The sequence below is a fragment of the Procambarus clarkii genome, chromosome 36 (genome assembly GCF_040958095.1).
Source record: "Procambarus clarkii isolate CNS0578487 chromosome 36, FALCON_Pclarkii_2.0, whole genome shotgun sequence".
NCBI classification, from domain to species: domain Eukaryota; kingdom Metazoa; phylum Arthropoda; class Malacostraca; order Decapoda; family Cambaridae; genus Procambarus; species Procambarus clarkii.
In genome coordinates this window covers 4,774,469-4,837,591 of record NC_091185.1, presented here as the reverse complement: position 1 = coordinate 4,837,591, position 63,123 = coordinate 4,774,469, and the positions used below count along the sequence as shown (strand labels likewise).

The window sequence follows — 63,123 nt, the reverse complement described above, 5'->3', positions numbered from 1 at the left end:
TAGAATGTGTTTATTATTGCTGCTTGCAGGATTGAGCTATTAGCTCTTGGGCCCCGCCTTTCTAACCGCCAGTTGTGTAATGTGCTCACTCCCGACCTATTTTCCCTCTATCATATCTAATATATATTTCTCTCTCACAGCTCCAGGAAACAGCTCGTAGCAGCTGTCTAACTCCCAGGTACCAATTTACTGCAAGATGAACAGACGCATCAGATGCAAGAAGCTCAGCTCATTTGTTTCTGCCTTGAATGGGAATCGAACCCGGACCCTTAGGACTACGATTCCACAGCGCTATCCACTCGACTGGAAGCATGAGAGTGAGTGTGCCTTTCTTGGTCCAAGATGGCGTCCTCACAGAGCTTATGAACAAACTTTAAAGAAAACTTAGCAAGCAAGTAAGGACTTACTAACTTCATAAACTCCGAGTCGCTCATAAACCAATCTAGGTGAGCAGAGGTGGTGTCGCCCACTCTTTCCCCTGATCTCATTACCAGCGCCTCCACCCAGACACCTGAAAGCTGCAGTATTAAAAGTTATGACAACTTTTGTGATAATAGTATGGTCAGCATAATAGGGAGCCGGTCGGCCGAGCGGACAGCACGCTGGACTTGTGATCCTGTGGTCCTGGGTTCGATCCCGGGCGCCGGCGAGAAACAATGGGCAAAAGTTTCTTTCACCCTATGCCCCTGTTACCTAGCAGTAAAATAGGTACCTGGGTGTTAGTCAGCTGTCACGGGCTGCTTCCTGGGGGTGGAGGCCTGGTCGAGGACCGGGCCGCGGGGACACTAAAGCCCCGAAATCCTCTCAAGATAACCTCAAGAAGCACAGTAACCGGACCAGACAATGTGATGTAGTCATTGTGGCAATTCGCCTTGGCTATACGCTCTTTTGGGTGTATCGCAACGCCTGCAAAAGAGAATATACATATATTTTCTGTATATAGAGCGTATATTCTCTGTATATACTCTATGTTTATACTACATGTATATACCATACGTATCTATTGTATGAATATACAATAGATATATCCACGACTCCTAACTCGGATGCCTCTGGTACGGTCGCTTGGATATAAACTTGTGAATCCCATTAATACACTGGAAAATTTTAGACTTGTACTCACCTAATTGTGCTTGCGGGGGTTGAGCTCTGGCTCTTTGGTCCCGCCTCTCAACCGTCAATCAACAGGTGTACAGGTTCCTGAGCCTATTGGGCTCTATCATATCTACACATGAAACTGTGTATGGAGTCAGCCTCCACCACATCACTTCCTAATGCATTCCATTTGTCAACTACAAAACACTAAAAAAGTTCTTTCTAATATCTCTGTGGCTCATTTGGGCACTCAGTTTCCTCCTGTGTCCCCTAGTGCGTGTGCCCCTTGTGTTAAATAGCCTGTCTTTATCTACCCTGTCAATTCCCTTGAGAATTGATAGGGATTGAACAACATACAAGGGGAACTTGTGTTCCCTTGTGTGTGGCCGCGTTCGGAAGTTCAGACTATTTAGGCTGTATACCATCCAAAAGCCTCGTTCAGCGGCCACTAGTTCCGGCTCCTGTATAACGAGCCCCCAGATTTATAATCCAGTCCATATATGTGGGAACATTTGATGGATTAAATTGCCGCTGGAGAGATAGTGAGATAATTAACAGGGGAAAGCGCCAAGCCATAACGACTATGTACCACTGGGAAGGGGTCAGGATAAGGCTTTGGGATGGGACGGGGTAAGGAATGGTGCCCAACCACTTGGACGGTCGGGGATTGAACGCCGACCTGCATGAAGCGAGACCGTCGCTCTACCATCCACCCCAAGTGCCGCTGGAGAGCAGTTAACTACCGAAGTATCCTGTTCTGCCAAGGAAAAATAGCCACCAAATTGGGATTTACGAAGCCCAATTGAGGCAGTTAGAGATTCACAGCTTCGCCGTTAACAAGGCTGAAGTTTGTGAGGACGGGAGCGGCCGTTATCTTGAGGTTATCTTGAGATGATTTCAAGGCTTTAGTGTCCCCGCGGCCCGGTCCTCGACCAGACCTCCACCCCCAGGAAGCAGCCCGTGACAGCTGACTAACACCCAGGTACCTATTTTACTGCTAGGTAACAGGGGCATAGGGTGAAAGAAACTCTGCCCATTGTTTCTCGCCGGCGCCCGGGATCGAACCCAGGATCACAGGATCACAAGTCCAGCGTGCTGTCCGCTCGGCCGACCGGCTACCCGTGTGGTTGGGTAGTTAATAATTGATAATGCGAGACGTGTACTGTTTTAGTAGACGGTACAGAGCCGATAGGGAGCCGGTCGGCCGAGCGGACAGCACGCTGGACTTGTGATCCTGTGATCCTGGGTTCGATCCCGGGCGCCGGCGAGAAACAATGGGCAGAGTTTCTTTCACCCTTTGCCCCTGTTACCTAGCAGTAAAATAGGTACCTGGGTGTTAGTCAGCTGTCACGGGCTGCTTCCTGGGGGTGGAGGCCTGGTCGAGGACCGGGCCGCGGGGACACTAAAGCCCCGAAATCATCTCAAGATAACGGTACAGCTCTGGAACACCTGCAGGATGATCAGTGTCCGAGTGCTCAGCTCTGGAACACCTGCAGGATGATCAGTGTCCGAGTGCTCAGCTCTGGAACACCTGCAGGATGATCAGTGACTGAGTGCTCAACTCTCCAACACCTGCAGGATGATCAGTGACTGAGTGCTCAGCTCCGCAACACCTGCAGGATGATCAGTGTCTGAGTGCTCAGCTCCGCAACACCTGCAGGGGTGATCAACATCGCCTACAACAATTCCGTACAGATGGTATCGACAAACTTCTGTGGCAATTGCTAAAATTGTCCTCTTTGATATTCCAGGAAGGTAGGACCGGTTTGGCGGGCTGGGACGGACACGCCACGGCTTCCACAACGTCACTTTCGTGTCCCACAGCGTCACTTTCGTGTTTACAGCGTCACTTTCGTGTTTACAGCGTCACTTTCGTGTTTACATCGTCACTTTCGTGTCCCACAGCGTCACTTTCGTGTTTACAGCGTGACTTTCGTGTTTACAGCGTGACTTTCGTGTTCACAGCGTCACTTTCGTGTTTACAGCGTCACTTTCGTGTTTACAGCGTCACTTTCGTGTTTACAGCGTCACTTTCGTGTCCCACAGCGTCACTTTCGTGTTTACAGCGTCACTTTCGTGTTTACAGCGTCACTTTCGTGTTTACAGCGTCACTTTCGTGTTTACAGCGTCACTTTCGTGTCCCACAGCGTCACTTTCGTGTTTACAGCGTGACTTTCGTGTTCACAGCGTCACTTTCGTGTTTACAGCGTCACTTTCGTGTTTACAGCGTCACTTCCGTGTCCCATAGCGTCACTTTCGTGTCCCACAGCGTCACTTTCGTGTCCCACAGCTTCACTTTCGTGTTTACAGCGTCACTTTCGTGTCCCACAGCGTGACTTCCGTGTCCCACAGCGTGACTTCCGTGTCCCACAGCGTGACTTCCGTGTCCCACAGCGTGACTTCGTGTCCCACAGCGTCACTTTCGTGTCCCACAGCGTCACTTTCGTGTGTCCTAACTGGTGAAGACATGAATTAGATCATCAAGCCTCAGTGATCACGAGCTCTGTGGGTGAGTCAGCCCAAGTCTCTCCTGGAATTATGATCCGTTTTCTGAGATGTGGATAGGAGGAGGAGGAGGAGGAGGAGGAGGAGGAGGAGGAGGAGGATTAGGAGGAGGAGGAGGAGGAGGAGGAGAAGAAGGAGGAGGAAGAGAAGGAGATAGAGAAGACAGTGTAGGTACTTATGTATCAGTACTTATTATCAGTGTGTAAGGTGTTCCCTTCACTTTCCCATCTTCATTACCTTACATTTGTTGGGATTGAACTTCAACAACCATTTATTTGGCCACTTCTGGAGTTTCTCAAGGTCCTCCTGTATCCTTCTGCAGTCATCCTCTGTTTGTACATTCCTCGCCAGCTTTATGTCATCTCTAAACACTGACATGAATGAGCTCACTCTTTCAAGTAGGTCAGTCACGTCAACAGTTTGAAGACTGAGCCTCGTGGGACCCCCACTGGTTACATCTCTACAGCTCGGACCCTCATCTCTGACTCTTTGTTTTCTGTCCATCAGGTACTCCCTTACCCAGTACCCAGCTTAGTGTTATCCCAGATATTCCAGCCTGCTAGTCCATCGTGTAGATCAACCTTTCTTGGGCAACAGTGTCAAATGCCTTTTATCAGTCTTGGCAAATACAGTCTACCCGGCTTTCCTATTCCTGTCATATTATAGTAACCGTCATGGAACTCAGTTAAGCTTGTCAAACACGTGCCCAACCGCTTGGGCTGGACGGTAGAGCGACGGTCTCGTTTCATGCAGGTCGGTGTTCAATCCCCGACCGTCCAAGTGGATAGGGCACCATTCCTTCTACCCCGTCCCATCCCAAATCCTTATCCCGACTCCTTCCCAGTGCTATATAGTCGTAATGGCTTGGCGCTTCCCCCCCCCCTGACAATTCCCTTACCTTCCCTAGTCAAACACGACCTATTCATTTTAAATTCTAGTTGTCCTTTCTTTACAAAGTTGGTTAACTCCAGGAGGTCCATCATTCTCAACCTGAGAACTTTCTTCACTTTCTGTTACCTAGCAGTAAAATAGGTACCTGGGTGTTAGTCAGCTGTCACGGGCTGCTTCCTGGGATGGAGGCCTGGTCGAGGACCGGGCCGCGGGGGCACTAAAGCCCCGAAATTATCTTAAGATAATCTCAAGATATACCTGGAATACCTGTCATGTAGTACCTCCTGTCTGTCCCCTGTCTTCAATAGTAGGACATTTGCCCTTTTCAAGAATTCTGGGACTTACTGTCTCTAGTGTTGCATTACACATTTTAGATAGTGGGTGACAAGGTACCTCTGAAGCCACCTTCAGCAGCCATGGTGTGACTAAGTCTGAACCTATTGACTTTATTGTAGCTAGTTACTCAAGGTGTCTCTTTTTACCTCTTCTACAGTGACTACAATGTCATTGTTCCTTCCAGCCTTCGTCTCGCAACTTTGGTCTCCATGTTGGTTCTATTGGCATGACCTGAAGTCTTGTGTTGAGTTGTTCAAATACTTCATTATTTTCTCTGAGGTTTCATCATCTCCTAAACCAGAACGCATGGTCTATCAATGTTGCTTTTCTCGTTATATAGCCGTAAAACATCTTTGGTTGGCCATTACCTTTTCCTGCAATGTCTTTTTCAAATTGCCTCTCAGCTTCTCTCCTGACTCTAGTGTATTCATTTGTGTTTATATCTAACACTTCTCTATTGTCCTCTGTACCTAAGTCTGTACATTTCCCAAGCATGTTTGGTACCTCATACTCTATGTGATCACCATGTGCCTCGTGTTGGTGAACACCAGGCCTAGTGCTGCTGGCGGGTCCTCTCCTCCTGTTGTAGGGGATGGTGTAGAGGGAGGTGTTGGAGGCCCTAGACGGGTGCTGTGAGGCCGGGGTGTAGAGGGCTGAGCCTGTGTAAGAATCAATCGAGATCTCCACTACAGAATCCCTGAACACGGCTGGCCAATTATCCCTTCCGGAGGGCCTGCCATCTCCCCTGTGGTCCCTACTGACTGCCACCCGCCTCCCTGACACGTCCCGTGTGGCCCTCAGCGGCTCCTACCCGCCTGCCATGTCCCTGGTGACCTCAGAGGCTGCCACCTGCCTCCCGTCCACCTGGTGACCCCCAAGGATACCCCCGCCCACCATCTTGGTGACCCCGGCACACAGTAACTGGACTCCAGCACACAAAACAACTTTTTAATAGTAATAGTAGTGGTGGTAGTGGTGGTAGTAGTAGCATCAGTAGTAGTAGCAGCAGTGGTGGTCGTAGCAGCATAGCAGTGGTCTAGGTATTACCAGTAGTTGTAGCAGCATTAACAGATTAACAGTATCAATAATATCAACAGTAGTTGTACAAGTAGTTTATAATACCTGTTGTAGTACTAACAGCATAACACAAGTAGAACAAACAGTAGCAGCACAAGTCGTAATAAAAGGCGAAGCAGTAGAAGTTGTAGCATTGCTCCAACTTCTTTTAAGTAATTACATCAATTTCTACTGCAGTGAGAGCCGCTCTGTGTAGCCCACATACCAATGAATACATCTGAAGATCACACGAATTGGGATCTTTAATCTCGTCTACATTCTTAAGAGCAGTGGGGAAGACAACTCCCCCCACAGAGCCCCCCAGGCACGCCACCATGAATATTACATGAGTCCCCCACCAAGGCGGGAACCCTAGCACGTATAAATGAGTCTCCCCCCACAATTCTACACATTTTCTAATGCTGTGTTTATGCTTCTGATGTTTACTGCAAATGTCTGGTCTGACTACGGTGGTAATGTGAGACTTCGTGCATAATTAAGGTAGTTTCAGGGCTTATAACGAGCTGTTGAGAGGATGTGTGGTCTAGTTTGGGGGGGTGGTAGATCTCTTGGGATTGACCAGGGGTAACTGAGGAAGGTTGCCAGGGAGGGTTATAGGGGCCAGGGGGTAGGGTGCCAGGGTGCCAGGGGAACAGAGACACTAGGGACGTGCCTGGCCTAACTACTGACACTCCACTGGGAAGCGTAACAGCTGCCGCCTCCCCAAACAACCTAACCACCTTCTTAAGGATTCGAACACATAAATAATAAACATCTTGAGGTTATCTTGAGATGATTTCGGGGCTTTTTTAGTGTCCCCGCGGCCCGGTCCTCGACCAGGCCTCCACCCCCAGAAAGCAGCCCGTGACAGCTGACTAACACCCAGGTACCTATTTTACTGCTAGGTAACAGGGGCATAGGGTGAAAGAAACTCTGCCCAATGTTTCTCGCCGGCGCCGGGAATCGAACCCGGGACCACAGGATCACAAGTCGAGGGTGCTGTCCGCTCGGCCGACCGGCTCCCCTATAACATAAGCACTAACGATGCACAGATTAGTCTGATGAACTTGATACATGCAGCTCTTGATAAAAATGAGTGCCTTGTTGGGTTATTTGTTCACCAACGTTTTGGGCTTTTGACACAACCTCCAAAACGTTCTTCTTAAATTACATCATTATGGAGTCGGAGGTCACTCCCTCCAATGCCTTCAGTTTCTCCTGACAGTGACAAGCACCAGAACGTTTCTGTAAATAATTCCATTTCTCCTACCCCTACCCATCAACATTGATGTTCCTCAGGGCAGCATACTTGGCCCTCTCCTCTTTCTCATCTACATTAATGACCTTCCAAATGCCTCTTAACACCTCAAACCAATATTATTTGCTGATGTACAACCTTCCTTTTCTCCAGTCCTGACCCTCTTGCTCTGAATGTCACTGTGAATACTGAACTAAATAAAGTCCATCTGTGGCTAACTGCTAACAAACTCACCCTTAACATTGACAAAACCTTCTATATTTTGTTTGGTAATAAATCCTCACATCAAATTAATCTAAGAACAAACAATATCCAAATTAGTGACAAAGTAGATGGTTAATTCCTTGGTGTCCTCAATGATAACAAGCTGAATTTCCAAGGACACATTCTAAATATAGTAAAAAAAAAGTTTCTAAAGCTGTTGGCATCGTTCTAAGATCAGATATCCCACCAAGATATCCCACTATCTTGAAGTGGCCTTGAAGACCACTTCAAGACCATGAACCAACACAGACGCAAGAAGAGAAAATACTCAATGTACCAAATGATTCGTGTTCTATGTAAAATTATCTTTACCCATTGATTTGTGTTCTGTCACCTCACCCAAAAACGAATATAAGCATGAAACGGAGTATGTAAAATTTGTCTTTGAAAATGTAAGAAGTCTCCTGCGAAACGTATCTAGGCATCAGACCATAAATAAAATGTGAAAATGAACTTTGGAGAGTTAATTTTTCAATTACCCTCGACAGTGAAAAAAACGTAAGAAATATTGAGAAGATTCCTGTTAGAATCATTAATCTTACCCTCTCGGTCATATTCAACAACATATGCTTACAAGAAAGACTGCTACCAATATATATATATATATATATATATATATATATATATATATATATATATATATATATATATATATATATATATATATATATATATATATATATATGTATATACAGAAATCACAATAGCGTGATGCGTCAAATGAACAAATCTCCGAGACACAAACAAGGGGGAATTGTATAAAACCCTGGTTTGTGTCTCAGAGAGGCTGCAGGGATCCGTGTGAGGTCAGTGGAACTCGCGGTTACAATTCTTTTAACCATATCGTGGCCTAGTCGACTAAGGCAGCGTCTGGATGGGATCATCCCGGACGTAAGTTCGAACCCTCATCACGGCTGTGTGTGTGTGTGTGTGTATACTACCTCTCTCCAACTTTAAATGCTAAATGTACTTTAAATATTAAACATACTTGTAAAACAGATATTAGATTAATAAAATATTAGGGAAAACAGTTTATTTACTCCACAAAAAAGTGAAATGTACAGTTAATGGTTGGTTAAGCCGTGATGAAGAGAGCGGCCCAGCAGAGCGGTACTGTAGACCGTTGCCAGCCCAGGCCCGCCGCCACCCACCAATTACCAAGTTCAGGAAAGTTTCCAGAACAAGTTTGGTAACGGAATAATTTGTGCTGTCCCATTTAGGATAGATTAGCGGCTGCAGAAGGCTGAATGGGCGGATGGTTGCTGTAGAGGACGAGGGAGGAGGAGCCAGCTGTAGAGGACGAGGGAGGAGGAGCCAGCTGTAGAGGACGAGGGAGGAGCCAGCTGCTGCTGTAGAGGACGAGGGACGAGCCAGCTGCTGCTGTAGAGGACGAGCCAGCTGCTGTAGAGGACGAGAGAGGAGGAGCTAGCTGCTGTAGAGGACGAGGGAGGAGGAGCTAGCTGCTGCTGTAGAGGACATTATATATATATATATATATATATATATATATATATATATATATATATATATATATATATATATATATATATATATATATATATATATATATATTAGGGGTACCACCTCTGGTGCAATTGCAGGGACCCACATCCTCGAAGAAGAAAACAAAGAGCATTCAGAGAAGATCTTGTGGATTCTCACTGAATACTTTATTCTTTTCCTCTCCTACCACCCCTATTATTTTTTTGTATGTTTTGTTTTATTTTGTTTTATTTTATTGCAATGCTACAGTTTACAGAGAACACACACACACACACACACACACACACACACACACACACACACACACACACAAAAATATATAACAATTAAGCAATCAGCGTTCGAAGACCTCGTCCAGCTCCTCGGAGGTAGGGTGCGTACCCAGGATACAGCACGCATTTCCCCTCTGAACTGCGACACTGAGGCGCTGGAACAGGAAACTGGCTGCTCGTGGGTCTCTAGTCTTCCCAATGAGTTCCTCACCGACCTCCTTTAAAAACTTACGTGCACATTTACCCCAGGCGCCCAGAGTCTCAGAGCCTATCGGCACGAACCTGTAACAACGTTCTAGGTCTCTGTACTTGTGGATTTTCTGGGTCTCCCTGAAGGTGGCTGCTCCACCTCCCTCCGCTGAGCTGTAACTCTATATAATATATATACATATATACACACACATATATATACATATATATATATATATATATATACATATATATATATATATATATATATATATATATATATATATATATATATATATATTATATATATAAATAAAAAATAAACTCGTTCCACCAGCACGTTGCCACTATCTCCATGAACCATCCCCCCATTAACTCCTCCCGGCTTCCCATTTACGGTGATGGTAGGGGCCGTCTCGTCTCCTATATGTCCAGAAACCCTACGAGTCTCCTCGCCAGCCTCCTCCACGTCCTCGTCTCTTAGTTGGGTTTCCCTCCTGCTCACCGCTCTCCTCCCACCCTCCCCCAGGAGTCAGCATCCCCCGGCAGGAGTTGGGCTTCCCTCTGCCAGGGTGAATCATCGGGGAAGGCCGCCAGGCAGACGCGGGGGTCTTAAAGACGACCAAGTTAACTGCTTGTCCGCTACAGTCGACTATTAGCGTGCACTACCCGTAAAAACTAATTAGTCTGTCCTAATGTTTCCGTTTTCTGTAGCACTTTCGCATATTCATTTTCTTTAATGGACTTGGTTCCATTTTCTATATTAAACTGTCTTTTGTATTTTATTTCATCACATGATTTGCCAACACCGAGTTTAAACTATTTTACTTTGACTTCAAAGGCATTTATGTAATGTTATGCCAGATCCTTGTAATGTGGTGTTCATGTCATTTAAAATTTAAAAGTGAAAATGAATTAAAAGTGAAGGGAAATCTATGAAAGACATCACTATAAATTAATACAACTCCTGTCAACTTTATGGATGACAGCCCTGTCGTATGCTCAGATAACGTTAGCCTCTGTTCTTCGCATATTTCATCACTCCTACGAAAAAGAATACTTGCTTGGGTAGCTAATGATGATGTAACAGGTCTTTTCATCAAGACAAAGGGAAAGGAATTTACGTGAAGGGGACTTATCAGGAGAAAACTCAAAGCCATTACCACTATATAGCACTGAGAAGGGGTCAGGATAAGGATTTGGGATGGGACGGAGGGTAAGGAATGGTGCCCAATCACTTGGACGGTCGGGGATTGAACGCCGACCTACATGAAACGCGACCGTCTATTCCCAAGTGGTTGGGCGGAATTTACGTGAACTAATATATTTTTCCCATCTTTAAGATTCTATATTTTATTGTATTTCTACTCCCTAGAAAATTCTTAATCCGGCACTACATGCCAATACAAAATTTGTTTACCACCATGAATATAACTGTCATAGGCTAGCAACCCCAACATTCAGTGCATTGATTAAGAGTTCCATAGGCCCTTCATCACATGGGGCGTGTCAAACAAGTTTATACGGGCTGTGGTCAATATGTGGGCCTGCAGACCGCTGCAAGCAACAGCCTGGTGGACCAGGCTCTCACACGTCAAGCCTGGCTTCGGGGCGGGCATGGGGACTAGAAGAACTCTCAGAACCCCATCAAGCAGGTACACAATTCCCCACAATAGCAATTAATACACTCCCGACAATTCTGAGTACCTTTCACGCCCTGGTTTGCTAGAGCTGGAAAAATATAGCTATGGAAATAGGTACTATCATAAAATTGGTGGATTTCTACCAGATTTGTTGTCAAATGGCATGAAGGCGAATTATTGTGAAATATCTGTATACATTTATATCCTATAGTCACTGTATAGGATATAAATGAATACACCATTAATGTGAACAATGATCACAATCATCAAATGTGAACAATCATCAACTTACCTCCTTGTGAAGGATGAGGGCGCTGATGTGCCTCGTCTGAGGAGGTCAGATTGCTGACCCTATACGCGTTCCACAAGTCTTGTAAGATGTCTTAAGCATCCACCACAAGACCAGAAACACTGCTCAAATAATTACAGTCTCGGCAAACTTGGAATTTCTCCGCCGCAGTAGAGGTCTGGTGGTAATGGCTACGAAACACTGAACTTTCTCGAGTCAATATTTAGCCGAGTACATAACTTGGAGTGTTTACTGTTTCTTGACTATTCCTTAAAAGTCTATCATCCGCGAGAACTATATTTAGGTCCCCATAATAGCTTACAAGTTTACTTTTAAGTCTGTACATTAGCCAGGCGCGAAGTAAACTGTATACACACACCAAGACGTTGGTTCACCTTTCTAGTGTACAACACGTACAGTCCCGTACAACTTTATGACTGAAGACACACACTGCTGCTCTAGTGCGGCAGTATAGTGACTGCTGAAGACTTTCCAGTAACACGTGAGAGGTCAGAGTGACCCCAGCACAACCCAGGCTAACCACCACCACCGCCTTAATGATCCAACACGTCGCCGAGCTCTCGCCTTCACGCTATTGCCATTCCATCCTACCAGCGACCCTAAATATAATTATTATTGTTTTTATTATTATCAGAGAGGATCAAATGCTACTTTAATGTAATATTATTTTATTAATATAATTATATGAAAGATTTTAAATAACAAAACAAGTAATATGCGTCCATTTTAGTTATTTTTATTTATATATTTGTATTAGTTTTGTTATATTTTTGTCATTTTAATTTTTACATAGGATCGTGTTAAAAATAATATTACGGTAAATTGACATTTGGCCTGCCCTTATATTAGTATATATTAGCATATTTAGACGTAGGTTAGGTTAGGGGGTCAGGTGCGTTTTGGGGGTCGACCGCTGGGTGGAATGGACGTGGTCTAAGGACTGGTTGCGTGTGTAAAGTGTTTTTCACTCATGAACAGGGAATTTGACTGCTGGATTAAGAGCATTTGACCTTTTTTGTATGAGAACTGCCTGGGAGCATAGCCTGGGGATAGGTTGGTATCATCATGGTATCAGCCTCTAAACATTGGACAAATGCTTCGCTCACTTCGTTTGTTCAAATCGCATCTTTATAAACAATCCGTCCTCATAAATACAGCCCATCATTATAAATAAAGCCCAAGTGTTTTTCATTCATAAACAAGGGGTTTGAAAACTGGATTAACTTAGGTCTACGCTTGTAGCCTAATCGTCACTGTGAATGATTCGCGAGATTGATACTTATTTTTTAATTAATTGATTGATTCACTAATTAGTTTGTATTTATTAATGTACACGCACTTTACATTTAAAACAGTCTAAAATTACAGGCGTTAGATATATAATGATACAAACTTGTAGCTTAAAATAAATGTGTTTTCGTAAATACTGCGCATAAGACTATATAATTATATGACATTACAAACATTACCACAGTAGAAGACTCTGGAGTTTGAGAGGAACAAACTCACTTTGTGTACATACAGTCTCTCTTGGCTGCTTAAGACGCTACACCAAGAGATTATATAACCAAGTTCTGAAGTTGAGTTTCATCCACATAAACGGAACTTACCACCATGAACGCCGTTAACTGAGCCGGGTATTATGTACTCGTTATAATATCTCATGAATATTATCTCAGACACCATACTGATAGTCCTCGTGGATTTAACCCCAACTTAGTAGTCGAGATATATTATAAAATAATGAATATTATCTACCTTAAGGAAGCTCATCAAACAAAACTAGCTAAAAAAAAGTAATAGTAAAGGAAAAATATAATTTTTTATATAATTTGAGACAAATTATAAAAATTGTATATTGATAGAGGGAAGTTGGAGGTATGGATGAGGCTGCGAGGAAGGGCGTGTTGTCGAGGGAACCAGACCACGAGACCCAGCAAGTCGAGCGAGAAACTTTAATTAGGCTTTCGTGTGCCAAGGGGGAATAGGAGAGGGGAAGTTCACACGGGCGGATAGGAGAGGGGAAGTTCCAGGAGTGGAGGAGAGGGTGTGCCGGAAGGGCAGAAGGGCTGTTGGTCCACGTGTGCCAAAGACAGGAGAAGGGAGAGAGGGAGCAGAAGTACAGCAGTAGCCCCAGGAGTGGAGAAGCAGGCTGTGCCAGGAGTGCAGCAGAAGCAGAGTGTTCCAACACAGTACGACGCAATAACTCCACAGCTCGACTCTGTGCCTAGCACTGCGTCACATCACAACTCATAACACATCACAACTCCTCACAACAAAGGACCCTCTACATCACCACACGAACACGACACTCACAACATACTAAAACAACAACTCACAGTGCACGACGAGGCCACTCACCCGAGCAAAACGACACAAGATAAACCAAGCCCGAGCCAGCACCACACTACACCACAAATGAGCACCAGAGAAGAGCATCATGCCACAGCCCCGTCACACAGCACGCTTGTGTTAACCACAGCACAACACGGCCCGGCGACCTCACCGCCTTGCAAATGGTCTGCAATAACTTTGGTTTTATGTTTCCCGGACACTGTGAGTCTGGGGCCGAGGTCAGACGAGGTCGATAGTGACGTCACCAAGTAATCTTGTGGTCCTGGCGATCCCTTCCTCACTCACCCAAGTAGAGGTCATAATGTGGTTTTGTTTTTAGTCTTGAATAAACTGGCTCTAGACGTCGCCAAAACCTTTTCCCTGGCGTCGCCAAAACTACCTCCTGACGTCGCCAGAACCTTTTCCCTGGCGTCGCCAAAACTACCTCCTGACGTCAGTAAGCTTGTAAAGTCCCAGGTTACATCAGGTAAGATGGACCACAACTGCCTTACATCACAAACCTCGTGTTATTTAAGGTTATTAAGGCCACCAAAATACCTTACTGACCAACCAGCACGAATACTTAAGTCCTGGACTATAGTAAACTCTCAATATATACAACCAACAAGCAGGGTACACCTCTCTGTGTATACACCCCAAGAACGCTGTGTGGTATACTTCCTTAGTCTGCTGCCCACTGACTTATGGATCGAAGTCATTCCAGGACCAAGGTGAGGATTAAGCGAGAATGTTTCCCGCCACGCGAAGGTCAAACTGGCCATTGAGGACATAACTCAGGAATGGTGGTAAGGGGTAATTAGGTGCCTCAGACGCACCAGGCTGCCCTGAGGGTCGTTCATGCTCATAATCATCTAAGTTTATAATCTTCTTGCGTGATCTAATTGCTAGCAAAGTTAAGGGTTAAAGATGCAATTGTAGGGACCCATAACCTCGAAGAAGGGAACACAGAGCATTCGGAGAAAAACTTGTCATTTAATTCTGAATACGTATGAGTGTTCACTTATCCTACCATTCCCCTTTTTTTATGTTGTACACTTTATTACGCAAGGTTATAAAGCTACATATATAGAGATATTACAGGAGAAAAGTCAGGTGTACATACCTCTGTCAGGATGTTATTGTTGTTATAGATTCAGCTACTCGGAACAGGTTCCAAGTAGCACGGGCTATGGTGAGCCCGTGCCAGAGGAGAAGTCAGATGTATATAAATCTACAAATAAAGAGCGTTGCAAGCATAGAGGTCGGGTATATATACACCTGCAGAAGATGGCTCAGGCTTACGGGCTATTCATGCCCGTGGCACCTCTTGGGTGGCTTAATCTTTATCAATCATGGCTCAGGCATATATATAATTCTGCAGGGATAGAGGTTATGTGAATATACATTTGCAAGGTTAAATGTGTAAGGTTACATGTCCCTTGGAGACACACCTATATGTTCCCTACAGTCAGCCCTCTATATGTACCCTAAAGACACCCCCTAGGTCCCTTACAGAAGCATCTAGGTCCCCTCAGAGCACCTAGATCTCCTAGAGAGTCCCCTAGCTCCCCCTCAGAGACCCATTAGTCCCTTACAGAGGCCCCTAAATCCCTTAATGAACCTCCTAGGTCCCCTTCAGAAAATACCCTAGGTCCCCTACAGAGACCTTCAGGGCACCTTCGCACCCCATACAGCGCCTCCTACACCACACACCGCCACTCCCTACATTTAGCAATTAGTGGCGGTAAAGTGATCAGTCCACTGGGAGCGCGAGGGGACACTCCTGGTCACCCAACAAGGGGAAAGTAAAGAGTAACTGGAGACGTGAGCGTGCGAGGCTTGGGCGGCCACCACACGCACACGCGTACGCTACCCCCCCCCCCCCTCCTCTTTACACACACACAAACAAAACACACAGCGAGCGGGAAAAAAAGATGGTCAGGGGAACAGGGGCCAGCGATATTCGTCAGAAAGGGAAGGAACAGGGGCCAGCGATATTCGTCAGAAAGGGAAGAAACAGGGGCCAGCGATATTCGTCAGAAAGGGAAGGAACAGGAGCCAGCGATATCTCAGAGGAGAAGGAACAGGGGGGCCGCGAATATATGTCAGGCTTTGTCACTGTTGCTTATTCCTGCTCTCCCCCCCCCCCCTTTTTCTTATTCTTATCTTTCCACTTATTTTTATCCTTACAATCATCCTTTCCTTACCTTATTTTTACATTCATCTTTTTCTTACCTTATTTTCATATTCATCCTATCATTACCTTATCCCTACATTCACCTATTCTTACCTTATTCCTACATTCATCCTATTATTACCATATTCTTACATTTACGCTATTCTTACCTTCTCTTACCTCTCATCTTAATCTCTTAGCTTATATTTGCTTGTACTTCCTTGTCTTTTTTACGGGCTATTCATGCCCGTGCCACCTTGTTGGTGGCTTAATCTTCATTAATAACTCTTCTGTTCTATCACACGACTTGGTAATGGTTCAAGACGGACCGAAACGTCGTCGCTTCTCCCATCTTGTGAGTTGTGGTTCGGTCGCCATTAATTCCTTGTACCATAGGCTATGAATCTTGATACAACCTATCAATAAAAACCGGAATCTCTACGTGTATTTCCAGAATAAACATGGACATATATTTAGTGTGGACTTCCATGAGATTTGTCATTAAATCTTTTGGTGCTTATTATTCCGAATTCGGATAAATATTATCTGGATATTAATGATTTTCTGTTAGGTTGGAGAACACAATTCATATTCACTACAATCAAATAACCCTCTTAGTGAGGACGAGGGGCAGGGACGGATGAGGGGAGTGAAGAGAGAACAGAGGAGGCGAAATGATGAATATTAATGGATGAAAGGAAGAGTCCGCGGAGGGAATGATGAATTGGTCCAAAGGTCTTGTTGGTGCGGCCCGGGTGGTGAGCGCGCCTCCATCGTTATTGTGGTATAGAATGCGGTAGCCTAGTGGCCCAATATTTACATTTGTAAACTAAATTATTCGTAATATTAGGGGTTTATTTACATATTCATATGTTGGTATGTTCTTTGGTGCAAGTAATGAATATGGAGTTGGTTATTAGGGTTTGATTCTTGGGGCTACCGGTCTGGGAGGAACACGAACAAGGGGACACAGTTAAACCTCACGTCGCTAGAAGACAGAAGAGTTAGGGGGGATATGATCACCACGTACAAGATTCTCAGAGGAATTGACAGGGTAGATAAAGACGGGCTATTTAACACAAGGGGCACTTGCACTAGGGGACACAGGTGGAAGCTGAGTGCCCAAATGAGCCACAGAGATATTAGAAAGAATTTTTTTTAGTGTCAGAGTAGTTGACAAATGGAATGCATTAGGAAGTGATGTGGTGGAGGCTGACTCCATACACAGTTTCAAGTGTAGATATGATAGAGCCCAATAGGCTCAGGAACCTGTACACCAGTTGATTGACAGTTGAGAGGCGGGACCAAAGAGCCAGATCTCAACCCCGCAAGCACAAATAGGTGAGTACAGGTGGAAACTTAATACTCAAATGAGCCACAGAGACGTCTGAAAGAATTTTGTTCAGTGTCAGGGTAGTTAGCAACTGGAATGTGATGTGGTAATGTGGTGGAGACAAACTCCATACACAGTTTCAAATGTAGATATGACAGAGCCCTATTAGTCTTGTGGCTTCACCGAGTAGTGTTTAGCAAAACAGAAATGTTAGGATTCATTTCATAAAAAAAAACTCTTTCGTCAAATATTTCTAAATCCGTGAACTGTGCCCAAACATGCAATGGTGTCAATAAATAATGCAATTTTTTGATGTAGTGCTGAATATTTAGTTTCATAGGATGGGCGTGAGCGGAAGAGGCACGATGGGACAGAAATATTGGATCACGGATGGCTTTTGATGCACAAACACATTGCAAACACCAGCCTCGCCAGCACGTATTCTATCACTCATGCACATTCACCTGACAGATCTTTTGTCATGGCTGTTTATATTTCACTTTTTAGGTTTAAAATGGGGTTTCGTGGACTTCGTTATATCTGAATAACAATGAGTTTGTTGTGGAGCTAACCCAAATCTCAGAATATTCTCAGGTTACAGCCGATGACTGTTAGTCTCTTCTTAACTGTGTGGTTGATGGAGTTGGACTATGGTTCGTATTCATCAAAAATATTCCAGATACTACAAAAAAAGAATAGAGTGAACAACAAATAATAAATGGAGAGAACAACAAAGATGGAGCGGAGGGCCCCGCCGCCATCTCGTGAAGCAGAGCTTCCGTCATTTAGGATTACCTTAATATGATGGCATCGAGGGGAAGATAGGCAGCTCAAGTGGGGATTATAGCCATATAGACCCATTGAGCTCCAGATACAATAATGGGATATATATCCTGAACCCGTGTACGAGCAGCTGCTGGTAGAGTCATCAACAGATGTTAGAATCACGGGCAGGTCCAGCCTCTCTCATTATTTACTCTACACACCAAAATGTGCTTGTGTTACGGTAATCTCCTGTTTAGCAGTAGATCCTGCCTGTTCCTTTACCACCTACTCATCAACGTATCTGCATGCTCCAACATCAAGATTCAATAATCTTTCGTGTCCAAAAGTATTGTCTAGACGCACCTCCTCCCACCCTCCAAACTCTAATACCAGTGACACCTGCACTCGCTGTGTCGCCGGTTGATCAGACGCCACCAGCTAACGACCTCTCTCGATCGTTAAACTGCGCGCTTCTTGTTAAAACTCCAGAATGCGCGCCAAATATGACGTCACCGCCCATATATGAAACTCTGCCAGCGTCCTGAACGTTCACACAATTATAGTCCCGCTCCTGTGCCAGGTAAGCCCACTACGGGCTCACCATAGCCCGTGCTAGTTGGAACTTTTTGTTCCCAGTAGCTGAATCTTAAACAACGACACCCAGAACGTTAGATTACCCTTCGAGTGCTCAAAGCTGTAACATCTACTCTCGCCCCCGTAGATGACGAGGTGACGGTAGACGCACATAGCATTTTGTATAAAGTATTACCTTCTCCTTTAACGTAAATTTCACATGTATATATTTCTCGTTTGACTGTGTGTAAGCCAAGTGACTAAGGGGTTTTATTTTCATTAATTGTTATTTATCATTTTGTGTAAAATTAGTAATTTTTTGTTATATTTAATGTTTGAAGTTTTTATTCTCTGGTTTTTACCCGCAGCTCTCACACCGTAGAGGTGTCAAGCAATTTGTTTTACTTTGTTTTTATTAATATGCGATTGGCACAATACCTGACACAATAGCTGCTACTCTATTCCAGATTCTCGTCACACTTGTAATACACACATATATATATATATATATATATATATATATATATATATATATATATATATATATATATATATATATATATATATATATATATATATATATATATATATATATATATATATATATATATATATATATGTGTGTGTATATCACGAAAATAAACACGTGATTAAGAATGTGACAATGTCAGACCACGGAGGAAAAATGAAACAGGAATTTCCTTAAGTACTTTCGTATATTAAATACATCTTCAGAAGGTCCTTCTGAAGATGTATTTAATATACGAAAGTACTTAAGGAAATTCCTGTTTCATTTTTCCTCCGTGGTCTGACATTGTCATATATATATATATAATTCTGTGGCGTAGTGGTTAACGCAGTCGGCTCACAACCGAATGGTCTAGACTCTCGAGTTAAATTCCAGCGTCAGGGAGAGACGATTGGGCATTCTTCCTTACCTGATGCAACCTCTACCGCTGCACCACCCTGATCTGTTATATTTTACAAGGTCAGTGTGGTATAGTGGTAGAAGTCGCGGCTGGCAGTCTGTGATTTCAGTCTGTGATGTCTCTGTACAAATAATAATAATAATAATAATAATAATAATAATAATAATAATAATAATAATAATAACTGGTTATGAAAGGTAAAAGCGTGGGTGAAAAATTGCCCATGAGCTGAGCCCAGCTTAGGAAGCCATCTGGAACTGTCCTGGAAATTGGAAATACTATCCAGGGTGGAGGAGGAGAGCTTAACCAGCCTTCCCTGGAGGCGCCGTGACGCTCGCTTGCAGTCTGTGGGATAACCTGTACCCCGATACTCTCATCATACATGTTATGAAGTATATCATGGACACCTGCTGCTGAATACCTGTCAAAGCCACTGTGGCCCCAACTGTGTGTGTTTTTTTTTTTTGGCAGGGATATTCCTGCGCGGGGCCTAAGCCTCTGGCTGGCCCACTAAGTGTTGCTTGTTTCTGTTTTACTTGGGCGGAGTGTTAGTATTTATGACTCGTATGGTCGCTTCTGTAAGATTTTGTCCCATGTGTTTAACAACTTCTGTTGAATCTAAGTTGAAATCTTAATGGGTTTGTAACTGTGCACTGTGTTAGATAATGTTCCAGTGGTCTGTTGTGGTTGTAACTGTGCACTGTGTTAGATAATGTTCCAGTGGTCTGTTGTGGTTGTAACTGTGCACTGTGTTAGATAATGTTCCAGTGGTCTTTTGTGGTTGTAACTGTGCACTGTGTTAGATAATGTTCCAGTGGTCTGTTGTGGTTGTAACTGTGCACTGTGTTAGATAATGTTCCAGTGGTCTGTTGTGGTTGTAACTGTGCACTGTGTTAGATAATGTTCCAGTGGTCTGTCGGACATTTCCCCACAGTGCTGACAGCCAGCTGATGGTGAACTGTCTCTCAGCCAAATCAGTCAAGACCCATATCAGAAGATATTGAGAAAAATGGCACATCAGATAACAACCGCGAGCGCCCCCGGCCGCCCCCGGCCTCCCATAAAACTCAATTACAAAACGGAATATATATTGTAGAGAAATACAGATCCATACAGAAAAATGGGATCCAATTTTCTTAGATTGATTGTTGACCAGACCACACACTAGAAATTGAAGAGACGACGACGTTTCGACTTGAGAATGGTCCAGGACGGACCGAAACGTCGTCGTCTCTTCAATTTCCAGTGTGTGGTCTGGTCAACATACTTCAGCCACGTTATTGTGACTCATCGCCTGCATTCTTAGATTGATCTTAGATTGAGCGCTCAAAAAGCACCTCTTTCATTTTCTGGACTATTATCCATTAGCTACTGGGAACAGACGGAAGATATAGAATTATATATAATAATTCTAGTAAAATAGAATTATATATCGCCTGAATAGCAATCTCATTGGATAGGAGCATTTTTAAGTCTAACTCTTGGAATATCAAATAGGTATTTGTTTCTGGTGTGGTTATCTTGAGGTTATCTTGAAATGATTTCAGGGCTTTAGTGTCCCCGCGGCCCGGTCTTCGACCAGGCCTCCACCCCCAGGAAGCAGCCCGTGACAGCTGACTAACACCCAGGTACCTATTTTACTGCTAGGTAACAGGGGCATAGGGTGAAAGAAACTCTGCCCATTGTTTCTCGCCGGCGCCCGGGATCGAACACAGGATCATAAGTCCAGCGTGCTGTCCGCTCGGCCGACCGGCTCCCCGGTGGTGCCCATGGGTTCTGTTACAACCTTCTAGGAAGCGTTGAAGGTCAGGACTGACATTACAGTTCAGAGTTTTAAATATATAGAGTACACAAGAGAGGATGTGCAGTGACTTAATATCTAACATATTCAGAGATTTGAGTAAGGGTACCGAGTGCTGTCTGGGGCCAGAGTTAGATATTGTTCTAATAGCAGCTTTGTGTTGGGTAATTAGAGGACGTAAATGATTTTGGGTAGTAGAGCCCCAAGCACAGATACCATATTTGAGATAAGGATAGATGAGAGAGTAATAGAGCGTCACCAGGGCAGGGCGAGGAACATAATATCTGATCTTAGAAAGAATGCCAACAGTTTTAGAAACTTTTTTTGCTATATTTAGAATGTGTCCCTGGAAATTCAGCTTGTTATCAATGTGGACACCAAGGAATTTACCATCAACTTTACTACTGATTTGTATATTGTTTATTCTTAAATTAATTTTATTTGAGGATTTATTACCAAACAAAATATAGAAAGTTTTGTCAATGTTAAGGGTGAGTTTGTTGGCAGTTAGCCAAAGATGGACTTTATTTAGCTCAGTATTCACTGTGACATTCAGAGCAAGAGGGTCAGGACTGGAGAAGATGAAAGTTGTGTCATCAGCAAATAAGATTGGTTTGAGGTGTTGAGAGGCATTTGGAAGGTTATTAATGTAGATGAGAAAGAGGATAGGGCCAAGTATGCTGCCCTGTGGAACACCGATGTTTATAGGTAGTGTCGGAGAAATGGAATTATTCACATAAACATACTGGAGCCTGTCAGTAAGGTAGGACTGAAGGTATTGCAGGGAGTAACCTCTGACTCCATAATGATGTAATTTAAGAAGAAGGTTTTGGTGGTTGACAGTGTCAAAAGCCTTACATAGGTCCACAAATAACCCAACAGGGAACTCATTTTTATCAAGAGCTGCATGTATCAAGTTAATCATACTAATAAGTGCATCGTTAGTGCTTTTTTGGGGTCTGAAGCCATATTGACAAGAGCTTAGTATATTGTGTTTGGCTAGATAAGAGTAAAGCTGCTTGTAGGTTAGTTTTTCAAATATTTTTGACAAGTTTGGCAGAATTGATATAGGTCTGAAGTTGTTGACATCAGTGAGATCACCACATTTATGGACTGGGGTTACTCTCGCCTTTTTTTTTTTAGAATATCTGGAAAAGTTTGGAGTTCAAGTGACTTGTTGTAGACAAGTGTACATGTTTGCTGACATTTAATATATGTACAATTAAAAATATTTTTAAATAAATGCAACTCCAGAGTTAATTTGTTCAACTTTTTTCAACTTTTGTGAGTCTCCACACAACCAAAATTCGCTTAGATATTAATAATCCCTTGATTATTAATCCCTTGATTATTAATAGGGGGTATTAATTAAAAGTATCAACACAAAATAGAACACGAACAATGGGTATAAATGGATAATACTAATGGGTAAATACTGGTTTGGTAACCGGGTTGTTGATATGTGGAACCAATTACCGCGTAACATTATAGAAGTTGGATCCCTTGATTGTTTCAAGCGTAGGTTAGACATTTATATGAAGGAGTTTATATGAATGAATCTTTGTATTTGTTGTATTTGTAGTTTGAGTGGATATACACATAGGAGCTGCCTCGTATGGGCCAATAGGCTTTCTGCAGTTACCTTCATTCTTATATTCTTACAAGAAATACTGCTACCAGAACATACTAATATATTGCTAACGACAGTAAACGTCGATAAACCATACATGTTATTAGAGATATTAAACAAATAAATCCATGCCAAAATTACACTGAAAGCGACCCCCAGGATTTATTTCTAGAATTTCCGATAATCAGCTGAAACAAATTATTTTAAAGTATTACCCTAGAAACTTGTATTTTAATAATAAAATGAATCCTAATTGACAATATATTGTTTGAAAATATTTCACTTGTCCTTAAAATAAATCAATGGTTGAGGGTGAAGTGAGAGCGGCAGGAGAGTTTGTCAACTGTGGCGGCGGCTGTGCCAGGCGGAGATCAGACTCCAGGTGCGTATTGTGGCTCTCCTGGCCTCCTGCCTCCTCCTCTCTCTCCACCCTCATCCCATACAAGTGTACACCCAGCCATCTACGGGGCAGAAACGGAGCGACTTAGCGGTTTTCTTAGCGTGGCAAGAACCTCTTGGGAGATCTTATCGTACACTATATTCGCACACTGGATGTTTTATTTCCCTGAATTTACCTGAGGGCCATTATCTCTCTTGTGGCCTCGACAGGAAACCTGCGGCCTGTTAGGGGTTTCTCACCATATTTCCTGATGATTTTATTGAGATGGATCTTGATTTACAGTAGCGTTTTGGCTTCGACGGGTAGGCTGTTCTATTATTTGGTATAGCCTTATGGGGAAAAAGTATCTGTTTTGTCCTACTTTGTTGCTTGTTAAGCTTGAAACCGTTGTGCCATATTTGTGTTACATCAGATCTTTTAACTAAGTGGTCTGGACCGATATCCTCCAAATTGTTCAGTATTTTAAAAGTTTTGATGAGATGAGCCTTGTCATGTCTGGTTTGTAGTGTTGTTAGCCCAGTGACCCTCGGCTGTTCCTGGTGGGATACTTGACATAGTTATGGAAAGATTTTTGGCACCTGGTGTTGAACTTTCTCCAGAGCAGCTATATTTTTATATTAATTCATTATGTCGGGGGGGCAGGAAGCCAGAATGTAATATACACATTTTGGCTTTTATCTAGGTCCCCCCATCCCCCCAAGGCCGAATGCAGGATGCAAGGATGCAACCCCACAACAAGCTGACTAGCTCAGTATTACCTACTCACTGCTAGGTGAACAGCAGTAATGTGCCCAATCATTTCTGTCCCGCTAGGGATTCGAACCTGGACTTCTCGATTGTGCGTCAAGAACGATCCTGACAGTACTACCGGGACCATTCAGTCCTCCTTCATATGTACAGGTACTGTACTTTAGACTTGTATCGAGGTCCCCCAAAGGTCAAACTACTGACCTTTCCCAGGATGCACCCTTACAACAGTTGCCTAACTCCTGGGTACCTATTTACTGCTAGGTGAACAGAGCATTAGATGAGAGGAAACATGTCCAACCATTTCAGTCCCACCTGGGAATTGAATCCAAGATCCCAACTTTGAGTCGAGGGACAGGAAGTTAAAGTACTTAGGCATATTTTAAGACCATACCTCTAGGTAAACTACCAACCTTCTGCAGGATGCATGCCATAGCAGGTGCCTAACTCTTATATACTATTTACTCCTAGGTGAAACATTACCTACTTCTTGTCCGTCGAATCTGGTGAGTAAGTCTGGCAGCTTGGAAAGTGTGTGTTCCAACTGGAGATTTGCTCAATCAAGGTTCGTTGAATCGAGGTTCCACAGTACCACATGTGAAGACCTGGTCTCTAATGGACAAAACCCAAAGTAATCCTTACAACCCAATAAAACTACATGACTTATTATCAGAAAGTTAAGTGATAATATTTTTGTAATTTATATTTTGTGCATTAATAGTTTTCAGGAGTTGCTAGTTAGAAGATGCCCAAAAAATTCCAAGGAGAAAACAGCAAGGCAGCTGTGGCCAAGGCTCGGAAAGCTGAGGCTGCTGCACAGGAAAAGCTGAAGAAAGATAAGGCTGAAGAGGAAGCATTTTGGGATGATGATGACAAGCAAATTAAAAAGAAATTAGCAAGAAAGGTAAGTACAGCAATTTTCATTTGTGTTAATGAGTTACACCACTCGGTTGCTCTCTTGAACAAGATTTTGATAATCCCCAGAAGAGCATCATTCACAATCCAACCTGGCCTCTTACAAAGAATGTCGATTTTTGCTCATGTGCATTACATAAGGCAAAAAATTGAAGTGGCTCACGACAGTGATGTACTCTCCCATTTTCTGTGTACGGTTCTCTGGTAGGTTAGGAGAGGACACTTTAATTTTACCATTTTCTTGACATTGGGAAACCTTAATAGGATGGTGCTGCACAGTTGGGGTGGGTACTCAATCTGCTCCAAAATGGCCTCTTAAGGCTCATTCAAATAACTCAAAACCTTTTTTAGCACTGCCTGTACTTGGCATCACGGGAACTGCCAAGAATCACTTTCACTAAATACAAGTTGGCCTGCATAGATGCTACCTCAAACCACCACCAGGTAGCAGCACCAGTATGACAGTGTGACTTCTCCCTGTGCAGAGAGATGTTCAATGCACATTCATGGCATAACTTTATCAGGGTTATATTTGTAATTATGTACTGTTTCATTAAAAATAATTACTGTACATAAATTTTGTTTCTGCACAATCTCATAGTTTCGTAAAGTGGCATTTAAGCCATTGATTCATTAAGCCTATCTGTAAAATACTTGACAATAAATGTACTCACTAGTTTTGCTTGTGTGGGTTGAGCTGCGGCAAGCATGTGTGTTGTGGTGCTGTTGGTGTTCTTATCACTGGTAGTAGTGACAAATTCTAACAGTACAGTGTTCATTTCATTGCTAATGTTCAAATAATTTTGAATTTTTTCCTTCCAGAGTTTCATAATTCATGTGATTGTAATAATGTATGTTCTGCATATAAAATATACAGTATACTGTACTAAAAATTTTCATAAGCTTATATGCTTGTGTTTTCTATTGTATATCAGGAAACCTGTATTATGTGGTACCATGCCAGTGAATATCTAATTAATACAAAATTTAATGCACTGTGTTAACAGGAGGATCGCGATAAGAAGCGCCAGGCAGAACTGGAAAGAAAAGCTCAAAATCGAGCTTTAGCAGAAGATGAAGTGGCAGAAATAGTGCCTAAACTTCCACCGCAAAAAGTGACCGCATACCAGTTACAGGTATGGTTTATCTTCATTATTTTTATGCTTCCCACGTTCACAGGGTGCACGCATGCAGAAAATAGGAGAGTAACATAGGAAAGGTGTCTTTCCTTTCTAAACTTTCCTTTCAGTCATCACATTGTTTCTGCTATCCCCCTCCTCCTTCACTCCAGAATGTCTTTTCTGGAGATGCATAATGGTGGCTCCATTGCTAGGCCTAGGAGTCCTTAATAGCTTATTGGAGAGAAGAGGTCAAAACCTGGGCCCCCCCCCTCCCTCACAGGCACAGGTAGCAAGGGGATTCATGATCACCCTCACTGAAGAAGTAAACCCCCAGAAATGAAGTGAAGCAAAACATGACTGCAAATTCACATACAGTAAACCAACAATGCAGCAAAGAACTCATCAGGTAGTGGTCAGCTGTTGCCAAGGGGGAGTACGAAAATCGGTAGGGAAATTAATTCGGAGGAGGACTCACTATCACTTCAAGTTGATCTAGATAGGGTTTTGAAATGGTCAAATGATTGGCAAATGCAGTTTAATGCTGATAAATGTAAAGTTCTGAGGCTAGGAAATGATGATAGAGTTACAAGATACGAGCTAGATGGTGTTGAGATTGCGAAGTCGGATTGCGAAAGGGATCTGGGAGTTATGATTAGTTAGAATTTAAAACAAAAGGATCAATGCATGAATGTTCGTAATAAGGCGAATAGGACACTGGGATTTATTAATCGAAGCGTTAGTAACAAGACACCTGGTGTGGTTCTTAAGCTATATCTTGCTCTGGTTAGGCCCCATTTAGATTATGCAGTTCAGTTTTGGTCGCCGTATTATAGAATGGATATAAATTCACGAATGGATTTGAACGTGTCCAACGTAGGATGACTAAGTTAATTCCCCAAATTAGAAATCTTTCATATGAAGAAAGATTAACAAAGCTTAAGTTGCATTCACTGGAAAGGCGAAGAGTTAGGGGTGACATGATAGAGGTTTACAAGTGGATGAATGGACATAACAGGGGGGATATTAATAGGGTATTAAAAATATCAACACAAGACAGAACACGAAACAATGGGTATAAATTGGATAAGTTTAGATTTAGGAAAGACTTGGGTAAATACTGGTTCAGTAACAGGGTTGTTGATTTGTGGAACCAATTGCCGCGTAACGTGGTGGAGGTGGTGTCCCTCGATTGTTTCAAGCGCGGGTTGGACAAGTATATGAGTGGGATTGGGTGGTTATAGAATAGGAGCTGCCTCGTATGGGCCAATAGGCCTTCTGCAGTTACCTTTGTTCTTATGTTCTTATGTTCTAACTAGTGGGTGGATCATTTGTGAAGCATTGCCTGCATTGTTTGTTCACTTTATGTGAACCTTGCCATTCACCAAGGGACCTTAGGGGGCCAGGTTTCTTTGGCGAGGCTGATCATGAATTCCCTGCTACCTGTGTGTCTGTACAGGGGCCCAGGTTTCTTTGGTGAGGTGAGGGGTGACCATGTATCCTCTGCTACCTGTATCTCTGTAAGGAGGCCAGGTTTCTTTGGTGAGGCTGATTATAAATCCCCTGCTACCTGTGTGTCTGTAAGGGGGGGGGGGAGGCAAGGTTTTAGTTTCTGGTTTCTGGTAAGCTATTAAGGACTCTTGAGAACTGATGTGTGACTACTGTGAGCCACCAAGACCACTCCCAAGAAAGAGGCATTTGATTACATTCAGCGCTGTTTTTTTTGTGTGTGTGTGTGTGTGTTGGGTCCCTTAATAAGTTCCCATGAGCCTTTCTTTCCCAGGAGTATTGGGAGTTTCAGTTCTGGTGACTGATAAGTGAGTGGGAATTGGTTGAGACTTCAAGTGACTTGGACATTTCAAAGTTAGTGTTGTTCATATGTAACAGTGATCATTTGGCTTGTTTACCTCAAAAATTGATTGATTTCTGTGGTCAGTAATATAACATGTAAATTTTTCTTGGTTTTAAGTTGATCTTATCCTGAAGTTCCCATTGCCTTGTAGAGCGCTGGATTCTGGTCTTGGCTCCTGGTAAGTCAGTGTAGGTCTCAGAGGCTTGGTGCACCTCTCAAGGCTTTGCTTTGCCAGGGTGCAAGCTACAAGGATCTACCAGAAACCTCACCAGAAAAGATCATTTCGTTATGTTCCTGCTTGATACCTGGTTGATGGGGTTCTGGGAGTTCTTTCACTCCCCAAGCCCACCCTGAGGCCAGGAGTGACTTGTGAGAGTTTGGTCCACTAGGCTATTGCTTGGAGCAGCCCACAGGCTCACATATCCATCACAGTCCATGGTTGTTCCAGGAATATTTCTTATGCTCGCTGGGAGGATGTTGAACAACCGTGGACCTCTGATGTTTATACAGTGTTCTCTGATTGTGCCTATGGCACCCCAGCTCTTCACTGGTTCTATTCTGCATTTTCTTCCATATCGTTCACTCCGGTATGTTGTTATTTTACTGTATAGATTTGGGCCCCCTGGCCCTCCAGTATTTTCCACGTGTATATTATTTTATATCTTTCCCATTTCCTTTCTTGTGAGTAAATTTGGAGAGCTTTGAGACGATCCCAATAATTTAGGTTCTTTATCGCGTCTATGTTCTCTGTATTCCCTCATTTTCAGCAATCTCCTGCTTTGAAGCAGGAAGTGAGTACTGAGCAATACTCAAGATGGTACAGTACAAGTGATTTGTATAGTACAACCATTGTGATGGGATCCCGGGATTTGAAAGTTCTCATAATTCATCTTATCATTTTTCTGGCTAACACAGTATTAGCTTGGTTATGCTCCCTAAATGTTAGTCGTCAGACATCATTATTCCTAAATCCTTTACATGCTGCTTTCCTACTATGGGCACATTTGATTGTGTTTTGTACTCTGTATTATGTTTAAGGGGTACAAAACACAATCAAATGTGCCCATAGTAGGAAAGCAGCAGTTCAATTCTTAATTTATAAGTCATGCTCTAGATATGTAAACTACTTAAACCATTTCACCGTTCACATGTATTTCATACAAAATTTCCTTCTCTCTACCTCCATAACTTGAATTTTGTTCATATTAACTTTTAACAGCAGCATCTACATCTTTTTCCAATATTGTATACTTTTCTAGTACATCTAATTCATTTCAAATTATCTTGGCCACCTTCAAGAATACATCCATGTGTATATTGAACAGCCAAGGTGACATTCATGGTAAACATCAGTATTAATATCAAACTAATCGCTCATTGCATCATTAATTCTTACATATGCACTACTTTTTACATAGAAACTTTTCATAGCATTTAACAGCAGTGGTCCAACACCATGTATGCTCACCTCTCTCCCGAGGCCTTCTCTATTAACCCTTGAGCTGCAACATTCAATAAGTGTCATCGCTAAACACACAATTCTCTTTCAGTCATTGAAGCAGTGGACATGCTGCTATAGATGCATTACTGGAATGTGGTGGTGCTTTTTTCCTAGAGAAATTATTTCTAGGAAACAGCGACAGAAAAATAAAATATAAATATCAGCACTGCCCATATTTTTGCCTACCTTCAATTGTATAATTTAACTTTTCAGAAAAATCGAGAAAAACAAGAAGCAGAGAAAGAATCGATTGAAACACACTTGGATGTACCCTTGGTTGAAAACCTTAATAGAGACACTGATGAAATTGTGTCTGCAAGTGGTATTGATGCTGCATTATCTGCTTTGAGGTAAGTAATAAATTGTAAAATATTCTACTACTGTATTTGCAAATAGCAAATAGTAACATATGTTATCAAAAGTTGGCCATGATTGTTAGTACTGCACAATAATCTAAAATCTATACCTTTAACATGCATTTCTTATTTCATACTGTTAAAGGTATATTAAAATTAACACTACAGTTTAGCGATCTGATGATGTGTTTTAGCTTCATTCGTGGCTTTGTGGTAATCAGTCCAATGACCATAAGAAAGGCCTTATCTTGTCTTAAAATTTTCAGACTTTTCTTCTTTAATCATTTTATCCAGTTTCAAAAACAGCCTCTTGTGGGGAACTCTGTCAAGAGCCTATTTTAGGTCCATATAGACAGTCGACCCAACCATCTCATTCCTATAGAATCTCTATAGCTCTATCATAAAAACGAAGTAGATTTGGTACGTAGGATCTTCCTATTTGGAAACCATACTGTCTGTCTGTTATTACGTCCTTAATATCCTGGTGTTCTAGCCATTTAGTTTTAACAAATTTTTCTAGTGTTTTGACTGCCATGCTTGTTAATGCTGCTGGTCTATAATTTAGAGGGGTCTTCTCTGCTACTGTACCATTTTTGCAAAATTTTTAATTTTGTGTGTATGGGGAGGTGGGAAAATATCTGAAGACATTTCCATGAGCCATGTTATACCTTCTTGCCAGTTCTGGTATCACTATCCATAGAACCATATGTCTTTCTCATTCCCCAGGTTGGGGTGCCAATTATCACAAGTATGTCTACGTATTGGCAGGGTATGCAGCTAGGGACATATATGAAATGACAGCTCGAGCATAAGCAAATCGGCTAGTATTGCTTGATTACATGCCCTGGTGCTATCTCTCTATGCCCTGGGGCAATGCTTCCTCACCCAGGTGCTGGGTTTGTGATCTTAGCCCAAGGCTGTATGCCCGGCAGTTCACAGGCTGTACGACTTTTGGTTCTCAGAATGTGGATATGATGGTTTTCTAGTACATGCCTGTCATTTTCCAGGTGATTTAACCTAACAAGTTGGTCTGAAATGATACTTGTTTCCAGTGGGCAAGGGTGAGTCATAGAGGTTGGCATACTTGTAGACGATGAGTCACAATAACGTGGCTGAAGATATGATGACCAAACCACACACCAGAAGATGAGGAGACGATGACATTTTGGTCCATCCTGGACCATTATCAAGTTCATTATCAAGACAATTGACTTGATAATGGTCCAGGACGGACTGAAACATCGTCGTCTCTTCATCTTCTGTTGTGAGGTTTGGTTATCGATGGCATATTTCTTGAGGTTCTAGGCTGCCAGTGAGGTAAGCTGAGGTAAACTATCGATGAAGCTACCCAGAACGTGGCATTTCATTACACTCGCTGCTCTGTTTTTGTAATTTACTGTTTAATTTTTCCATATGGGAAGCTAGGTGCTTAGGAAATTTACTTAATAAAAATGTTAATTGATTCTACCTATTTTAACATCAGAGTAGCTTTCAGACTTCCCAAGTACTGTATGTGTTTTGGTATCTTATTCTTGTTTCATACTCTGTATTCTATCATTCTCTGCACTTACATATAGTACTTTGGGAATTAAAATGATTAGTATTGTTATATAAGGGCATATAAATGGTCATAACTATGTGTGTGCTTTTCTGCGTTAAAGCTCAAACGCATTGTGCTATTTTTGCCCGAAACGCTATGCGTGTTAGTGGCTTTAGGTATTGTATGCACTAGCTCTATCTGTAAATATGTTTGTAACTCATCATCTATGTATGTACTTTTACCTGAATACAAAATTTGAAAAATTTGAATTTGAAATTTTGCAAAAGCTACATATTTACAGTAGATTCAGAATACAGTTTACTTATGCATAACTTTTCGTATTGCAGTGTTCCGGATGACTCGACAGACCGTCATCCAGAGAGGAGAATGGCTGCTGCTTTCAAAGCCTTTGAATCAGTAAGACTTCCTCAGATTAAAAAAGAGAATCCTAACTTACGACTGTCACAGCTGAAACAGATGTTAAGGAAGGAATGGCAGAAGAGCCCTGAGAATCCCTTAAATAAAAGACAACTTGAATAATAATTCATTAATGCTAAAATTACTGCAAATAATATGACTAGCCAATGGTTGTTTGCTTTTAAAAGTGAGTGAAAGGAAGAATCTTTATGCAAAGACAATGAAATTAATAAGTTATTAGTGCAGCTGCTGGACTATACTGTATATCAATAGAAAGCATGTGGTACTAATACAAAATTATGCTAAATTTTGTTATGGCTAAAAGTATACAGATTTATCTAGTAATGCCAGAATTCCTGTCACAATATGCTCAAAATTTGAAACTCATTTTACAATATGAAAAAGGTATGCTAAATACAACATACATATTTCTGCTAAGCAAAACTAAGACAACATCAGTCATGCTAAAGTCCTGCTTACTTTTTATGTTTTTCTGAGAAAGTTTAGCATGTTTCCTATCATCTACAATTAAGTAACCAGTTCTGAGGTTATTAAAGCAAATGACCTCAAGTTCAGTCCTTGGCTTGAACACTGATCTTGGCAGTTCCAATAAAATGTGGTATCCCATTATTATGGTGAGCTGATGTTAATGTAAAAGTCTTCCCTTGATGTTTTTCTGAATTGCTTGCCACATTTGAATTATTTTATTAAAGTATATGTATACAGGTAATTCCTGGAAACTTAATCATTTTAATAGAAATTTGTCACAAGATTTGAGGCTAAGTACAATCAATTAGCCTGCATTCACTTTGATATGAATAAACAGGATTTCATGTAACCCAACCACTTATTCTGACACATTTGGTACATCACAAACGTCTTTGCTTCATGCAGACGACGAGTCACAGTAATGTGGCTGAAAATATGATGACCAAACCACACACGAGAAGAGGAGGAGACAACGACGTTTCAGTCTGTCTTGGACCATTATTGAGTTGATTGTCAGTCGACCTGATAATGATCCAGAACGGACCGAAACATTATCCCTTCCTCATCTTCTGGTCTTTGCTTCAGTTTATGAACTGTGGCTTTAATTCTACATGTCAAGATCCAGCAATGAGCTGTGGCTTCGCTTCACAACCAAGATATCGGGCCAATTTGGAGAACACTCAAGTATCATTGCCTATTACTCAAAGGCCACCACACTAATCATATTATCTTCATTCAGTTGGCATAACTACCAGCAACATCTACAGCATTACGACAGTGTGAGCGTAGCTGTTACCCTCCCATAACCAGCATATGGTGACAGTGGGAGCATAACTTAACCTCCAATGACCTGCATTTCCTTTACTTGAAAGCAGTTTTACTCACTATGTGTTTGACATCAGAAAGTTAGAGCTACTCGTGAAACTAATAGTATAGGTTAGATCAGTCAATAATCATTTATTAATGGAAGGCTAATTTTATTTTCTGGCTGCCATAATTGTGTAAGCACGGGACAAGTGTGATGATTATGACATGCTCAACCACTAGTGAAAAACTCTCTTCCTCAGAATTCTTTTAAGTTCTATTTATATTTAAGAGTACAAATTGCAGGAAATATATGTTATATTAGACAATTACAAATAAAACAAAAGGGATTCATGGTAGTGACTGAATATACATGTATCAGAACAAACAAGTCAGTGCTCCTAACTCACTGTTGCCCACCTTACAGTCTACATTTAAAAAATCTGATAATATTTATGTGAGGAGTAAAGAATATAATGTGACAAACTAAAGCACTAAAGTCGGCAAATATTAAGTTTTCCAGGAATGATGTTGGAACATATGTATTAACATGTTCACAACTGCAAACTATACTTAATGTTGACCTGATATGTTTTCGTTGATGTAATGTCATAATAATCATTTCTGATCTAGGAGGAATAAGACACCAACAGCATGGGGACCTATTTATTTAATTAATAGTAGAAACAAATAAATAATTTTTGCAGACCATGTTAATGAAGCAGTTAACTTGTATAATTTACAACAGCATAAATACATGTATAACTTGACTACACTACAACAACTTAATAGCATTAATACATATGCTTATAGCCGGTAACTAAATAAAACATGGTCTGCAGAACGCCGAATCCTTATTAACTATGTGTACAAGTAAGGCAAACGTTTAACATAATTTTAAAGTAGAATCGGGGCTTATAGAGTAGCATATAGTGGCCTAACACATGACAGAAATAATGCGCCAATCCCAGACATAATGTGAAATCGTAAATTACCAGTAGATGTAGAATACACCGAGAGGGCAAATTTAACATTACAGTACTCTTACAAGTCAGAGTAAGTAGCTGCGGACAGCGTAATACTTAGGGGCCGGCGCTGCACCCCCACTCCGCAGAGCCAGCAGGCCAGACCACCCCCCCGAAGGGCGAGTGCCCGCTGGCCGCGGAATGTTTTCAATGTGGAAGCATGATGACATCTTGCCTGACGTATGAGTGAAAAACGTCACTCTCTCTTGCTCCAGACACGCTCCGCTTCGCAAGTCAAAAGAAAAAAGGATTCGGCGTACTGTTGGCCAACAGACCACCTCCCCTGCTACAAACACGCTTCGCTTCGCAAGACAAAAGAAAAACTTAGGACTTTTGTGTTCTTGGGACTTCTAGAAGCTATGGAAACTACGACTGCTACCACAATCCGTGACCCCACCCAGGTTGAGTTTAACTTCGTGGGCCCTTCAACCTCACATGCTGACCAGCTAGGGGTGGCCTACACTACTCAACTTTCTACAAGGTAAAGTGGTATCTTATGTTCTAAATGTAAAGATAGGTCCCTCCCAAGTGTCGGCGTGTGCCCAGCGCTGTTCCCCATGCGGCCTGTAGCCGCTCTAGCTAGGCCATGCCTAGGCAGGACATTTTATGCAGCCACCAGACCTAGTGTCCGCTGATTAAGACGAAATTCTTATGCAGCCTTGCCCTCGCCGCTAGCTTGCCAGAATTATTGTTCGCCAGTTAAGCCCGGGAATTTTTGTTCAGTATCCTCGATGCTGGTTTGCCGGAAATATTGTCCGCCGGTTAAGCCCGGAACCCTTTATGCAGCTCACCACGCTGCTGAATTGCCGGACATATTGTCTGCTGGATAAGACGAAATTCTTATGCAGCCTCCATTGCTGCTGGATTGCCAGAATTATTGTCTGTTGGTTAAGCCCGGATTTTTTATGCCTCCTCGCTGCTGGATTGCCAGACCTATTGTCTGACGGTTGAGCCCGGAAATTTTATGCAGCTCACCACGCTGCTGGATTGCCAGACAGATTGACTGCTGGTTAAGACGGAATTCTTATGCAGCCTCCATCGTTGCTGGATTGCCAGAATTATTGTCTGCCGGTTAAGCACGGATTTTTTATGCAGCTCTCCTCGCTGCTGGATTGCCAGACCTATTGTCTGACGGTTAAGCACGGAAAATTTTATGCAGCTCACCACGCTGCTGGATTGACAGACATATTGTCTGCTGGTTAAGACGGAATTCTTATGCAGCTCTCCTCGCTGCTGGTTTGCCAGACCTATGTCTGCCGGTTAAGCCCAGAATTATTATGCAGCCGCCCTCGCAGCTGGATTGCCAGACCTATGTCTGCCGGTTAAGCCCGGAATTATTATGCAGCCGCCCTCGCTATTGGAGTGCCAGACCTAATGTCTGCCGGTTAAGCCCGGAATTATTATGCAGCCCCCCTCGCAGCTGGATTGCCAGACCTATGTCTGCCGGTTAAGCCCGGAATTATTATGCAGCCGCCCTCGCAGCTGGATTGCCAGACCTTTTGTCTGCCGGTTAAGCCCGGAGTTACTATGCAGCCGCCCTCGCTATTGGATTGCCAGACCAAATGTCTGCCGGTTAAGCCCGGAATTTAATGCAGCCCCCCTCGCTGCTGGAGTGACAGACCTTTTGTCTGCCGGGTAAGCCCGGAATTATTATGCGGGCGCCTCGCTGCTGGATTGCCAGACTTATTGTCTGCCGGTTAAGCCCGAAAATTTTTTATGCAGCCTCACTGGCTGCTGGTTTGCCCTGGCTGTGGATTGTCCCTGGCCGCTGGCTGTATCAGTTTGATCGCTGGTGTAGCAGGAAGTAAGTAAGTAATTATCAAAAGAAGACACCAAACCGGGAAGGCTATCTAGCACCATCAAATACGCAAAATAATCAGAGGGCGCTAAATATCACCAAGGATGCCAATACGAGAACAAAAACGTATAAGGCGAACGATATCAAAAGTATCAGAGTCACCAAGAGTTCTATCGAGGGACAGGTGACCGTGAGGGGCGGTCGGAAAGCAAGACACACGCTCATCCTGGAAGTCAGGACATTCAGGAAGTCCCACCAACGACGACTTCAGATGGACTCAGTAACCAATTTTGTAATTTGCTGCTCTGAAAATCTCCCTGGACAGACGCAAGGACCCATTTTCACCACACCAGAAATAAATATCTCTTTGACGTCCCCCCCAAAAAATTGTTTTTTTTTATTCAACAGGTGCCGACGCTCCGACTGCTGCCGTTACAGCTGATCTGCAATCAGCAAATTCACGAGGCTGATAAACGTACCACGCATTCGAAGAACAACTTACGATGGAAACCGCTGTATTGGACCTTATATTTCTTATATTTATTATTATCCTTATATTTATGGAGTCAGTGCCGTCCGGACACATGCATGTCAAAGTCATGATTTAACTTCCTTCGGACAAGATTAAGTTTTTTATCTCCAGCATTAAGATTATAAGCTGTGGTTTACACATTAAGAGGTTATTCTTTAATCCGATCTTATACTTATCTTACGCTTAACGCATCTTAATTAAAACTTTAATCGCAATAGGTAAATCAATTTATTTGTCGGCCTGCATACGGAGGACAACATGGGATGGAATTCAATGTAATCGACTCAGTTAATTTTAGACTGTAATGGACGCAGTTCTTTGCGGGCTGTATGGCACTCAGTTACCACAATTTTAATTTGTTGTGTGTGTGTCTCTCCGGACACAAGCAGGTCTCAGTTATGGTTTAAAGAACTGTTTTTCTTATATTCATTTTATCAGGTACTTATACGTTGATATGTTTTTCATATGGGTCATATAGTTATTATATTGATTACTTCGGAGTAATCAATAGCACCAATGTAACGTACGATTATGTTACGTTGTTGGGTTTATTAGATTCACAGTGTTTAGTGAGTTTCATATTTATTTAGTAGTCCTGGATTCAGCAGTGTCGCAGACGTTGAGACGAAGCCTGGAGCAGAGCAGGACCTCTTTCACTGGATGCCTAGCTGTAAGATGAATTTTTTTAGTAAAAAAACAAAATGTCCTCAATGTTTAAAAATTTACAACTAAACAGTGTGCTTAAGTACACACAAGCAATTAAAGGAGGTCATGTAACATTGACATTTCAGTAATGAATGTAACAAAATAATACCTTCATTACAAAACAATTCTACTGCAAATATAAAACAAACATAATATTTACAAGGGTCAAAAAGATTCTTAAACTTATACAAACTTTGACAATGTTCAGTATATGTGCAAAAGTAATATATATGAAATGTTGAGATTTTTTATTGTTGTACAAGTTTAACAATACAGTAATGTAATAAATTGTAAGTACAGAGGTACAGTACAAGAATTTTTATGTATAAACAAAATTGACAAAATTAGCTAACTAATAGTTGGCCCACCACGTTGAGGTCTGCGACTATCGGGCCAGTCCAGGGTTAATCGTCCGTCAAAAACTCTGCTTTGACGTTATGTGGAACCCTAAACCACGCACCGAAGGTTACTTTGGGATTCCCGATGATAGCTAGGTTATCACCGTGAATCATGCTCACCCGGAGGTGATATGCTGACGGCCACCCACAAGGAGTGACAGGAGGTAAAAATAAAAAATAATGCAAAACTTAAAATAAATTAATGGTTAAATAAACAATAAATAAAATAATAAGTGCCACACATGGATAACCAAGAGAATCCAAGGAAATCACATGCATGTAAAATGGTGTAAACTAAAAATAATTAAATAAAAATAAGAATGTGCCTCCATGTAGAAAGGCTTCTTGTCAACGACAAGGTTATAAGCATGAAGCTTAAAGTATTGTGATAACTTTTCACAATATAGGATGCATGTCATATGAGGGAGCAAACAAATTTAGGTCTCTAAAATGATGTCCCAGTAGTGTGAAGGTGCTTGTGTCCAAGCCCTTACAAGTTAAAACCAGGAGACAATGGGAAAACCATATCTCACTGAAAATAGTGAAGCATCAAATGGCACTGCTTTAAAAAGAGAAAAAATAAATGCAGGCCGATTAAAACCATTAGCTCCAAGAAGAGACTAATGAAGCTAAAATGCTTAAACCTAACCAGCCACAGTCAGAACATTAAAACCAGTAGGTTAAGTGGCAAAGAGATTCAAAAGCTAAGTTTTATCAAACCTAGTTGTGACATTGTGTCCTGTAGCACAGTAATTTGGTTCACAAGCAGCAATGCCTGGGTTTGATTTCCCATGGCAGGAAGGATACTTGTTTCCTGTGAATACCTAGCAGTAAGCGGGTATACATGGAAGAACTGTACTCCTAAAAAACTGAGAATACCCTCGATACATCAAGGGCCATTAAATCAGTTCACATCCAAAATGGCATGGGTTTGATTCCCACGGCAGCATAAGACATTAATTCAGGCATTACAAAAATGCCTGGGTTTGTAGAAAGCTTAAACCCAATCAGCCACAGTCAGAACTTTAAAACTGTAAAATGTCAACAGATTTAAAAGCAATGTTTAACCAAACCTAGTTGGTACATTGATTCCTGAAGAACAGACAGTAATTTGGTTGACAGGCAGCAATGCCTGGGTTTGATTTCCCATGGCAGGACGGACACTTGTTTCCTGTGAATACCTAGCAGTAAACACGTATACATGGAAGTACTGTACCAATATTCCTAACAAAAACTGTGAATATCCTCAATACATCAAGGGCCATTAGATAGTTCACATCCAAAATGGCATGAGTTTGATTCCCACGGCAGCATAAGACATTAATTCAGGCACCTCAACTTTTCCTCGGTGCCTTCATACACCCAGAAGCACATAGGTAAATATGAAATTACAGTACTCAATAAAACCCGAGAATATCCTCAAGTATCAACAATTGAGGATGTGGGCATTCGTGTCAAGTTCTCAACCAAAATAGCCTGGGTTTGACTCCCATGGCAGGACAGACTTATTCGGGCATGCTACCTTTCACTCGGTGCCTATGTATACTTAGCAGCAAACAGATTGATACGAAATTATTCCGTAAAATTTTGAGAACACTCATTGTTTAACAATTTTCATCGTGGGCCATCAAGTCAGTTGACAACCAAAATGGCCTGGGTTTGATTCCCACGGCTGGACAGACACTTAATCGGGCACGTTTACTTTCATTCAGTGCCTATGTATACCTAGCAGCAAATAGGTCAGTATGAAATTACTCCTTAGAACCTGAGAACACCCGAATAGTTCCCGGCCATCAAGTCGGTCCAAAACCGAAAGAGCATGGGTTAGATTCCCAAGGCAGGATAGGCACTTAATCAGGCATGTTGACTTTCACTGGATGCCTAGCTGTAAGATGAAATTTTTTAGTAAAAAAACAAAATTTCCTCAATGTTTAAAAATTTACAACTAAGCAGTGTGCTTAAGTACACACAAGCAATTAAAGGAGGTCATGTAACATTGACATTTCAATAATGAATGTAACAAAATAATACCTTCATTACAAAACAATTCTACTGCAAATATTAAACAAACATAATATTTACAAGGGTCAAAAAGATTCTTAAACTTATACAAACTTTGACAATGTTCAGTATATGTGCATAAGTAATATATATGAAATGCTGAGATTTTTTACTGTTGTACAAGTTTAACGATAATGTAATAAATTGTAAGTACAGAGGTACAATACAAGAATTTTTATATATAAACAAAATTGACAAAATTAGCTAACTAATAGTTGTCGTAAGTTGGCCATGGAATACCATTACAATACATACAGTAATGTGATATTGCATGTTCAACAAAATTAGCTAACTAATAGTCTCATGTTGGCCATGGAATACCATTACAACAGTGTGATATTCCATGTTCACCGGCCCACCACGTTGAGGTCTGCGACTATCGGGCCGGTGCAGGTTTAATCGTCCGTCAAAATCTTTGCTTTGACGTTACGTGGAACCCCTAAACCACGCACCAAAGGTTACTTTGGGATTCCCGATGAATGCTAGGTTATCACCGTGAATCATGCTCACCCAGAGGTGATATGCTGACGGCCACCCACAAGGAGTGACAGGAGGTGAAAATAAAAAATAATCCAAAACTTAAAATAAATTAATGGTTAAATAAACAATAAATAAAATTATAAGTGCCACATATGGATAACCAAGAGAATCCCAAAAAAATCACATGCATGTAAAATGGTGTAAACTAAAAATAATTAAATAAAAATAAGAATGTGCCTCCATGTAGAAAGGTTTCTTGACAACGACAAGGTTATAAGCATAAAGCTTAAACTATTATGATAACTTTTCACAATATAGGATGCATGTTATATGAGGGAGCAAACAAATTTAGGTCTCTAAAATGATGTCCCAATAGTAATTACCTAAGTGTAGTTACAGTATGAGAGCTACGCTCGTCGTGTCCCATCTTCCCAGCATTCTTTGTCATATAACTCTTTGAAATTGCTGACGGTTTTGGCCTCCAACCCCTCTCTCACTTAATTTGTTCCAATCGTCTACCACTCTGTTGACAAAAGTGAATTTTCTTATATTTTTCTTAGAGAGAAGATGCTTGTGTCCAAGTCTTTATAATTTAAAACCAGGAGACAATGGGAAAACCATATCTCACTGAAAATAGTGAAGCATCAAATGGCACTGCATTAAAAGAAAAAAAAATTCAAGCCGATTAAAATTATTAGCTCCAAGTAGAGACTAATTAAGCTAAAAAGCTTTAACCCAACCAGCCAGTCAGTACTTTAAAACCAGTAGGTAAGGTGTCAAGAGATTCAAAAGCTAATTTTACCAAACCTAGTTGGCACATTGAATCCTGTAGCACAGTAATTTAGTTCACAAGCAGCAATGCCTGGGTTTGAAGGCCCCTACTGAATAAAGCCAGTCCAAGTTTTTACATATGACCCACAAGCACTTGGGTGGAAGTGCAAAGTGGTCTTACACCTTACTCCCTAACTTCAGAAACACACAATCACATCAACGTAACATATATCAATGCGAAACTCCACCAGGACCATGAGGTGGACGAGAACCTACGACCCTCAGCATTGCCAGTCGCGTACTCTACCACTAGACCACTGCTGACTTGTGAAAGTCCTACAACCGGATTTCTACTGAAATCACGTTTATTTATTTATTTTATTTATTTATGCATATACAAGAATGTACATTGGGAATGTGAGGATACATAATATGGTAATTACAGTCTTGTAAAGCCACTAGTACACGCAGCGTTTCGGGAAGGTCCTTAATCTAAGAAAATTTTAAGGAGGTAAATACTTGCAAAATTTATAGACAAAAAAATGATAACAGTTACATGGAATGAAAAAAAAAGATGAGAGAAAATTGTAGGTACAGTATATTAAAGCACATAGGTAGCTAAGATTGATTGCAATGACAGCTTGAATGGTAGTTGACAAAAATTGGTAGTCACAATACAGCATATGGCTAGCACATAAAAGAAGACAGCAATGAACACAATGATAAGGTTGTTTGATACTACATAAAAATTAGGAGATTGGGTAACACTAGGTACAGAGCAAATTTAAAGCTCAGTGTAGGAAACTAAGAAGATGAAATTAGGTACTTTTTGGTTTTGCTTTTAAATAAGGCAAAAGTTTTACAGTTTTTCAATTCACTAGGGAGTGAGTTCCATAGACTGGGTCCCTTAATTTGCATAGAGTGTTTACACAGATTAAGTTTGACCCTGGGGATATCAAAGAGATATTTATTTCTGGTTCACACATTAAGTCTTGAGGCCCCAACTGAAACCAGTACAAGTTCTTAGGTATGACCCAAAATACCGGGGTCATAATGACCCTGGCAATGCTGGGGTCATTAGATTTGCATCCACCTCATAGCCCTAGTCGTTTTTCTCATTGATATATATCCTGTTAATGTGAGTTCTGTGTATTTCATATTTAACTATGTGTGTAAAACATTAACATAAGAGTACAGTATATATAGGGTACAGTACAAGAATTTTTTATATGTATAAAGAATTATTAACAAAATTAGCTAATAGTCGCAATTTGGCCACAAAATATCATTAAAACAATGAGTTTAATGAAATGAACATGGTATATCCATGTTCACTAGCTCACCATGATGAGGTCTGTGATTATGAGCTAGTCCAGGGTTAATCATCTGGTGAAACTTTACTTCAATGTTAGGTCGAACCCTAAAGAATGCACCAAAAATTACTTTGGAATTCCTGATGATAGCAAGGTTATGAGTTTGAATCATGCTCACTCAAAAATGAAATGCTGGTACTGTATCACATGCAAGGAGTGAAAGGTGAAAATAAAAATTATTGCATCAATTAAAAATAAACAGAAAAGAAAATTATATGTGCTATACATGGATAGCCTAGAAATCCCAATGAAACTAAATTGAAGTTAAATGGTATAAAATTAAAATTATTAAATAGAAATTAATGAGTAAATATCAAATTACTCCACAACAACTTGAGAATGTCATTGTTGTTTAAATTTTTTTTATCATGGGCCATTGAATCAGTTTGAAACTGAAATGGCCTAGGGTTGGTTTCCATGGCATGACACACTTATTTGGGCACAATTACTTTCTCTAAAGTGCCTAAATATACATAAATGCTAACAGGTATGTATGAAATTACTTCTCAGAACCTGAGAATACACTCTCACTGTATAAAACTGTTCATCCTCAGCTGTCAAGTCAGCCTCAATCTGAAAGTGTTTGGGTTTGATTCCCATAGCAAGACAGACATTTAGTTGGGCATGTTCAATTTCACTCAGTGACTTCATACACCATGCAGCAAATAGGTAAATATGGAATTACTCTTAAAAAAAATGGAGTATACCCTAAATTTTGAACAACTTACAACAGGGCCTGTAGAGTCAGTTCACAGTTGAAATAGCCTGGGTTTCATTCCCATGGCATGACAATCATTTTGGCACTGTACTTTCACTTAGTACCTAAATACATTTAGTAGCAAATAGGCATATATTGAATTATTCAGATTCAGATTCAGATGTTTATTCAGGTAAGGTATATACATACAAGTGATGTTACATTAATGGATTGATATATAGATAGATCTAGTACATACAATGCCTAAAGCCACTATTACGCAATGCGTTTCGGGCAAGAAAACATTAATATCTAGAACTTAATACTAATTGAGCATAAAGAATAAAAGATGTTGAGAACAAATACAAATAAAGATAAAAAAAAGGGGGAAACATGACTGAAAAAGCAGCACAAATACAATAGGTTGACAAACAGTGTTGATTAAAAAAAAAAAAAAAAAAAAAAAAGAAAATAACAGACATGGGTTGACAATAGAGGAGTGAGGTAGATTACAGGGAATTTATTAGGTAGTGTTTAGTTTTTATCTTAAACTGGTTGAGAGAGGTACAGTCTTTAACATGGTTGGGAAGGTCATTCCACATTCTGGGCCCCTTGATTTGCAGAGCATTTCTAGTTTGATTAAGACGTACTCTAGGAATATCAAAACTGTATTTATTTCTGGTGTGGTGCTCATGGGTTCTGTTACAACCTACTATGAAGCTTTTAAGATCAGGATTGGCATTATAGTTTAGCGTTTTATATATGTATAATACACATGAGAGAATGTGCAGAGACTTAATATCTAACATATTAAGAGATTTGAGTAGGGGTACCGAGTGATGTCTGGGGCCAGAGTTGGATATTGTTCTAATAGCGGCTTTGTGTTGGGTAATTAGAGGACGTAAGTGATTTTGGGTAGTAGAACCCCAAGCACAAATACCATAGTTGAGATAAGGATAGATAAGGGAGTAATAGAGAGTCACCAGGGCAGGGCGTGGTACATAATATCTGATCTTAGAAAGAATGCCCACAGTTTTTGAAACTTTTTTAGATATATTTAGAATGTGTCCCTGGAAATTCAGCTTGTGGTCAATGAGAATGCCAAGGAATTTGCCATCTAATTTGTTACAAATTTGGGTATTGTTTATTTTGAGATTTATAAGACTAGAGGATTTATTGCCAAACAGAATATAGAAGGTTTTGTCAATGTTAAGGGTGAGTTTGTTGGCAGTTAGCCAAAGATGGACTTTATTTAGCTCAGTATTTACTGTGGCATTTAGAGCAAGAGGGTCAGGACTGGAGTAAATGAAGGTTGTGTCGTCAGCAAATAGAATTGGTTTGAGGTGTTGGGAGGCATTTGGAAGGTCATTAATGTAGATGAGAAAGAGGAGAGGGCCAAGTATGCTGCCCTGAGGAACACCAATGTTGATGGGTAGGGTGGGAGAAATTGTATTATTCACAGAAACATATTGGAGCCTGTCAGTAAGGTAGGACTCGAGGTATTGTAGGGAGTGTCCTCTGACTCCATAATGATGTAATTTAAGAAGAAGGTTATGGTGGTTGACAGTATCAAAAGCTTTACGCAGGTCCACAAATAACCCAACAGGGAACTCCTTTTTATCAAGAGCTGTATGAATCGAGTTAAGCATACTAATAAGTGCATCGTTAGTGCTTTTTTTGGGTCTGAAGCCATATTGGCAAGGGCTAAGTATATTGAGTTTGGCTAGATATGAGTAAAGCTGCTTGTATATAAGTTTTTCAAAATTTTTTGACAAGTTTGGCAGGATTGATATAGGTCTGTAGTTGTTAACATCTGTGGGGTCACCACATTTGTGGACAGGCGTTACTCTCGCTTTTTTTAGAATATCTGGAAAGGTTTGGAGTTCAAGTGACTTGTTGAAGAGCAAAGCAATAGCAGGGGCTAAAGATCTGGAGGCTTTTTTGTAAATTAAAGTTGGTATCTCCTCAAGGGCACCAGACTTGGTTTTAAGGGAAAGGATTATCTCATTGACGTCAGTGGAGTTAATAGGCTTTAGGTACAGAGACTGTGGATAGTTACCTGTAAGATAGTCCTTAATGTCAGTACTGGAAGATGGAATATCATTTGCATCATATCATTCCTTGGAATATCATTCCTTAAATACTGTTCTTGAGAATGTTTAATCATTGTTTAACAATCATTGTTTAACAATTTTCATCATGGGCCATCGAGTGAGTTTAAAACCTAAATTACCTGGGTTTGATTCTCATGGCAGGACATGTGTCTGTGTATAAATTACCTATGTGTACTTACAGCATGGGACCTGTCCTTGTGGTGTTCCATCTTCCCAGTACTCTGTCATATAACGTTTTGAAACTCTTTGACGGTTTGCGCCTTGACCACCCTCTCACTCAACTTGTTTTAACTGTCTGCAACAAAAAATTAAATTAACACACAACTTACAAATTATGTGGAATGAAATTACAGAACTATAATAAACGTGACCTAGGGGTGGTTTTGGATAGTAATCTGTCGCCAGAGGAACACAAAAAACATTGTGAGAGGAGAGTATGTGTTGCTTTCCATCAGACTTGCTTTTAGTTATATGGATGGTGAAATACTAAAGAAACTGTTCAGGACTTTTATGAGACCAAAACCGGAATATGCAGCAGTTGTATGGTGCCCAAATCTCAAGAAGCACTTAAAAAAACTGGAAAAGGTGCAGTGGCATTCTACGTAATGGCTTTTGAAACTGTAAAACATTAGTTATGAGGAGGGACTACAGACATTAAACATGCCAAAACTAGAAGATAGAAAAAAAAGTGATATGATCACCATATACAAAATTCTTACAGGAATTGACCAAATTGGCAAGGAAGAATTCCTAAAATCAGCAACATCACGAACAAGAGGACACAGAGTAAAGCTAAGGAAACAAAGGTGCCGAGAAAGCATTAGAAAATGTTATTTTGTAAACAGTGGTAGACGGTTGGATAAGCTAAGTGAGGTGGTGGTGGAGGCCAAAACTGTCAGTAGTTTCAAAGTATTATATGACAAAGAGTACTGGGAATACGGGACACCAAGAGCATAACTCTCATCCTGTAACTACACATAGGTAATTAGGAGGTAATTACAAACGCACACACACACTAGGAAATAGGAAAGATAAGAAACTTAGATGATTGTCATGCCGTTCAAGAAGACCTGGGCAAAATAAGTACAGGTGTGGAGCATCGATTTACAATGGTAATCCGTTCCCAGAGACGAATCGTAAGTCGAAATAACGTAAGTCGAAACTATTTTTCCCATAAGAAATAAAGGGAATTGAATTAATCCGTTCCATACCATCAAAAATAATAACTTAAAAATACATTTTATACTGATTACAATTTTTTATCTAACTACAATACAGTACAATTTCTTTAGTATATCGCCATCCATGTATTTAAATGCAATTCTGAAGTTAGAAAGCATAGCATAGGCTCCTTGCACAATATTCTTTATGTGGTCCTCAGGTGATAGTTTTCTATCTAGAACCACCCCTAGATCTCTTTCTTTATCAGAATTCTTTAAAGATTTCTCACATAATATATAGGTTGTGTGGGGTCTATGTTCTCCTATTCCACATTCCATAACATGACATTTATTAACATTAAATTCCATTTGCCAAGTGGTGCTCCATCTACTTATTTTGTCCAGGTCTTCTTGAAGGGCATGACAATCATCTAAATTTCTTATCCTTCCTATTATCTTAGCATCATCAGCAAACATGTTCATATAATTCTGTATACCAACTGGTTGATCATTTATGTACACAATAAACATCACTGGTGCAAGAACTGAACCCTGTGGTACTCCACTTGTGACATTTCTCCATTCCGATACATTGCCTCAGATTACTGCCCTCATTTTTCTATCAGTCAGAAAATTTTTCACCCATGATAGAAGCTTACCTGTCACTCCTCCAATATTTTCCAGTTTCCAGAACAACCTCTTATGTGGAACTCTGTCGAAAGCCTTTTTTAGGTCCAGATAGATGCAGTCAACCCAACCATCTCTTTCCTGTAATATCTCTGTGGCTCGATCATAGAAACTGAGCAAATTCGATACACAGGATCTTCCAGATCGAAAACCATACTGTCTGTCTGATATTATATCATTTCTCTCTACGTGTTCTACCCATTTAGTTTTGATTAGTTTTTCCAATACTTTCACTATTACACTTGTCAATGATACAGGTCTATAATTGAGGGGGTCTTCCCTGCTGCCACTTTTGTAGATTGGAACTATGTTAGCCTGTTTCCACTATGGAACTATGTTAGCCTGTGTGCGCATGTGTGTGCACGTGGGTCTGTGTACTCACCTAATTGTACTCACCTAATTGTGCTTGCGGGGGTTGAGCTTTGGCTCTTTGGTCCCGCCTCTCAACTGGTGTACAGATTCCTGAGCCTACTGGGCTCTATCATATCTACATTTGAAACCGTGTATGGAGTCAGCCTCCACCACATCACTTCCTAGTGCATTCCATTTATTAACTACTCTGACACTGAAAAAATTCTTTCTAACTGAAAAAATTTCTTTCTTTCGAAAGAAAATTCTTTCTTTTGAGTCTCTGTGGCTCATCTGGGTACTAAGTTTCCACCTGTGTCCCCTTGTTCGTGTCCCACCCGTGCTGAAGAGTTTGTCTTTGTCCACCCTGTCAATTCCCCTGAGAATTTTGTAGGTGGTTATCATGTCTCCCCTTACTCTTCTGTTTTCCAGGGATGTGAGGTTCAGCTCCTTTAGCCTTTCCTCGTAGCTCAATCCTCTCAGTTCCGGGACGAGCCTGGTGGCATACCGCTGAATCTTCTCTAACTTTGTCCTGTGTTTAACTAGGTATGGACTCCAGGCTGGAGCTGCATACTCCAGGATTGGTCTTACATAAGTGGTATACAGGGTTCTGAAAGATTCCTTACACAAGTTTCTGAAGGCAGTTCTTATGTTGGCCAGTCTAGCATATGCCGCTGATGATATTCTTTTGATGTGGGCCTCTGGGGACAGGTTCGGTGTGATATCAACCCCCAGATCCTTCTCTCTATTTGATTCTTGCAGGATTTCCCCTCCCAGATGATACCTTGTGTTCAGCCTCCTGCTCCCTTCGCCTAATTTCATCACCTTACACTTTCCAGAGTTGAACTTCAGCAGCCATTTTCTAGACCATTCCTCCAGTTTATCCAGGTCATCCTGTAGTCTCTGTCTATCTTCATCCGTCTTGATTCTTCTCATAATTTTTGCATCATCAGCAAACATCGAGAGGAATGAGTCTATACCCTCTGGAAGATCGTTCACATATATTAGAAACAGGATGGGTCCAAGTACTGAGCCCTGTGGGACTCCGCTGGTGACATCTCGCCACTCTGATGTCTTCCCCCTCACCGTTACTCGCTGTTTCCTGTTGCTTAAGTACTCCCTTATCCACAAGTGTGTGCGCAAGTGTCGGTGCGCAGGTGTGGTGTACTCATCTTGTGCTTGAGGGGGATGAGCTCTGGCTCTTTGGTCAATCAACTGGTGTACAGATTCCTGAGCCTACTGGGCTCTATCATATCTACATTTGAAACTGTGTATGGAGTCAGCCTCCACCACATCACTTCCTAATGCATTCCATTTACTAACTATTCTGACACTGAAAAAGTTCTTTCTAATGTCTCTGACTCATTTGGGTACTCAGCTTCCACCTGTGACCCCTTGTGCGTGTGCCACCCGTGTTAAATAATCCATCCTTGTCCACCCTGTCAATTCCCGAGAATTTTGTATGTGGTGATCATGTCTCCCCTAGTTCTTCTGTCTTCCATAGACTGTCTATGTCTATGTCTGTGTGCGCGTGTGTGTGTGTGTGTGTATACTCACCCATTTGTACTCACCTATTTGTGCTTGCGTGGGTTGAGCTCTGGCTCTTTGGTCTCGCCTCTCAACCGTCAATTAACAGATGTACAGATTCCAGAGCCTATTGGGCTCTATCATATCTACAGTTGAAACTGTGTATGGAGTCAGCCTCCACCACATCACTGCCTAATGCATTTCACCTGTTAACTACTCTGACACTGAAAAAGTTCTTTCTAACGTTGAAAAAGTTCTTTCTAACATAGAAAGTTAGAAATAGAGAAAGTGCATATATGTGTGTGTATTCACCTAGTTGATTCACCTAGTTGTGCTTGCGGGGGTTGAGCTCTGCTCTTTCGGCCCGCCTCTCAATAGTCAATCAACTGTTACTAACCACTATTTTTTCACACCCCCAGGAAGCAGCCCGTGACAGCTGACTAACTTTCAGGTACCTATTTACTGCTAGGTAACAGGGGCATCAGGGTGAAAGAAACTGCCTATCGTTTCTCGCCGGCGCCGGGAATCGAACCCGGGCCACAGGATCATGTGCCCAGCGTGCTATCCACACAGCCACCGGCGCCTATAACACCGGGTACTCACCTAGTTGTGCTTGCGGGGGTTGAGCTCTGGCTCTTTGGTCCCGCCTCTCAACCGTTAATCAACAGGTGTACAGGTTCCTGAGCCTATTGGGCTCTATCATATCTACACTTGAAACTGTGTATGGAGTCAGCCTCCACCACATTACTTCCTAATGCATTCCGTGTGTACGTGTGTGTGCGCGTGTATGTATATATGTGTGTGTGTATATGTGTGTATGTGTGTATGTGTATATGTGCGCGTGTATGTATATATGTGTGTGTGTGTATGTGTGTATGTGTATATGTGTATATGTGTATATGTGTATATGTGTATATGTGTATATGTGTATATGTGTATATGTGTGTGTGTGTGTGTGTGTGTGTGTGTGTGTGTGTGTGTGTGTGTGTGTGTGTGTGTGTGTGTGTGTGTGTGTGTGCGTGCGTGCGTGCGTGCGTGCGTGCGTGCGTGTGCGTGCGTGTGTGCTGTGTTCGTATATGTCTGTGTATATCTGTCTGTATTTCTGTATATGTGTATGTCTGTATCTGTGTATGTCTATGTCTGTATCTGTGTATGTCTATGTCTGTATCTGTGTATGTCTATGTCTGTATCTGTGTATGTCTATGTCTGTATCTGTGTATGTCTATGTCTGTATCTGTGTATGTCTATGTCTGTCAGTCTGTGCCTGTATGTCTGTAAGTGTCTGTATGTCCGTGTATGTATAAGTGTCTATGTCCGTGCATGTATGTCTAAGTGTCTGTATGTCCGTGCATGTATGTCTGTAAGTGTCTGTATGTCTATCTGCCCGGATTGGAGGAAAGGGGGTGCGAACGCAACAAAATATCAATGTAAAATATATACAAAATTGGTAAAATACATACACATATGGTAAAATACATATAAATGTTAAAATACATAAAAATTTGCTAAAATACGAAAAACAATTAGTAAGATATGCAACTGTTGATTGTGAAAGTCAGTAACTGGCCGTAAGGGCCTAGTAAGCCTAAAAAAAACGGCTTCCTGTCCCCTTACCTACAATGAACCCGAGATTATGTCATATGAATTGCTTAATGGCATTGCATGAATTAAAAAAAATATCTATCTTATGTCATCTCACCAACACATTATGTAACTTTTACTGCAAATAAATTAGTATTATATGCAAACTGCTGAATGATATCCTGGGGGGCATTGCTAGCAGAGTTGATATCTTAATATTAGGGCTGTAAGCGCGAAAACAGGGGTATACAGCGAGAGACTCACCTGCACATCCTCCCCCTTCGGAGACACGACGTCGAGTGACAAGATGAGAGGTTTCCCGGGCCCGGCATTGCAGTCTCGCGGATTAATATAGTCGAGGAAGTGGCAATCAAATGTGATGTTTTAAAATTTGAATAATAAATCTATTTTAAAATCAGATAACCCAGATGTTTTGGTTTAAAGCTTTATTGATACAAATTTAACTCAAAATGTATTTTACTCGCATATTATTTACATTTGGCACGTCATTTGATGTAGTTGATTAATTGCACTATTTTTATATACATGCAGAATTTAGCAGAAATTTACGCCATGTACTTGTTATTAATTGCTTGAAAATTAAAAATTGAATCTGTGACTGTTTCGCTCATAATATGGAAAATGACCAAAATTCTGCACAAAGTAGTACCTTATTTTTCCCGCTTTTTCTGCCTTGCGTCTTTCCCGCTTTTTCTGCCTTGCGTCGCCTACCAGGTTTCCCGCGTCTGCTGCGCTGTCAGGGCGGCGGCGATCCGTCACCTCACCTCTCCCGTCTGGACGGGAGTTTACCCCGGGAGTTTACACCCTCGACACTCCCTCCAGGGGTATCCGCTTGTCCCGTCACCTTTCAGACCATGGCCGTCAGTTTCTCCCGTCATATTTATCGTCAAAGCTGCCTGCTTGCCCCGTCAACGCTCCCGCCAAGGCCGCCATTTTGCCCCCCATCAACTTTCCCAACAAGAGCCACCAGTTTGCCGTCAACTCTTCAATCATGGCCTCCAAGAGCTTGCTTTGTCAACTCTCCTGTCAGGGCGGTCAGCATGCCCCGTCAATTCTCCCGCCAGGGCGGCAATTTTCCCCGTAAATTCTCCTACCAGTGCCGCTAGCTTGCCATATCTTTCCCGCTTGGGCCTCAAGCATGCCCCATAAACTCATTTTAACGCCGCCAGCTTGCCCCCCGTCAACTCTTAGGCCTGCCAGCTTGCCCCCCGTCAACTCCTCTTAGGCTTGCCAGCTTGCCCCCCGTCAGCTCCTCTTAGGCCTGCCAGCTTGTCCCCCGTCAGCTCCTCTTAGGCCTACCAGCTTGCCCCCCGTCAACTCCTCTTAGGCCTGCCAGCTTGTCCCCGTCAACTCTTAGGCCTGCCAGCTTGCCCCCCGTCAACTCCTCTTAGGCCTGCCAGCTTGCCCCCCGTCAACTTCTCTTAGGCCTGCCAGGTTGCCCCGTCATGGAGAATATCTCGTGTCTCCATCTCCCGCCATGGCTGTCAGCTTGCCCCATCAACCTTCCCGCCAGGGCCGCCAATTTGCCCCATCAACTTTCCCGCCAGAGCCACCAGTTTGTCGGTAACTCCTATCAAAATCGCTACGAGCTTGCACTGCCACGACAGCAATTTTGCCCGTCAATTTTCCTGACAGAGCCGTCAGGTTGCTCCATTTTTCCTGCCAGGGCGGCAAGCTTGCCCCGTCAACTCCAGCTTGCCTAGTCATTCTCTTGTCGAGGGCACCAGCTTGCCCCGTCTCACACATGACCTCTCCTCTCTTCTTTATATAGGCCCCCACGGCGCTCCGCGCGCTGCGCCGCGGAACGCGCTGTGCAACTGTCTTTCTCCTCCATCAGAAATTCCTCCGCATTCCTACATAATGCAGCGGTCATTTGAACATAATTTCTTCAATAAATATTTCCAATATTTTTTATTTTTCCTTTAGGAAATTCCGACCGCCCCTCGCGGTCACCTGTCCCTCAATAGAATTCTTGGTGACTCGGATACTTTTGATATTGTTCGCCTTATGCGTTTTTGTTCTCGTATTGGCATCCTTGGTGATATTTAGCGCCCTCTGATTATTCCGCACATTTGATGGTGCTACATAGCCTTCCCGGTTTGGTGCCTTCTTTTGATACTCATCCCAACACAATGAAGACTTCTCTCCCTCAGTTTAGGGTACTCATCCCAAGACAATGAAGACATTTCCCTCAGTGTAGGGTACTCATCCCAACACAATGAAAACTCTCCCTCAGTGTAGGGTACTTATCCCAAGACTGAAGACCTTTCTCTCAGTGTAGGGTACTTATCCCAAGACTGAAGACCTTTCTCTCAGTGTAGGGTACTTATCCCAAGACTGAAGACCTTTCTCTCAGTGTAGGGTACTTATCCCAAGACAGTGAAGATTCCTGATGACCAGACCACACACTAGAAAGTGAAGGGACGACGACGTTTCGGTCCGTCCTGGACCGAAAAAACGTGATTTTATTCAAATAAATCTTGCTTTACTAACCTGCTTACATTTTTGGAACCAGTTATTCAGACAAGGGACTTCTATTGGACGTATTCTACATGGACTTCTCTAAATCTTTTGACAAGGCACCACATAAAAGACTGGCAAGGAAATTACAAGCACAAGAACTAATGGAAAAATAATAGAATGGATTAAACAATGGGTAAAATGAAGTAAGCAAAGGGTTGTCCTAAATAGAAACGAATCTGGTTGGAGAAATATGAAAGTGGGATACTGCAAGGCTCCATATTGGGGCCCACCCTCTTTGTCATATATATATCAATGACATAGATGAGTAGACGATGAGTCACAACAACGTGGCTGAAGATATGATGACCACACATCAGAAAATGATGTAAATGTCGACGTTTCGGTCCGTCCTGGATACGACTTACGAAGAAATCCACAAGGGCCGTGACGAGGATTCGAACCTCCGTCCGGGAGCATCCCAGACACTGCCTTAATCGAGTGAGCTACGACAGGGTTAAAAAGGTTGAAACCGAAGTTTTGTTCATTTGATGCATCACGTTAGTGTGATCTCTATGTGTACGACTTACGACTTGATAATGGTCCGGGACGGACCGAAATGGGGATTGAGCTTCGGCTCTTTGGTCCCTCCTCGCAGCTCTCAATCTACTGATGCACAGGTTCCTGGGCTTATTGAGCTTGAGTGTGTCCTAGCTCGCATTCACAAAGTTTACAACTGGAGTGCTTACAGTTGGAAGATTCATGGCCTGCAGTTACCAGCTATAATTAAGCATATCTCAGTATATATATACACTGAGAGATGTTCCGCGGGCCATCATGTGAGATGGGGATATTAGATGAACTTATAGCTAGTTTTTGTTATCTACACTGTAATCTTTCATATAGGATAGTGTAGCAGCAGATTGCTGTGTATACCTAACCTTGTTAATACGAAAAGGGGATAGATTCTCGGTGTATTAGTTATACTTTTTATTTTTGGTCCTAAATTATGTTAAAGATTAAAGTATACTTGCTGGTTGTTCAGTAAATGATTGTCCTTAATATCTTAATATCCCTCCAGAGGTTGATAGACTTTATGCCCAACACTAAAAGAAACAAAAATTACAAATTAAAATACCACACGGGTGAAGGCAGCATATATCATCGGCAAATATATAAGTTTACTAAGAAATAATTGATGCATTTCATAATGTGGGAACTTCATGTCAGATTAGCTATTGAATTCCGATTAGTTTTTCATTACAATACAAATTAACGACAATAATATAAAGAAAATTTGGGAGGGAAGGCTATGTAAATTATTATTTATACGTTCTTCTGAATACTCATTTCACTCATACCTGACGCCATGAACTCCAGTTGGCCGCTACTGTCAAAAAAAAAGTAGTATACTACATATTTAGATTAAATACTACATATTTCAATTAAACATTGAAAGATTACAGTGTAAATCAAAAATTAAAGATTACACAGTGTAGATCAAAAATTAAAGACTACACAGTGTATATAAGAAATTAAAGAATACACAGATCAATAATCATTCTGCCCGAAACGCTTTGCATAATAGTGGCTTTAGGCATTGTATGTACTAGCTCTATCTATAAATTCATCAATTTTTGTATCACCCCCTTGTATGTATGTATTTTACCTAAATAAACATTTGAATTGTTTGAATGTGCATAAGGAATCGAAACGCTGTGCGTACTAGTGGCTTTACAAGAATGTAAATACTGTACTATCCAATGTATTCTCACAAACCCAATGTACCTTCTTGTATATAAATAAATAAATAAATAAATTTGAAGTAGGCGCCAGAGTGGGTAGTTGTGATGGTGGCCGCTTGGCGTTGCTGCGCTCCTTCCTCCACTGGCCGAGTGGCCTCACGCTGGTACGTGTCCCTCTCTCTTGCATTATCTCTAAACATCCACCCCAGCGCTGGCCATACCTCCCCGTTGGCACTAGCAGGCGGCGCTGTGGTACCCGGGCCGTGTATCTAGGCTGGCTGAGGGGCGCCGAGGGTTGTATTAACCGGGCTGGAGAGGGATAATAATCTTGTGTTTACATGTGAGGGTTGTTGGGTGGCCGGAGTGTTGACCTGCGGCTGGTTCTTATTTGCAGAGATCAAGATGGTGCGGTACAGCGCCCAGCCCGAGAACACCACCAAGAGCTGTAAAGCCAAGGGCTCCAACCTGAGATGCAGCTTCAAGGTGAGTTTGTGCTTCTTGGAGTGGTAGGGTGAGTAAGGGCTGTGAGTACCTGAGTAAAAGAGCTTTGGCGTGTCTGTGGTAACTACGGTAATTACCACCAGGTAGTTTGGTAGAAATCGTTTAGGGACTCGTTTAAGGACCCCAAAATTTGACTTATCAAAGGGAATTGCTTTGTTCTAGGCCTAGGGTATAGTGGGCCACGTGTGTACACCTGGCCATAGTCCCGGTGTGTGTGTGGCGGTGGGACTAAACGTGGCCTCAAGTTTATTATAATATCTAGGGGTCTTGGCAGTGCAGTCTGGCTCGTTCTCGACCCGCAATCGAAAATCTCTGGTTTGTATCCCGAGCGTGACCAATGTGGTTGGGCACATTTCCTAGCACCTAATGCTTCTGTTGACCTAACAGTAAGTAGGTACTCGGGAGTTAGTTTGTTCTGGGGTTGCATCATGGGGGGGGACCTCGATATAAGCCCAATGTGTGTGCATGCACTCTGGCTGCCTGTCCCCCGACAACATGAATTATTATAACATAATAGTCTATAGTAGTCAATATAGCCTATATGAGGCCTTACCTGGCCTGTGTGCCCCTTAACAAGACCCCAGTCTTAACACTTTCGCACTCATGGCGTTTAGTTACCAATTTTTTTCTTTAAGTCCTCTCTTGTTACTCGTGTATGAGTCGCAAAAATAAAATATTTATAAAAATTTTTCATCCGATCGACTTTGGGATAGTTTCAAGATGAGCGCCTTTAAATTGCGCACAATTTGATACCAAAATAAAAGATGTAACACGAAACTTATGGCAGAACACTTGAAAGATTATGAATACGTTTTTTGTTAAAATATTTAAAATTCTATTTATTGTGCTATTATTATGGGACTAGTTTTAAATTGTGCCCCCTTTAGATTGCGAACAATTTGATACCGAAATGAAAGATGTAAAACGAAAATTTGTCAATTGTATAAATATATAGATATAAATAATTGAGGAGATGAGCATCCAAAATTAAAATGTTAAAATTCTATTTATTGTGCTATTATTATGGGACTAGTTTTAAAATGTGCTATTATTATGGGACTAGTTTTAAAATGTGCTATTATTATGGGACTAGTTTTAAAATGCCTTTATATTGCGAACATTGATACCAAAATGAAAGACGTAACAAGACAATTGGTGTTATCAAACTGAATGGGTATACACAGTTTCAAATGTAGATAAAGAGCCCAGTAGGCTCAGGAATCTGTAAATCAGTTGACGGTTGAGAGGTTGAGCTCAACCCCCGCAACCACAACTAGGCGAGTACATTAGGCTGCGACGTGCAAATTGGTGCTCGTTCACGGGTAACTTTAGGCTTTGCTGCGGGGATTTACACCAGGCTTTTGGACATTATATGCATATACACTTGCAGGGAATTTAATTGCGAACACACTGCTACCAAAACGAACGGCGTAGCACGAGAATTAGGGTGAGAAAACTGAAACGAGTATACACATTTTACTGATTTTGTGCACACACGGGTTACTTTTGCCGACTTTAGGCTTTGCTGTGGGGAGTCATGCCAGGCTTTTGGACATTATATGCATATGTACACCTGTAGGGAATTCTATTGTAAACACAATAATGCCAAAACGAACGACGGAGCCTGAGTATTAACACTTTCGCGCGCCCTGGGATGGTAAAAAAAAAAAAAGCGGTATGTGCGCGCGGCGCTTTTGCCACGCAAGCGTAAAAACAAAAATGTGTATACTCTTTTTTACTCTCCTGACCTTAGTTCTCGAGCTACGTATTTCATTTTGGTACCAACGTGTTTGCAATAAAATTCTCTAGAAGAACATCAGTAAAAAAAGTCGCGAAACGTATAGGGATACCAGCACCAAATAAATAACTACGAATATGACTCGCCGTGAGCGCCCAACAGCAACAAAATTTTTTTACTCTTGGGATTGTTATCACCTCCACACTTGTCCTACAGCGTTAATTTTGGTATCGATGGACTCGCAATGAAATTCCCAACACGGTGATATGAATATAAACGTAGAATAATGATTGCAGCCCACCCGCAAGAGTGTGGGAAGTGGTGAAATTGTTACCCGGTATCGGTGACGGGACGGCACATGTGTGATACGGCGCTTTGAAAGTTTATACTTATTTCACTCTCCTGACATTATTATTCTATGTACGTCATTCATTTTTATGTCAGTGTTCGCAATAGAATGTTCTATGAGCCCGTAGGTAAAAAAGATCAACAAAGCGTAAGATAGAATAGCGCCAAATATAAAACAACGCTGGAACATATCAGTGAGCGTCAAACACACCTACCTTGAGGTTACCTTGAGGTGCTTCCGGGGTTTAGTGTCCCCGCGGCCCGGTCGTCGACCAGGCCTCCTGGTTGCTGGACTGATCTACCAGGCTGTTAGACGCGGCTGCTCGCAGCCTGACGTATGAGTCACAGCCTGGTTGATCAGGTATCCTTTGGAGGTGCTTATCCAGTTCTCTTGAACACTGTGAGGGGTCGGCCAGTTATGCCCCTTATGTGCTCACACGAAATGTTTTTACTTTTGTTATGTTTGTCAAGTTTATACTTGTTGCACAGTTATTTTTGGTTGTACATTGATCGGAATAAAATTCCCTAAACAGACATATGCATATAATACATGATATGGGGGAATCATTACCAGTATAAACGACTAAAGTCACCCACCTGCAACCCGTTTGGGACACTCGTGCAGACACACGCTACACCCAAAAAAAAATCTATGAAGGTTCGAGTCTACTTATGGCAGTTTAGGTGATAGTGTTCATTCTGGTATCAAAATACTCGTTTCAGTTTGTAGTTCATGAGATTTTCAGAATCTACTGAATCGCTGGAGGTTCAACATTTGAGTCAGTCATCTGACAAAACCGTCTCGTCAAATGGCAGTGTGCCAGACATCTCTGGTTCTGATTCGGTTGCTGCTTCAGCTTGAGGTGTTGAAGTGAACAAGGGCTGCCTCACACCAGATGGTCCAGGAGTTTGCATGGCATCAGCATAGGCAGGACCTGTGTCATCATTTATGTCTGGAGCGTGCCGCAAGTGTTGAGATACTGTTGCTGTTTGAGGCCAATCTTCCGGGTCCCAGCACAATAGGGCCCAATTTGCCACCTCGTGGAACTGTAGCAATGTTAGCTTTTTTTGATCAGTTGTGTTGTATTTGTACAAAACAAAGGCATTATGCAAAGCCATTTGCAGGAAATAAAACGTTATCTTTTAGGTCCACTTGCGAGTTTTCCGGGTAAAATGGTAATACCATTTGATCGAAGTGGTCCACACCTTTCATGAACTTATTGTACCATGTAGCCTAGTGGTGAGAAAGAGAACGTCATGGCGCGTCGTTTGAAACAAACCCCAATGAAATCGGATTAAAATTGAATTTTATACAAATATTTTAAGAGGACATAATTTTATGTCCACCTCGCGGAAGCGGTGAGGCAAAACAGGACTCCGGGCGGAGTCCTCATCCGCAGAAAACAAACGATTATACACATTTCGTTGTCACCACGCGCTTGCCCGCACGCTCACCAGCACGCCGGGGGCATGACCTCTTAAGTTTGCGGCGTGCATGCCGGGAGCGCGAAAATGTTATGCCCATATGTTACGGCCCTCTCGGGTCGCAACCGGGTTCTTTCTCTGATGTTGTTAGAGGTAGGGTATCCGGCCCCAAGCTAGTAGTGGCTTTCAAGGGATGTGATCCGTAACGCAAGAAAAATAAAAGGGGAAGGGAAATAAAGTCAAAAACTTAATAATATAATTAACACCATCACCATAAATAATATAAAGATTATCACAAGGGGGAGGAACAAACACTATAATGTACAATGTTGTCTTCTTCGGAAGACTCTGGACGTTCACGATGCTAAGCTCTTGGTGCTCTTGTGGCCTCACTTATGAATCCTTCGATCCTCTTGAGTCTACCCTGGCCACAGGCCAGCCAAATCACAGTTCCACTGGGGGCACCGTCGTGGAGGCCATCAACCACAAGTCCAGCCGGTAGCTGGCAGGTTCCAATCAGCGACGCTGGTTAGGCCACTCTACGATCGATACTAAGGTCGCGAACCCTAGTCAGGAGCCTCATGTGATCCCACAGACCACTCTCCTTGCCACAACACCCCAGTGGTTAAGTGTCTCCACCAGTCAGTCCCGGGTATGACAATCCCTCAACTGTCACTTCACAGGCAGGCTAACACCACAGTGTTCATCCGGCGGGCGACTCACAGCTGCTGCAGCAAACACTTGGAGACAAGACGACCGCCTTGGGTAGACTGATCCAACTTCCATTACAGCAGTCCCAGGTCGACTAATCAGACACGTCATCAGTAACAGGGACACACTAGGGCACGTCACTTACCGGCTCAGACCCAAACGCCCACCTATCCACTCCATAGATGGCGTTGGTGTCTGAGCGCCACCTCACCAGAGGTCAGCAGCGGCTGTGTTATGAGCTGATCAGGACCGGAAACTAGCCCTTGTGGCTGGTATTTCCTGTCCTCACTTGATGGCGCCGTCCATTTGGAGGGGATTTCGGGAGCTGACCCACAGATGGCGTGGTCGTCACTGCTCCGTGCTCGGACGCTGGACTCGGGTCCGTAACACCATAGTGAGAACCTCTTAGTTGCGTGAAAAGCATATTGCACTTGGCGTAGCTTTTTTAAGGCTGCCCCATTGTGTTATTCTCTTATTTCAACGATCAAAAACAAAATTAGTTTCGTTAGTTTTGATAGCTTTTGAGAGTTTTATGCCTGCCTTGGTTTAACCTTGGTAGCTCACTATTTCCGAAAACTGGATGGTGTTGAGGCAGTTGGACCTGGCATATATCTTATTATTTTAGCATTTAATCTTTAGTTCTACAAATCAAATATACTGGGATTTGATTTTTGAAGTTTTTAACAATTCATCTTATTTTTACAGCATTATCTTGCTAATGTTGATCCCCATTTAGATTATGGCATACAGTTTTGGTCACTATACAATAAATTGGATATTATTTCACTTTTTGGGTACAGAGGAGGAATGTTGGCTCCAAAATTGGAACCTTCCCTTGGTGATTTGAAGTTTAATTTACATTCTCTAAATGCAATCTTCTTGAGGTTATCTTGAGCTGATTTCGAGGCTTAGTGCCCCTGTGGCCTGGTCCTCGACCAGGCCTACTTATTTTTTTTATATTTTTTTGAAAGATATAAGAGTTATTACATTCTTGTACAGCCACTAGTACGCGTAGTGTTTCAGGCAGGTCCCTGGAATACGATCCCCGCTGCGAAGAATCGTTGTTACAACCAAATACACATTTTACTGTTGAGTTAAACAGAGGCTACAGTTATGGATTTGCGCCCAGTAAATCCTCCCCGGCCAGGATACGAACCCATGACAAAGCGCTCGCGGAACGCCAGGCGAGTGTCTTCCCACTACACCACGGAGACATTTTTTACATATGCAGGAAGCAGCCAGTAGTAGCTGTCGAACTCCCAGGAACCTATTTACTGCTAGGTGAATGGGAGCATCAGGGTGAAAGAAATGGTGCCTATTTGTAAAAAATTTTAAGTTTTGTCAAATTTCAAAATCAAAAAAGTTTTGATTTTTTCACATTTTTTAATTTTTCAGTTAATGTTAATTCATTAATTTCTGCAGCACTTTGGTGTTACATGAAACAGGTGAGCAGTGCAGGGGTTAAAGAATGCTTAATAGAAAAGAACAATGCACATTTTTGTGGCTAGAGAATTCTCTTATGCTCTTTATTTCACAGCCAAGTTTTATCTAAAATGTGTGCTTAATTTCAGAACACGTGTGAAACTGCCAATGCCATCAAAAAGATGACATTGGCTCGTTCTGTGCGTTATCTCAAGAATGTAATTGCCAAGAAAGAGTGTGTTCCTTTCCGTGTCTATAATGGTGGCGTCGGGCGATGTGCACAGGTAAGATAGAAATTATCACCTATTCAATATATTTTCTCATTTGGTTAGACAATTTTACGATCTTAACAATTTAAAAATTTAAATTAAAATTTACAACTAAAATTTTATATATTATAAATATTTAGTATTATGGTTTGGCTAGAACCTGGATACATCCTTCATGAATTATTGTATTTAGTAAACAAGTACAGTGATTAAGCATCCTTTATTTGCATAATCAATAACTGCTGTAGTTATCTTGCTTATTTGCTCCTTTTTTCCAGGCTAAAGCTTGGGGTTTATCCCAAGGTAGGTGGCCAAAGAAGAGTGCCCGCTTCCTTCTTGATCTGCTGAAGAATGCGGAGAGTAATGCCCAATATAAGGTAATTTTAATCCATAGCTGTTCGTGTTCACATTTTCCTCTAATTTTCATTAGTTTAGCCCTTGAGTTGATTTGTGTTGATTCATGGGGTAATGCGGTCATTGTTGTATGACGATTTAAACCATTGTTGTCTGGCTTCTACACATACGATGCAAATATGGCTATAATAGTACACTGTAGATGTAAATAAAGGAAAAGTGATAAAACACTGAAACCTCCAAAGATGAAACTGGAAGTGTTGGCAAAATCAAGCACAGCGTGCTGATACGTTCCAGATGCAGCCTAGCAGAGCGCCTTTACCATTTGTTCTCGATTTTGCTGACATTTCCCGGTTTATCCTCAGATGTTTCACCGATTGTTTCTCGTTCTTACCGCTGTTGCTGGCTCGACTTCAATTTTCGTTTTGTGTTTTGGGTAATATTGCTCTATAGGATTTTGATGCATTAGGCTAGACCAGTTTGTTTTAATTTGGTAAAAGTCTGGCAGATGACAAGATCATCCAATGCAGGAAGAGAGTTAAAGGAATAGATAAATATTTGGCTTATATTGTGCTTGTAGTGTTGGGTGGGATACAAAATATTGATGAATGTTGAAATCACATTGAATACAGAGACAGCTTAATAAAAATGTCTTGGCACAGGACACTTCTATTCAATTGGGTAAAGAAAATTGTCATTGGTGCCCTAAGTTAACCAAAGTAATTTTATTCCACTATTAAGAGTTAAATTTTAATACAGGGTCTAGAGGTTGATCATCTTGTGATCGAGCACATCATGGTACAGCGAGCTCGCCAGATGCGCCGCCGCACTTACCGTGCTCATGGTCGTATCAATCCATTCATGTCTTCTCCTTGCCACATTGAAGTTATCCTAGCAGAGAAGGAGCAGGTTGTGGCTAAGGCCCAAGACGAGCCTGTTAAGAAGAAGGTTTCAAAGAAGAAACTTGCTCGCCAAAAGCTTATGGCTGCCAGAGAATAATTTGTAATGTAATAAAAATGAAAAATAAATTGGTTTGATTATCCCATTTGCTCTATTGACATGTGAATGTTTTAAATTATTATAGTGTTTGAAAGATAGTTTCATCTCTTTATATTTTGAAACTTAATACAGTATATATCTAAAGCATAGAGGGATAAAAAAAAAAGAATGTGCACATTTTAATTTTTTTCAAGTTGCAGGTGGATAGTCTATCTTAAGCATACCAGAAGACAAATATTTGAAATCTTACAGTTTGTGACTAGAAAGGTGAGTGTGTACAGTATTTGAGTATATATTTGTCAGAAATTTACTAAAAAAAAAAAAAATCCTTGTTGGACTTATTATTAGCATAAACCAATTTTAATATCTGCAAAATTAGTAAATGTTGGAAAAGTAGGTCAAATATGCATTTGGTACTTGTGTTAAATAAAATGCATAATGAATTTGGGAAATGTTTTATCAATATTACTTTTAAGTTTTGAATTTAAAAATTCTATATTTGACATCTTAATGCATTCTTTCGAAACAATACCAATCCTTAAAACCAAAGTGTATTTGCACAAACTAATTATAGATTATATTTAGAAATGGCAAGACTGCCCCAAGTTGTTTATGCTAATTTTACTTTGAAGTACTTCATCGTGGAGGGTTACTCTTGTGACTTAACTTTCCCCAGAAAGGCGACTGCCAGCATTTGTTTATTCCCATTTGGGAAGTCGAAGAGGTATCTTCGTGTTGAATGATGCCTATATAGAATCTTGAGGACTTGACTTACAGGGGCACGTGTTTCTCCCTCGCAATTGGCAGACTGGGCCTTATTGCAAGTGGGTGATGGTGGTAGTGTTTTTGGTTAACGGAATAATGTCTTGCT

General features: G+C 41.6%; 2 protein-coding genes and 1 long non-coding RNA gene across 4 annotated transcripts; 2 read left to right on the top strand and 1 right to left on the bottom strand.

Annotated features, from left to right (window-relative positions):
• The first annotated feature begins 23,156 nt into the window (after positions 1-23,156).
• LOC123756129 (coiled-coil domain-containing protein 124) lies at positions 23,157-33,356 on the top strand. Of its 2 annotated transcripts, none has more exons than XM_045739166.2 (5): positions 23,157-23,245; positions 24,732-24,914; positions 25,933-26,061; positions 29,610-29,746; positions 31,640-33,356. In XM_045739166.2, exons 2-5 carry the CDS (start codon positions 24,756-24,758, stop codon positions 31,830-31,832), a joined length of 618 nt encoding a protein of 205 aa, XP_045595122.1. In that variant the 5' UTR covers positions 23,157-23,245; positions 24,732-24,755; the 3' UTR covers positions 31,833-33,356. The 2 variants fall into 2 exon arrangements, with proteins under 2 accessions (XP_045595122.1, XP_045595123.1); XM_045739167.2 differs by having other exon boundaries at positions 23,245-23,367.
• Positions 33,357-39,920: 6,564 nt separating this feature from the next.
• Positions 39,921-50,592, bottom strand: LOC138371594 (uncharacterized). The gene is made up of 3 exons (XR_011230538.1): positions 50,524-50,592; positions 45,136-45,251; positions 39,921-40,524 (listed from the first exon to the last, which is right to left on the bottom strand). It is a non-coding gene; the product is annotated as an uncharacterized lncRNA (long non-coding RNA).
• A 3,929-nt stretch (positions 50,593-54,521) lies between these two features.
• Positions 54,522-62,281, top strand: RpL17 (ribosomal protein L17). The gene is made up of 5 exons (XM_045739168.2): positions 54,522-54,649; positions 54,880-54,968; positions 60,780-60,914; positions 61,178-61,276; positions 62,013-62,281. The coding sequence occupies exons 2-5, from the start codon at positions 54,888-54,890 to the stop codon at positions 62,250-62,252; spliced, it is 555 nt and encodes a 184-aa protein (XP_045595124.1). The 5' UTR covers positions 54,522-54,649; positions 54,880-54,887; the 3' UTR covers positions 62,253-62,281.
• Positions 62,282-63,123: the final 842 nt, after the last annotated feature.

Bases quoted from the DNA above. Each gene is read 5' to 3' on its own strand.
- RpL17 (XM_045739168.2), top strand. From the start codon at position 54,888: ATGGTGCGGTACAGCGCCCAGCCCGAGAACACCACCAAGAGCTGTAAA. The intron at 54,969-60,779 runs GTGAGTTTGTGC...GCTTAATTTCAG, and splicing joins ACCTGAGATGCAGCTTCAAG to AACACGTGTGAAACTGCCAA. The intron at 61,277-62,012 runs GTAATTTTAATC...ATTTTAATACAG, and splicing joins AGAGTAATGCCCAATATAAG to GGTCTAGAGGTTGATCATCT.
- LOC123756129 (XM_045739166.2), top strand. From the start codon at position 24,756: ATGCCCAAAAAATTCCAAGGAGAAAACAGCAAGGCAGCTGTGGCCAAG. The intron at 26,062-29,609 runs GTATGGTTTATC...TTAACTTTTCAG, and splicing joins TGACCGCATACCAGTTACAG to AAAAATCGAGAAAAACAAGA. The intron at 29,747-31,639 runs GTAAGTAATAAA...TTCGTATTGCAG, and splicing joins GCTGCATTATCTGCTTTGAG to TGTTCCGGATGACTCGACAG.